Below are 72,089 nucleotides of genomic sequence, written 5' to 3'. Positions count from 1 at the left end.
ATGCTTTTCCTCTTGTTTTGGACTCTAATTTGCATGATTTGAATGAAACTAACCCCGGACTGACGTTGTTTTCAGCAGAACTACCATGGTGTTGTTTTTGTGCAGAAATGGAAGTTCTCGAAATGGAATGAAACTTTGCGAGGATTTTTTATGGAATAAATGAAGATTTTTGGAGCCAACAACCACAAGATAGGGGCTCCTGGTTGGGCACAACCCACCAGGGCGCGCCCCCCTCTCCTGGCGCGCCCAGGTGGGTTGTACCCACCTGGTGACCCCGCTGACGACCCCCCTGATACTATAAATTCACATTAATCCAGAAAAAAATCAGGGAGAAAGAATTATCGCGATCCACGAGACGGAGCCGCCGCCAAGCCCTGTTCTTCCTCGGGAGGGCAGATCTGGAGTCCATTTGGGGATCCGGAGAGGGGGATCTTCGTTCTTCGTCATCACCAACCAATCTCCATCACTAATTCCATGATGCTCCCCACTGGGAGTGAGTAATTCCTTCGTAGGCTCGCTGGTCGGTGAGGAGTTGGATGAGATTCATCATGTAATCGAGTTAGTTTTGTTAGGGCCCGATCCCTAGTAACCACTATGTTATATGATTGATGTTGATATGACTTTGCCATGCTTAATGCTTGTCACTTTGGGCCCGGGTGCCATGATTTCAGATCTGAACCGTTTATGAATTCAACATTATATCCATGTTTTAGATCCGATCTTGCAAGTTATAGTCACCTACTACGGTTATGATCCGACAACCCCGGAGTGACAACAACCGGGCCCACTCTCGGTGATGATCATAGTTTGAGGAGTTCATGTATTCACTATGTGTTAATGCTTTGTTCCGGTTCTCTATTAAAAGGAGGCCTTAATATCCCTTAGTTTCGGATACGTCTCCAACGTATCTATAATTTTTGATTGTTCCATGCTATTATATTATCCATCTAGGATGTTTTATATGCATTTATATGCTATTTTATATGATTTTTGGGACTAACCTATTAACCCAGAGCCCAGTGCCAGTTTCTGTTTTTTTCCTTGTTTTGAGTATTGCAGAAAAGGAAAACCAAACGGAGTCCAATTGACCTGAAATTTCACGGAGATTGTTTTTCGACCAGAAGAAGCCCACTGAGTATCGGAGATGGGCCAGAAGAGTCCCGAGGCACCCAAAACGGTGGGGGCGTGCCCTAGCCCCCTGGGCGCGCCCCCTACCTCGTGGCCGCCTCGGAGACCCCCCCTGACTTGTTACCGACGCCAACACCTCTTATATATAACCAAACTTCCATAACATAACCTAGATCGGGAGTTTCGCTGCCACAAGCCTCTGTAGCCACCAAAAACCAATCAGGGCCCTGTTCCGGGACCCGCCCGTGGGGGATCCATCACCGGTAGCCATCTTCATCATCCGGCGCTTTGCATGACGAGGATGGAGTAGTTCACCCTCGGGGCTGAGGGTATATACCATTAGCTATGTGTTTGATCTCTCTCTCTCTCTCGTGTTCTTGATTCGGCACGATTTTGATGTATCGCGAGCTTTGCTATTATAGTCGGATCTTATGATGTTTCTCCCCCTCTACTCTCTTGTAATGGATTGAGTTTTCCCTTTGAAGTTATCTTATCGGATTGAGTCTTGAAGGATTTGAGAACACTTGATGTATGTCTTGCATGTGCTTATCTATGGTGACAATGGGATATTCACATCATCTACTTGATGTATGTTTTGGTGATCAACTTGCGGGTTCAGTGACCTTGTGAACTTATGCATAGGGGTTGGCACACGTTTTCGTCTTGACTCTCCGGTAGAAACTTTGGGGCACTCTTTGAAGTTCTTTGTGTTGGTTGAATAGATGAATCTGAGATTGTGTGATGCATATCATACAATCATAGCCACGGATACTTGTGGTGACATTGGAGTATCTAGGTGACATTAGGGTTTTGGTTGATTTGTGTCTTAAGGTGTTATTCTAGTACGAACTCTAGGATAGATTGAACGGAAAGAATAGCTTCGTGTTATTTTACTACGGACTCTTGAATAGATCGATCAGAAAGAATAACTTTGAGGTGGTTTCGTACCCTACAATAATCTCTTCATTTGTTCTCCGCTATTAGTGACTTTGGAATGACTCTTTGTTGCATGTTGAGGGATTGTTATATGATCTAATTATGTTATCATTGTTGAAAGAACTTGCACTAGTGAAAGTATGAACCCTAGGCCTTGTTTCGAAGCATTGCAATACCGTTTACGCTCACTTTTACCACTTGCTACCTTGTTGTTTTTATATTTTCAGATTACAAAAACCTATATCTACCATCCATATTGCACTTGTATCACCATCTCTTCGCCGAACTAGTGCACCTATACAATTTACCATTGTATTGGGTGTGTTGGGGACACAAGAGACTCTTTGTTATTTGGTTGCAGGGTTGTTTGAGAGAGACCATCTTCATCCTACGCCTCCCACGGATTGATAAACTTTAGGTCATCCACTTGAGGGAAATTTGCTACTGTCCTACAAACCTCTGCACTTGGAGGCCCAACAACGTCTACAAGAAGAAGGTTGTGTAGTAGACATCAAGCTCTTTTCTGGCGCCGTTGCCGGGGAGGCTAGGTAAGCGGCACTAACACCCCGTCAACTAAGCTAATTTCTGGCGCCGTTGCCGGGGAGGTGAGTGCTTGAAGGTATATCTTTAGATCTTGCAATCGAATCTTTTAGTTTCTTGTTTTATCACTCGTTTAGTCTATAAAAGAAAACTACAAGAAAAATGGAATTGAGGGTGCCTCATATGCTTCATCTTTTTAATGTCTTTAGTGAAAATGATGGGAAGGAAAATTGTTCTCAAGTACTAGAAGAAGAATTACATAGAATGCTTTGCATAAAATATGTGAATGATGAGCATGATTGCAATGTTGTTAGTATGAATTCTTTGAATACCCATGATGCTAATGATATGCAAAGCCACAAGCTTGGGGATGCTATGTTTGATGAAGATGATATTTTTTGCCCCCCAAGTTTTGATGAGCAAATTTATTATGATGAAAGCATGCCTCCTATTTATGATGATTATATTGATGAAAGTAGATTTGGAAAGGTCATGACTTTATTTAGTGATGAATCCACTATTTCCGAAGAGGTTCCAATTGATTATGAGAACAAAGTTGCTATCTATGATGATTATTGTGATGACATGTATGCTATAAAGAATAATGATAACCATGAAACTTGTCATCATGATTTTAATTTTCAATTGGATTATGCGTCACATGATAGTTATATTGCTGAATTCATTCATGATGCTATTGAAAATTATTATGAGGGAGGAACATATGCTTGTAGGAATTGCAATAATATCAGGTTTCCTCTCTATGTGCTTAAAGTTTTAAAGTTATGCTTGTTTTGCCTTCCTATGCTAGTTGATTATTGTTCCCATAAGTTGTTTGCTCACAAAATCCCTATGCATAGGAAGTGGGTTAGACTTAAATGTGCTAGTCATATTCTTCATGATGCTCTCTTTATGTTTCAATTCTTATCTTTTATGTGAGCATCATTGAAATCATCATGCCTAGCTAGGGGCATTAAACGTTAGCGCTTGTTGGGAGGCAACCCAATTTTACTTTTGTCCTTTGCTTTTGCTCCTGTTTAGTAATAAATAATTCATCTAGCCTCTGTTTAGATGTGGTTTTCTGTTTTAATTAGTGTTTGTGCCAAGTAGAACCTTTGGGAAGACTTGGGTGAAGTCTTTGCGATCTTGCTGTAAAAAAACAGAAACTTTTGCGCTCACGAGATTAGCTGCCATTTTTTACTGGAGAGTGCTTTTAGGTTGATTCTTTTTCAGTATAATTTATAGACGAATTACTAAGGTCCACAAATTTATTTCAGAATTTTTGGAGTTACATAAGTATTCGAATGATACATATTACTACAGACTATTCTGTTTTTTGACAGATTCTGTTTGCATTGTGTTGTTTGCTTATTTTGATGAATCTATGAGTAGTATCGGGGGTATGAACCATAGAGAAGTTGGAATACAGTAGATATTACACCGATATGAATTTAGAATGAGTTCACAACAGTACCTAAGTGGTGATTTATTTTCTTATACTAACGGAGCTTACGAGTTTTCTGTTGAGTTTTGTGTTGTGAAGTTTTCAAGTTTTGGGTAAAGATTCGATGAATTATGGAATAAGGAGTCGCAAGAGCCTAAGCTTGGGGATGCCCAAGGCACCCCAAGGTAAAATTCAAGGACAACCAAAAGCCTAAGCTTGGGGATGCCCCAGAAGGCATCCCCTCTTTCGTCTTCGTCTATCGGTAACTTTACTTGAGGCTATATTTTTATTCACCACATGATATGTGTTTTGCTTGGAGCGTCTTGTATGATTTGAGTCTTTTCTTTTTAGTTTACCACAATCATCCTTGCTGTACACACCTTTTGGGAGAGACACACATGAATCGGAATTTATTAGAATACTCTATGTGCTTCCCTTATATCTTTTGAGTTAGATAATTTTGCTCTAGTGCTTCATGTATACCTTTTTAGAGCACGGCGGTGGTTTTATTTTATAGAAATTATTGATCTCTCATGCTTCAATTCTATTATTTTGAGAGTCTTTTAGAACAGCATGGTAATTTTCTTTGGCTATAAAATTAGTCCTAATATGATAGCCATCCAAGATGGGTATAATAAAAACTTTCATATAGAGTGCATTAAATACTATGATAAGTTTGATACTTGATAATTGTTTTGAGATATAAAGGTGGTAATGTTAGAGTCATGCTAGTTGGGTAATTGTGGAATTGAGAAATACTTGTGTTGAGGTTTGCAAGTCCCGTAGCATGCACGTATGGTAAATGTTGTGTGAAAAATTTGAAGCATGGGGTGTTCTTTGATTGCTTTCCTTATGAGTGGCGGTCGGGGACGAGCGAAGGTATTTTCCTACCAATCTATCCCTCTAGGAGCATGCGCGTAGTGCTTAGTTTTGATGACTTGTAGATTTTTGCAATAAGTATGTGAGTTCTTTATAACTAATGTTGAGTCCATGGATTATACGCACTCTCACCCTTCCATCGTTGCTAGCCTCTTCGGTACCGTGCATTGCCCTTTCTCACGTTGAGAGTTGGTGCAAACTTCGCCGGTGCATCCAAATCCCGTGATACGATACTCTCTATCACACATAAGCCTCCTTATATCTTCCTCAAAACAGCCACCATACCTACCTATTATGGCATTTCCATAGCCATTCCGAGATATATTGCCATGCAACTTACCACCGTTCCGTTTATTATGACACACTCCATCATTGTCATATTTCTTTGCATGATCATGTAGTTGACATCGTATTTATGACAAATCCACCTTCATAATTCTTTCATACATGTCACTCTTGATTCATTGCACATCCCGGTACACCGCCGGAGGCATTCACATAGAGTCATATTTTGTTCTAAGTATCGAGTTGTAATTCTTGAGTTGTAAGTAAATAAAAGTGTGATGATCATCATTATTAGAGCATGGTCCCAGTGAGGAAAGGATGATGGAGACTATGATTCCCCCACAAGTCGGGATGAGACTCCGGACGAAAAAAGAGAGGCCAAAGAAGCCCGAATAAAAAAAGGAGGTCAAAGAAGCCCAAAAAAATGAGAGAAAAAGAGAGAAGGGACAATGTTACTATCCTTTTTCCACACTTGTGCTTCAAAATAGAACCATGATCTTCATGATAGAGAGTTTCTTATTTTGTCACTTTCATATACTAGTGGGAATTTTTCATTATAGAACTTGTCTTGTATGTTCCAATGATGGGCCTCCTCAAAATGCCCTAGGTCTTCATGAGCAAGCAAGTTGGATGCACACCCACTTAGTTTCTTTTGATGAGCTTTCATATATTTATAGCTCTAGTGCATCCATTGCATGGCAATCACTAATCCTCGCATTGACATCAATTGATGGGCATCTCCATAGCCTGTTGATTAGCCGCGTCAATGTGAGACTTTCTCCTTTTCTGTCTTCTCACATAACCCCCATCATCATATGCTATTCCACCCATAGTGCTATGTCCATGGCTTGCGCTCATATATTGCATAAAAGTTGAAAGAGTTTGAAAAGGCTAAGTATGAAACAATTGCTTGGCTTGTCATCGGGGTTGTGCATGATGGGAGCATTTTGTGTGATGAAAATGAAGCATGGCCAAACTATATGATTTTGTAGGCATAAGCTTTCTTTGGCTATGTTATTTTGATAAGACATAATTGCTTGGTTAGCATGCTTGAAGTATTATTATTTTTATGTCAATATTAAACTTTTGTCTAGAATCTTTTGGATCTAAACATTCATGCCACAATAAAGAGAATTACATTGAAAATTATGCTAGGTAGCATTCCACATCAAAAATTCTGTTTTTATCATTTACCTACTCGAGGACGAGCGGGAATTAAGCTTGGGGATGCTTGATACGTCTCCAACATATCTATAATTTTTTATTGTTCCATGCTATTATATTATCCATCTAGGATGTTTTCTATGCATTTATATGCTATTTTATACGATTTTTGGGACTAACCTATTAACCCAGATCCCAGTGCCAGTTTCTGTTTTTCCTTGTTTTTGAGTATCACATAAAAGGAAAACCAAACGGAGTCCAATTGACCTGAAATTTCACGGAGATTGTTTTTGGACCAGAAGAAGCCCACGGAGTATCGGAGATGGGCCAGAAGAGTCCCGAAGCACCCACGAGGGTGGGGGCGCGCCCTACCCCCCAAGGCGCGCCCCCCTACCTCATGGCCGCCTCGGAGACCCCCTGACTTGTCCCGACGCCAACACCTCTTATATATACCCAAACTTCCAGAACATAACCTAGATCGGGAGTTCCGCCGCCGCAAGCCTCTGTAGCCACCAAAAACCAATCGGGACCCTGTTCCGGCACCCAGCAGGGGGGATCCATCACCGGTGGCCATCTTCATCATCCGGCGCTCTGCATGACGAGGAGGGAGTAGTTCACCCTCGGGGCTGAGGGTATGTACCATTAGCTATGTGTTTGGTCTCTCTCTCTCTCTCGTGTTCTTGATTCGGCACGATTTTGATGTATCGCGAGCTTTGCTATTATAGTCGGATCTTATGATGTTTCTCCCCTCTACTCTCTTGTAATGGATTGAGTTTTCCCTTTGAAGTTATCTTATCGTATTGAGTCCTTAAGGATTTGAGAACACTTGATGTATGTCTTGCATGTGCTTATCTGTGGTGACAATGGGATATTCACGTGATCTACTTGATGTATGTTTTGGTGATCAACTTGCGGGTTCTGTGACCTTGTGAACTTATGCATAGGGGTTGGCACATGTTTTTGTCTTGACTCTCCGGTAGAAACTTTGGGGAACTCTTTGAAGTTCTTTGTGTTGGTTGAATAGATGAATCTGAGATTGTATGATGCATATCGTATAATCATAGCCGCGGATACTTGTGGTGACATTGGAGTATCTAGGTGACATTAGGGTTTTGGTTGATTTGTGTCTTAAGGTGTTATTCTAGTACGAACTCTAGGATAGATCGAACGGAAAGAATAGCTTCGTGTTATTTTACTACGGACTCTTGAATAGATCGATCAGAAAGAATAACTTTGAGGTGGTTTCGTACCCTACAATAATCTCTTTGTTTGTTCTCCGCTATTAGTGACTTTGGAGTGACTCTTTGTTGCATGTTGAGGGATTGTTATAAGATCTAATTATATTACGTTGTTGAGAGAACTTGCACTAGTGAAAGTATGAACCCTAGGCCTTGTTTCGAAGCATTGCAATACCGTTTACGCTCACTTTTACCACTTGCTACCTTGCTGTTTTTATATTTTCAGATTACAAAAACCTATATCTACCATCCATATTGCACTTGTATCACCATCTCTTCGCCGAACTAGTGCACCTATACAATTTACCATTGTATTGGGTGTGTTCGGGACACAAGAGACTCTTTGTTATTTGGTTGCAGGGTTGTTTGAGAGAGACCATCTTCATCCTACGCCTCCCACGGATTGATAAACCTTAGGTCATCCACTTGAGGGAAATTTGCTACTGCACTACAAACCTCTGCACTTGGAGGCCCAACAACATCTACAAGAAGAAGGTTGTGTAGTAGACATCAGTTTCCAATATGGACCCCGCTGCCACGGGAGGGTAGGACAAAAGATGTCATGCAAGTTCTTTTAATAAAGCACGTATGACTAATTACGGAATACATGCCTACATTATATCGATGAACTGGAGCTAGTGTTGTATCGCCCTAGGTTATAACTGTCACATGATGAATATCATCCAACAAGTCACCAATCCAATGCCTACGAATTTATCCTTATTGTTCCTGCTAAGTTACTATTGCTATCATCACTGTTACACTTGCTACAAAATTACTGTTATCACTGTTACTGTTACCGTTGCTGCTATCACTACTATCAAAACTATCATATTACTGTGCTACTGATCACTTTGCTGCAGATAATTAATATCCAGGTGTGGTTGAATTGACAACTCAGCTGCTAATACCTTCAAATATTCTTTGGCTCCCCTTGTGTCGAATCTATAAATTTGGGTTGAATACTCTACCCTCGAAAACTGTTGTGATCCCCTATACTTGTGGGTTATCATCCCCCCTCCTTCCTTCTCTTCTTTTCCTCCTTCCCTCCTTCTCCCTCTCTTGGATGGAAGGGGACTCCAACTAGGATTGGGAATCCTAGTTGGACTCCCCATGGCGCGCGCCCCCTCTAGGCCGGTCTCCTCCTCCTCCCCCCTTTATATACGTGGGAGGGGGGCACCCCAAAGGACACACAAGTTTCTCTTAGCCGTGTGCGGTGCTCCCTTCCACAGTTACAGACCTCGGTCATATCGTTGTAGTGCTTAGGCAAAGCCGTGCGCCGGTAACTTCATCATCACCATCACCACGCCGTCGTGCTAATGGAACTCTCCCTCAGCCTCAACTGGATCAAGAGCTCAAGGGACGTCATCAAGCTGAACGTGTGCTGAACGCGAAGGTGCCGTACGTTCGGTACTTGGATCGGTTGGATAGAGAAGACGTTCGACTGCATCAACCGCGTTACTAAACGCTTTCGGTTTCGGTCTACGAGGGTACGTGGACACACACTCCCCTCTCATTGCTATGCATCTCCTAGATAGATCTCGCGTGATCGTAGGAAATTTTTTGAAATACTGCATTCCCCAACATAGATGATATGCACGAGTAGAACACAAAGAGTTGCGGGCGGTGATAGTCATAGTGCTTACCACCAACGTCTTATTTTGATTCGCCCGTATTGTGGGATGAAGCGGCCCGGACCAACCTTACATGTCCACGCACATGAGACCGGTTCCACCGACTGACATGCAACTAGTTTTGCATAAAGGTGGCTGGCGGGTGTCTGTTTCTCCTACTTTAGTTAAATCGAATTTGACTACGGCCGGTCCTTGAAGGAGGTTAAAACAACAAACTTGATAAATCACCATTGTGTTATTTGCATAGGTAAGAATGATTCTTGCTAGAAGCCCGTAGCAGCCACGTAAAACTTGCAACAACAAAGTAGAGGACGTTTAACTTGTTTTTGCAGGGCATGTTGTGATGTGATATGGTCAAGATATGATGTGATATATGTTGATGTATGAGATGATCATGTTTTGTAACATCGACAACCTGCAGGGGCCTTATGGTTGTCTCTTTATTGTACGAAGTGCAAACGCCATGTAATTGCTTTACTTTATCGCTATGCGGTAGCAATAGTTGTAGAAGCAATAGTTGGCGAGACGAGCCCGACGCAATGATGGAGATCAAGGTGTCGAGCCGGTGATGATGGAGATCATGGCGATGCTTTGGAGATGGAGATCAAAAGCACCAGATCATGACGACCATATCATGTCACATATTTTGATTGCATGTGATGTTTATCCTTTATGCATCTTATTTTGCTTAGTACGGCGGTAGCATTATAAGATGATCCCTTCACTAAATTTCAAGATAAAGGTGTTCTCCCCGAGTATGCACCGTTGCCAAAGTTCATCGTTTCGAAGCACCTCGTGATGATCGCGTGTGATAGAATCTACATTCACATACAACGGGTGTAAGACAGTTTTGCACATGCAGAATACTTGGGTTAAACTTGACGAGCCTAACATGTACAGACATGGTCTCATAACACTGGAGACGGAAAGGTCAAACGTGAGTCATATAGTAGATATGATCAACATAGAGATGTTCACCGTTGATGACTACCCATCTCACGTGATGATCGGACATGGGTTAGTTGATTTGGACCATGTATCACTTAGATAACTTGAGGGGTGTTTATTTAAGTGGGATTTCATTAGTAATTTGATTAATTGAACTTAATTTATCATGAACTTAGTCTTATATTTTTGCATATCTAATGTTGTAGGTCAATGGCTCGAGCTACCGTTCCCCTGAATTTTAATGCGTTCCTAGAGAAAGATAAGTTGAAAGATGATGGTAACAACTACACGGACTGGGTCCTTAACTTGAGGATTATCCTCATTTCTGCACAGAAGAATTATGTCCTTGATGCACCGCTAGGTGACAAGTTCGCTCCCGCTAACCTAGATGCTGTGAACGTCTCGGAAACGCGGTCTGATAACTACTCAATAGTTCAGTGTGCCATGCTTTACAGCTTAGTGTTGGGGAACGTAGTAATTTCAAAAAAAATCCTACGCACATGCAAGATCCATCTAGGTGATGTATAGCAACGAGAGGGGAGAGTGTTGTCCACGTACCCTCGTAGACCGTAAGCGGAAGCGGTATGACAACGCGGTTGATGTAGTCATACGTCTTCATGATCCGACCGATCCTAGCACCGAAGATACGGCACCTCCGCTATCTGCACACGTTCAGCTCGGTGACGTCCCACGAACTCTAGATCCAGCTGAGGTCGAGGAAGAGTTGCGTCAGCACGATAGCGTGGTGACGGTGATGATGAAGCTACCGGCGCAGGGCCGCCTAAGCACTGCAACGATATGACCGAGGTGGAAATATGTGGAGGGGGCACCACACACGGTTAAGATCAAATTTGATGTATTCTAGGGTGCCCCCTCCCCACCTATATAAAGGAGGGAGGGGGAGGCCGGCCGGCCCTCATAGGCGCGCCAAGCGGGGAGGAATCCTCCTCCTAGTAGGAGTAGGACTCCCCCCTTTCCTAGTCCAGTAGGAGAAGAAGGAAGGAGGGGCAAAGAGAAGGAAGGAGGGGGCGCCGCCCCTCCCCCTAGTCCAATTCGGACTAGCCCACGGGGGAGCGCACGGCCAACCCTTGAGGCCCGTCTCTCCTTTCCCGCATGGCCCATTAAGGCCCACTACTTCCCCCGGCGAATTCCCGTAACTCTCCGGTACTCCAAAAAATACCCGAATCACTCGGAACCTTTCGGATGTCCGAATATAGCCTTCCAATATATTGATCTTTACGTCTCGACCATTTCGGGACTCCTCATCATGTCCGTGATCTCATCCGGGACTCTGAACAACCTTCGGTCATCAAATCACATAAACTCATAATACAAATCGCCATCGAACCTTAAGCGTGCGGACCCTACGGGTTCGAGAACTATGTAGACATGACCGAGACACATCTCCGGTCAATAACCAATAGCGGAACCAGGATGCTCATATTGGCTCCTACATATTCTACGAAGATCTTTATCGGCCAAACCGCATAACAACATACGTTGTTCCCTTTGTCATCTGTTACTTGCCTGAGATTCGATCGTCGGTATCACCATACCTACTTCAATATCGTTACCGGCAAGTCTCTTTACTCATTCCGTAATGCATCATCCCGCAACCAACTCATTAGTCACATTGCTTGCAAGGCTTATTATGATGTGCATTACTGAGAGGGCCCAGAGATACCTCTCCGACAATCTTGATCTCCATCGTAGCATCGATGTCATCTCGCCAACTATTGCTTCTACGACTATCGCTACCGCTTAGTGATAAAGTAAAGCAATTACATGGCGATTGCATTTCATACAATAAAGCGACAACCATATGGCTCCTGCCAGTTGCCGATAACTCTGTTACAAAACATGATCATCTCATACAATAAAATTTAGCATCATGTCTTGACCATATCACATCACAGCATGCCCTGCAACAAGTTGGACGTCCTCTACTTTGTTGTTGCAAGTTTTACGTGGCTGCTACGGGCTGAGCAAGAACCGTTCTTACCTACGCATCAAAACCACAACGATATTTCGTCAAGTATGTGTTGTTTTAACCTTCACAAGGACCGGGCGTAGCCACACTCGATTCAACTAAAGTTGGAGAAACTGACACCCGCCAGCCACCTATGTGTGAAGCACGTCGGTAGAACCAGTCTCGCGTAAGCGTACACGTAATGTCGGTCCGGACCGCTTCATCCAACAATACCGCCGAATCAAAGTATGACATGCTGGTAAGCAGTATGACTTGTATCGCCCACAACTCACTTGTGTTCTACTCGTGCGTATAACATCTACGCATAAACCTGGCTCGGATTCCACTGTTGGGGAACGTAGTGATTTCAAAAAAATTCCTACGCACACGCAAGATCATGGTGATGCATAGCAACGAGAGGGGAGAGTGTTGTCCACGTACCCTCATAGATCGAAAGCGGAAGCGTTATGACAACGTGGTTGATGTAGTCGTATGTCTTCACGATCGACCTATCCTAGTACTGAACGTACGGTACCTCCGCGATCTGCACACGTTCAGCTCGGTGACGTCCCACGAACTCACGATCCAGTAGAGCTTCGAGGGAGAGCTTCGTCAGCACGACAGTATGACGACGGTGATGATGAAGCTACCGGCGCAGGGCTTCGCCTAAGCACTACAACGATATGACCGAGGTGGATTATGGTGGAGGGGGGCACCGCACACGAATAAGAGATCAATGATCAACTTCTGTGTCTATGGGGTGCCCCCTCCCCCGTATATAAAGGAGTGGAGGAGGGGGAGGAGGCCGGCCCTCTATGGCGCGCCGTGGAGGAGTCCTACTCCCACCGGGAGTAGGATTCCCCTCCCTTCCCTAGTTGGACTAGAAGAGAAGGAAGGGGGAGAGAGGGAGGAAGGAAAGGGGGGCACACGGGGGCAGACCAGAGGGAGAGGGGGCACGCGGCCTGCCCTGGTCTCCTCTCTCTCTCTCTCCACTATGGCCCAATAAGGCCCATACACTTACCGGGGGGTTCCGGTAACCTCCCGGTACTCCGGTAAAATCCCGATTTCACCCGGAACTATTCCGATGTCCAAATATATGCTTCCAATATATCGATCTTTATGTCTCGACCATTTCGAGACTCCTCGTCATGTCCGTGATCATATCCGGGGCTCCAAACTACCTTCGGTACATAAAGCACATAAACTCATAATACCGATCGTCACCAAACGTTAAGCGTGCGGACCCTACGGGTTCGAGAACTATGTAGACATGACCGAGACTCATCTCCGGTCAATAACCAATAGCGGAACCTGGATGCTCATATTGGTTCCTACATATTCTACGAAGATCTTTATCGGTCAAACCGCATAACAACATACGTTGTTCCCTTTGTCATGGGTATGTTACTTGCCCGAGATTGGATCGTCGGTATCTCAATACCTAGTTCAATCTCGTTACCGGCAAGTCTCTTTACTCGTTCCGTAATGCATCATCCCGCAACTAACTCATTAGGTACATTGCTTGCAAGGCTTATAGTGATGTGCATTACGGAGAGGGCCCAAAGATACCTCTCCGACAATCGGAGTGATAAATCCTAATTTCGATCTATGCCAACTCAACAAGTACCATCGCAGACACCTGTAGAGCACCTTTATAATCGCCCAGTTACGTTGTGACGTTTGGTAGCACACAAAGTTTTCCTCCGGTATTCTGGAGTTGCATAATCTCATAGTCATAGGAACATGTATAAGTCATGTAGAAAGCAATAGCAATATACTAAATGATCAAATGCTAAGCTAACGGAATGGGTCAAGTCAATCACATCATTCTCTAATGATGTGATCCTGTTAATCAAATGACAACTCATGGCTATGGTTAGGAAACTTAACCATCTTTGATTCAACGAGCTAGTCAAGTAGAGGCATACTAGTGACACTTTGTTTGTCTATGTATTCACACATGTACTAAGTTTCCGGTTAATACAATTCTAGCATGAATAATAAACATTTATCATGATATAAGGAAATATAAATAAAAACTTTATTATTGCCTCTAGGGCATATTGCCTTCAGAACTTTGTCGAAAACTTTTCGCGATAAGTCGAGCTTTGTAGATAGTAAGACTACTATCAGCGTCCGTCTTCCTCTTGAAGATCCATTTATTCTCAATGGCTTGCCGATCATCGGGCAAGTCAATCAAAGTCCATACTTTGTTCTCATACATGGATCCCATCAAAGATTTCATGGCCTCAAGCCATTTCGCGGAATCTGGACTCATCATCGCTTCCTCATAGTTCGTAGGTTCGTCATGGTCAAGTAACATAACCTCCAGAACTAGATTACCGTACCACTCAGGTGCGGATCTTACTCTGGTTGACCTACGAGGTTCAGTAGTAACTTGATTTGAAGTTACATGATCATCATCATTAGCTTCCTCACTAATTGGTGTAGTAGTCACAGGAACTGATTTTTGTGATGAACTACTTTCCAATAAGGGAGCAGGTACAGTTACCTCATCAAGTTCTACTTTCCTCCCACTCACTTCTTTCGAGAGAAACTCCTTCTCTAGAAAGGATTCATTCTTAGCAACAAATATCTTGCCTTCGGATCTGCGATAGAAGGTGTACCCAACAGTTACTTTTGGGTATCCTATGAAGACGCACTTCTCCGATTTGGGTTTGAGCTTACTAGGCTGAAACTTTTTCACATAAGCATCGCAACCCCAAACTTTAAGAAACGACAGCTTAGGTTTCTTGCTAAACGACAGTTCATACTGTGTCGTCTCAACGGATTTAGACGGTGCCCTATTAACGTGAATGCAGCTATCTCCAATGCATAACCCCAAAACGATAGTGGTAAATTGGTAAGAGACATCATAGACAGCACCATATCTAATAAATTATAGTTACAATGTTTGGACACACCATTATGCTATGGTGTTCCAGGTGGCATGAATTTGTGAAACTATTCCACATTGTTTTAATTGAAGACCAAACTCGTAACTCAAATATTCGTCTTCGCGATCAGATCGTAGAAACTTTATTTTCTTGTTATGATGATTTTCCACTTCACTCTGAAATTCTTTGAACTTTTTGAATGTTTCAGACTTATGTTTCATCAAGTAGATATACCCATATCTGCTCACATCATCTGTGAAGGTCCGAAAATACGATACTCGCCGCGAGCCTCAACACTCATTGGATCGCATACATCAGTATGTATTATTTCCAATAAGTCAGTTACTCGCTTCATTATTCCGGAGAACAGAGTCTTAGTCATCTTGCCCATGAGGCATGGTTCGCAAGCATCAAGTGATTCATAATCAAGTGATTCCAAAAGCCCATCAGCATGGAGTTTCGTCATGCGCTTTACACCAATATGACCTAAACGGCAGTGCCACAAATATGTTGCACTATCATTATCAACTTTGCATCTTTTAGCATCAATATTATGAATATGTGTATCACTACGATCGAGATTAAATAAACCATTCACCTTGGGTGTATGACCACAGAAGGTTTTATTCGTGTAAACAGAATAACAATTATTCTTTGACTTAAATGAATAACCGTATTGCAATAAACATGATCCAATCATATTATGCTCAACGCAAACACCAAATAACATTTATTTTAGGTTCAACACTAATCTCGAAGGTATATGGAGTGTGCGATGATGATCTTATAAACCTTGGAATCACTTCCAACACACATCGTCACCTCGCCCTTAACTAGTTTCTATTTATTTTGCAACTCATGTTTCGAGTTACTACTGTTAGCAACTGAACCAGTATCAAATACTGAGGGGTTGCTATAAACACTAGTAAAGTACACATCAATATTATGTATATCAAATATACCTTTGTTCACTTTTCCATCCTTCTTATCCGCCAATTATTTGGGGCAGTTCCGCTTCCAGTGATTAATCCCTTGCAGTAGAAGCACTCAGTTTCAGGCTTAAGTCTAGCTTTGGGTTTCTTCACGGGAGTGACAACTTGCTTGTCATTCTTATTGAAGTTCCCTTTCTATCCCTTTGCCCTTTACTTGAAACTAGTGGTTTTGTTAACCATCAACGCTTGATGCTTTTCTTGATTTCTACCTTCGCTGATTTTAGTATCACAAAGAGCTCGGGAATCGTTTTCGTCATCCCTTGCATATTATAGTTCATCACGAAGTTCCAGTAACTTGGTGATAGTGACTACAGAACTCTGTCAATCACTATTTTATCTGAAACATTAACTCCCACTTCATTCAAGCGATTGTAGTACTAAGACAATCTGAGCACATGCTCACTGGTTGAGCTATTCTCCTCAATCTTGTAGGCAAAGTACTTGTCAGAGGTCCCATACCTCTTGACTTCGGCATGAGTCTGAAATACCAATTTTAGCTCTCGGAACATCTCATATGCTCCATGGCGTTTCAAAACATTTTTGAAGTCCCGGTTCTAAGCCGTAAAGCATGGCACACTAAACTATCAAGTAGTCATCATACCGAGCTTGCCAAACGTTCATAACGTCTGCAACTGCTCCTGCAATAGGTCCATCACCCAGCGATGCATCAAGGACATAATTCTTCTGTGCAGCAATGAGGATAATCCTCAGATCATGGACCAAGTCCGCATCATTGCTACTATCATATTTCAACTTATTTTTCTCTAGGAACATATAAAAAATAAATGGGGAGCTACATCGCGAGCCATTGATCTACAACATAGTTATGCAAATACTATCAGGACTAAGTTCATGATAAATTAAAGTTCAATTAATCATATTACTTAAGAACTCCCACTTAGATAGACATCCCTCTAATCATCTAAGTGATCACGTGATCCAAATCAACAAAACCAAGTCCTATCATCACGTGAGATGTGTCGGATTTTGGGTTCCGGCAAGACCCTTGAGGTTCGAACACTGGGGTGCGCATGAAGATTCCCCCCTACCTAATCATGCCCTCGGCCTCACCGCGACCTCAAAGCTTAGCTCGACGAACTCGCAACACAAGAGACACGTGATTTATACTGGTTTGGGCCACCGTTGTGGTGTAATACCCTACTCCAGTGTGGTGTGGTGGATTGCCTCTCGGGCTGAGGATGAACAGTACAAGGGGAAGAACAGCCTCCTGAGGCGAGGTGTTCTTGTGCTTGGTGGGTGTGAGGGTGATCTCAAATCAGTTCGAGATGAGTTCCAGCTGAGTTGCCTCCTACTGTGGTGGCTAGTCCTATTTATAGAGGCCCTGGTCCTCTTCCCAAATATTGAGCGGGAAGGGAGCCAACAACGGCCAATTTGAAGGGGGACAACTAGTACAAGCTATCCTGACTAAAGGTGGTCTTAGCCTGCCTAAGGCTCTGGTGGTGACGCCATCTTGGGCTCCATGGTGATCTCCGTCCTGCCGTCCTGCTGGTCTTGGTCTCGTTGCACCGATATGGAAACCTTTGCCTGATGCCTCGATACTCCTCGCCTGCGCTTGCCTCCTTATCGCCAAAGAGGAAGCGGGGACACTGTGCGCCCTGGCGCCCGCCTGGTCTCGGTCGTCATGGCTTACGTCATTGGAACCTCGCGAGGTTCGTCTTGCCTTGATCTCTCCGCCCCTATGAGCCAGCCTGGTGAGGCCGCCCCCGAGGAGGTCTTATGTCATCCGCCTCATGAGGCTTGGCCCCTCGCGAGGGTCTTGAGTGATTGCTGGTGAAGACGGGCCGCACTGGGCCGCGAGTGGAGCCACGCCGCGGGCCGCAGGCAGGCAAGTCTGGGGACCCCCGTTCCCAGAACGCCGACAAGATGGAGTAGTTTCCAATGGTGAACATCACTATGTTGATCATATCTATTATATGATTCACGCTCGACCTTTCGGTCTCAGTGTTCCGAGGCCATATCTGCATATGCTAGGCTCGTCAAGTTTAACCCGAGTATTCTGCGTGTGTAAAACTGGCTTGCACCCATTGTATGTGAACGTAGAGCTTATCACACCCGATCGTCACGTGGTGTCTCGGCACGACGAACTTTTGCAACGGTGCATACTCAGGGAGAACACTTGTACCTTGAAATTTAGTGAGAGATCATCTTATAATGCTACCGCCGAACTAAGCAAAATAAGATGCATAAAGGATAAACATCACATGCAATCAATATAAGTGATATGATATGGCCATCATCATCTTGTTCCTTTGATCTCCATATCCAAAGCACCGTCATGATCACCATCGTCCCCAGCGCGACACCTTGATATCCATCGTAGCATCGTTGTCGTCTCGCCAACTATTGCTTCTACGACTATCGCTACCGCTTAGTGATAAAGTATAGCAATTACATGGCGATTGCATTTCATACAATAAAGCGGCAACCATATGGCTCCTGCCAGTTATCGATAACTGTGTTACAAAACATGATCATCTCATACAACAATTTATATAATCATGTCTTGATCATATCACATCACAACATGCCCTGCAAAAACAAGTTAGACGTCCTCTACTTTGTTGTTGCAAGTTTTATGTGGCTGCTAAGGGCTTAGCAAGAACCGTTCTTACCTACGCATCAAAACCAGAATGATTTTTTGTCAAGTTTGTTGTTTTAACCTTCAACAAGGACCGGGTGTAGTCACACTCGATTCAACTAAAGTTGGAAAAACTGACACCCGCCAGCCACCCGTGTGCGAAGCACGTCGGTAGAACCAGTCTCACGTAAGCGTACGCGTAATGTCGGTCCGGGCCGCTTCATCCAACAATACCGCCGAATCAAAGTATGACATGCTGGTAAGCAGTATGACTATTATCGCCCACAACTCTTTGTGTTCTACTCATGCATATAACATCTACGCATAGACATGGCTCTGATGCCACTGTTGGGAAACATAGTAATTTCAAAAAAAATCCTATGCACATGCAAGATCCATCTAGGTGATGCATAGCAACAAGAGGGGAGAGTGTTGTCCACGTACCCTCGTAGACCGTAAGTGGAAGCGTTATGACAACGCGGTTGATGTAGTCGTACGTCTTCACGATCCGACCGATCCTAGCACCAAAGATACGGCACCTCTGCGATTTGCACACGTTCAGCTCGGTGACGTCCCACGAACTCTAGATCTAGCTGAGGTCGAGGGAGAGTTGCGTCAGCACGACGGCGTGGTGATGGTGATGATGAAGCTACCAGCGCAGGGCTTCGCCTAAGCACTGCAACAATATGACCGAGGTGGAAATATGTGGAGGGGGGCACCGCACACGGTTAAGATCAACTTTGATGTATTCTAGGGTGCCCCCTTTCCACGTATATAAAGGAGGGAGGGGGAGGCCGGCCGGCCCTCATAGGCGCGCCAAGGGGGGAGGAATCCTCCTCCTATTAGGAGTAGGACTCCCCCCTTTCCTAGTCCTACTAGGAGAAGAAGGAAGGAGGGGGCGCCGCCCCTCCCCCTAGTCCAATTTGGACTAGCCCATGGGGGAGCACGCGGCCAACCCTTCAGGCCCTTCTCTCCTTTCCTACTTCCCCCGGCGAATTCCCATAACTCTCCGGTACTCCGAAAAATACATTCGGTCATCAAATCACATAAACTCATAATACAAATTGTCATCGAACGTTAAGCGTGCGGACCCTACGGGTTCGAGAACTATGTAGACATGACCGAGACACATCTCCGGTCAATAACCAATAGCGGAACCTGGATGCTCATATTGGCTCCTACATATTCTACGAAGATCTTTATCGGTCAAACCGCATAACAACATACGTTGTTCCCTTTGTCATCGGTATGTTACTTGCCCGAGATTCGATCGTCGGTATCACCATACCTAGTTCAATCTCGTTACCGACAAGTCTCTTTACTCGTTCCGTAATGCATCATCCCGCAACTAACTCATTAGTCACATTGCTTGCAAGGCTTATTGTGATGTGCATTACCGAGAGGGCCTAGAGATACCTGTCCGACAATCGGCATGACAAATCCTAATCTCGATCTATGCCAACTCAACAAACACCATCGGAGACACCTGTAGAGCATCTTTATAATCATACGGTTGCATTGTGACGTTTGATAGCACACTAAGTGTTCCTCCGGTATTCGGGAGTTGCATAATCTCATAGTCAGAGGAACATGTATAAGTCATGAAGAAAGCAATAGCAATAAGCTAAACGATCATAGTGCTAAGCTAACAGATGGGTATTGTCCATCACATCATTCTATAATGATGTGATCCCGTTCATCAAATGACAACACATGTCTATGGCTTGGAAACTTAACCATCTTTGATTAACGAGCTAGTCAAGTAGAGGCATACTAGGGACACTCTGTTTGTCTCTGTATTCACACATGTACTAAGTTTCCGGTTAATACAATTCTAGCATGAATAATAAACATTTATCATGAAATAAGGAAATAAATAATAACTTTATTATTGCCTCTAGGGCATATTTCCTTCACTTAGAACCGGGACTTCAAAGACATTTTGAACGTCATGGAGCATATGAGATGTTCCAGGACTTGAAGTTAATATTTCAATCAAATTCCTGGGTCGAGAGATATGAAGTCTCCAACAAGTTCTATAGATGCAAGATGGAGGAGAACAGTTATGTCAGTGAACACATACTCAAAATGTCTGGGTATCATAACCACTTGACTCAGCCGGGAGTTGATCTTCCAGTTGATAGTGTTATTGACAGAGTTCTTCAGTCACCGCCACCAAGCTACAAAGGCTTCGTTATGAACTATAATATGCAAGGGATGAATAAAATGATTCCTGATCTCTTCACAATGCTTAAAGCCGTGGAGGTAGAAATCAAGAAGGAGCATCAAATGTTGATGGTTAACAAGACCACTAGTTTCAAGAAAAAGGGCAAGGGAAAGAAAGGGAATTTCAAGAAGAATGGCAAGCAAGTTGTCACTCCCGGGAAGAAGCCCAAAGTTGGACCCAAGCCTGAAACTGAGTGCTTCTACTGCAAAGGGAATGGTCACTGGAAGCGGAACTGCCCCAAATACTTGGCGGATAAGAAGGATGGCAAAGTGAACAAAGGTATATTTGGCATACATGTTATTGATGTGTACCTTACTAATGCTCGTAGTAGCTCCTGGTTCGGTTGGTCATATTTGTAACTTGAAACAGAAGCTGCGGAATAAACGAAGATTGGCTAAGGACAAGGTGACGATGTGCGTCGGGAATGGTTCCAAGGTCGATGTGATCGCCGTCGGCACGCTACCTCTACACCTACCTTCGGGATTAGTTTTAGACGTCAATAATTGTTATTTAGTGCCCGCGTTGAGCATGAACATCATATTTGGATCTTGTTTATTGCGAGATGATTATTCATTTAAATAAGAGAATAATGGTTGTTCTATTTATATGAGTAATATCTTTTATGGTCATGCACCCTTGATGAATGGTCTATTCTTGTTGAATCTTGATCGTAGTGATACACATATTCATAATATTGATGCCAAAAGATGCAAAGTTGATAATGATAGTGCAACATACTTGTGGCACTGCCGTTTAGGTCATATTAGTGTAAAGCGCATGAAGAAACTCCATGCAGATGGACTTTTGGAGTCACTTGATTATGAATCATTTGATACTTGCGAACCATGCCTTATGGGCAAGATGACTAAAACTCCGTTCTCCAGAACAATGGAGCGAAGTAATGACTTGTTGGAAATAGTATATATCGATGTATGTGGTCCGATGAGTGTTAAGGCACGCGGCGGGTATCATTATTTTCTGACCTTCACAGATGATTTGAGTAGGTATGGGTATATGTACTCGATGAAACACAAGTCTGAAACATTTGAAAAGTTCAAAGAATTTCAGAGTGAAGTGGAGGATCATTGTAACAAGAAAATAAAGTTCTACAATCTGATCATGGAGGCGAATATTTGAGTTACGAGTTTGGCCTTCATTTAAAACAATGTGGAATAGTTTCACAACTCACGCCACTTGGAACACCACAGCGTAATGGTGTGTCCAAACGTCGTAATTGTACTTTATTAGATACGGTGCATTCTATGATGTCTCTTACTGATTGACCACTCTCGTTTTGGGGTTATGCATTAGAGACAGTTGCACTCACGTTAAATAGGGTACCATCTAAATCCGTTGAAACGACACTATATGAACTATGGTTTGGAAAGAAACCTAAGCTGTCGTTTCTTAAAGTTTGGGGTTGCGACACTTATGTCAAAAGGCTTCAGCCTGATTAGCTCGAACCCAAATCGGAGAAGTGTGTCTTCATAGGATACCCTAAGGAAAAATATTGGGTACACCTTCTACCACAGATCCGAAGGCAAGATCTTTGTTGCCAAGAATGGATCCTTTCTAGAGAAGGAGTTTCTCTCGAAAGGCGTGAGTGGGAGGAAAGTAGAACTTGATGAGGTAACTGTACCTTCTCTCGAATTGGAAAGTAGCACATCAGAGAAATTTGTTCCCGTGATGCCTACACCAACTAGAGAGGAAGCTAATGATAATGATCATGAAACTTCGGATCAAGTTACTACTGGACCTCGTAGGTCAAACAGAGCACGTTCCGCACTAGAGTGGTACGGTAATCCTGTCCTGGAAGTCATGTTATTAGACCACGGTGAACCTACGAACTATGAAGAAGCTATGATGAGCCCATATTCCGATAAATGGCTTGATGCCATGAAATCTGAGATAGGATCCATGTATGAGAACAAAGTATGGACTTTGGTGGACTTGCTCGATGATCGGCAAGCCATCGACAATAAATGGATCTTCAAGAAGAAGACAAACACTGATGGTAATGTCACCATCTACAAAGCTCGACTTGTCACGAAAGGTTTTCGACAAGTTCAAGGGGTTGACTATGATCAGACTTTCTCACCCGTAGCGATGCTTAAGTCAGTCTGAATCATGTTAGCAATTGCCGCATTTTATAATTACGAAATCTGGCAAATGGACGTCAAAACTGCATTCCTTAATGGATTTCTTAAAGAAGAGTTGTATATGATGCAACCAGAAGGTTTTGTCGATCCTAAAGGTGCTAACAAAGTGTGCAAGCTCTAGCGATCCATCTATGGACTGGTGCAAGCATCTCGGAGTTGGAATATACTCTTTGATGAGGTGATCAAAGCATATGGTTTTATACAGACTTATGGTGAAGACTGTATTTACAACAAAGTGAGTGGGAGCTCTGTAGCATTTCCGATATTATATGTGGATGGCATAGTGTTGATTGGAAATGATATAGAATTTCTGGATAGCATAAAAGGATACTTGAATAAGAATTTTTCAATGAAAGACCTCGGTGAAGCTGCTTGTATATTAGGCATCAAGATCTATAGGGATAGATCGAGACGCTTAATAGGACTTTCACAAAGCACATATCTTGATGAAGTTTTGAAGAAGTTCAAAACAGATCAGTCAAAGAAAGGGTTCTTGCCTGTGTTACAAGGTGTGAAATTGAGTCAGACTCAAAGCCCGACCACTGCAGAAGATAGAGAGAAAATGAAAGTCATTCCCTATGCCTCAGCAATAGATGTATCATGTATGCTATGTTGTGTACTAGACCTGATGTGTGCCTTGCCATAAGTTTGGCAGGGAGGAACCAAAGTAATCCAGGAGTGGATCACTGGACAGCGGTCAAGAACATCCTAAAGTACCTGAAAAGGACCAAGGATATGTTTCTCGTTTATGGAGGTGACGAAGAGCTCGTCGTAAATGGTTACGTCGATGCTAGCTTCGACACTGATCCAGATGACTCTAAGTCACAAACTGGATACATATTTATATTGAATGGTGGAGCTGTTAGTTGGCGCAGTTCCAAGCAGAGCGTCGTGGCGGGATCTACGTGTGAAGCGGAGTACATAGCTGCCTCGGAAGCAGCGCATGAAGGAGTCTAGATGAAGGAGTTCATATCCGACCTGGGTGTAATACCCAGTGCATCGGGTCCAATGAAAACCTTTTGTGACAACACTGGAGCAATTGCCTTGGCGAAGGAATCCAGGTCTCACAGGAGAACCAAACACATCAACAGACGCTTCAACTCCGTTCATGAAAAGGTCAATGATGGAGACATAGAAGTTTGCAAAATACATACAGATCTTAATGTAGCAGACCCGTTGTCTAAGCCTCTTCCACGAGCAAAACATGATTAGCACCAAGAATTTATAGTTAGATTCATTACAACGTAATATAGATTATTGACTCTAGTGCAAGTGGGAGACTAAAGGAAATATGCCCTAGAGGCAATAATAAAGTTGTTATTTTATATTTCCTTATTCATGATAAAGGTTTATTATTCATGCTAGAATTGTATTGATCGAAAACTTAAATACATGTGTGAATACATAAACAAATACTGTGTCCCTAGTAAGCCTCTACTAGACTAGCTCGTTGATCAAAGATGGTTAAGGTTTCCTATCCATAGACATGTTCTGTCATTTGATAACGGGATCACATCATTAGGAGAATGATGTGATGGACAAGACCCATCCATTAGCTTAGCATATTGATCATTCAGTTTATTGCTATTGCTTTCTTGATGACAAATACATATCCCTTCGACTATTAGACTATGCAACTCCCGGATACCGGAGGAATACCTTGTGTCGTGGAATTGTCACGGCAGATGTCCTTAGTGTCAGGACTTAGTCGCGAGGCCAGTGCATCTATGTGGTAGGTTGAGAGGGGTTGGGCGGAATCGAGAGATGCAACACAAGACAAGGATTTAGACAGCTTCGGGCCCTGGGAAACATCATCCGGTAATAGCCCTACATGCTGTTTGTGGCTAGGTCTCATTATGCTCATGAGAGAATCGCCGGTAAGCCGGCTCTTTGTGTCTAGCCCTAGAGATTGTTTCTTGTTGCTTCTCCCTCTTTGGGGTGCCCTGCCCCTCCTTATATAAGTTAGAGGGGCGGGTTACATGCGGAGTCCTAGTAGGACTAGGACTAGTCTATCTTTTCTTACAAGTTGAATACAAGTCCGGGTCTTGCTTCCTCGTAAAGGAAATATTCGTCATCCCTTTCTTCTTAAGCCGGCCCACCATCACATGAACCGGCCTTCTGGGCCTTGGGCTTTGTCATCCATCTGACCCGCCGTTGGGGTTATCAGTAAGTCACCAAATACTCGCCGGGTCTCTGTGAGCCGCCAAGTCCGGCCGGGTCATACTTCCAGCCGGGTCATACCGCGTGGTATATCCCCGACATTAGCCCCCAGTTCAATTTGGATTTATCCATGTTAAACTGATCCTGTAAAATAAACACAAGAACAAACTTGATAGGTTGTGTTCTGGGTTAAATATTTTCCTGAATCGGCACCTGATCATCTTTTAAGTCCTTGTCATTTCCTTGCTGATATGTATATGTCCATGATCTCATAGTAAATCTTCTTTGGCAGATATGTTTCAACTTTGTCAATGAAAATTTCCAAAAACTTCTTTTGAAAAGTCCGGGTCAATAGGCCAGCTTCAGAGTCAATTTGCTGACATTGGTCTCTTGTAGAGAAATATTGTGAAGAATAATCCACTTGAGTCGGCTTTCAAAGCACTGGCTTAAGAAATATTGGTCTTGAAATACTCATCTGATATTCAGCCGGTTTAAAGATATAGAACTTGCCGGTTTAATATTACCAAAATTGCCGGTTTGTAAATATTGATGGCACCGAGTCATAATTATTGCCAACGCCGGGTCATAATTGTTGATGACGCCAGGCTATGATTGTTGCAGACACCAGGTCATAATGATTGGTGACGTTGGGTCAATCTGATTTGCTCAAAACTGAGAATTCGAAAGTATTTCTCCTTATATCCGTGTTACCTGTAGCCCCCAAGTGACGGGTTGTCATGCTTGCATCAACCTGGGACTTGTAATTGTCTTATGCTCACAAAACTTCAACCGGTGTAGCCTCCAAGGGCCGGGTCATTATGCAATAATGAGCAGGGACTTTGTAGATGTAGACTTGAGCAGCAACATGTAGCCCCCAAGGGCCGGCTCAGTAAGATAATATTGAGCTGGGACTTTATATATATTTCCTTGAAAAGAATACCATATGATGTAATCCTCTCCATGGGGCCCGAACCCATGTCCATAAGGTTAAGAGCTTTGTACTCTTCCAACTGAGTAGTGGACCTTTCAATATAATGGATTTAAACTTGTGTACCTTGAATTGTTGACAGGAGCAATTGGTAGCCCCCAAGGGCCGGCTCATTACAATGTGATGAGTCGGGTCCTCAATAAGGCCAGTAAAAATGACTTTGCATTAGCCCCCAAGTGCCATGGTGCATGCTGGCAGTGACATGGGACTTGCATATTTGATGTAATCTCAACTTTGAATAATGTAGCCCCCAAGTGTCGGGTCGTAAGCCTGCAGCGACTCGGGACTATTCCTTCCATTGTAGAATAAATTATATCCATTGATAAAATAATATCCATTGCGCCAAAGCGACTTTGAATACCTCATCTGTTGATAAGTAAACCCGGAGTTTAAATACCCGGCGGCTCTTGGCCGATGACGATTTAATATGCCTCCATTGTAAACCGGAATTTTTATAACCCGGCGGCTTATAGCCTTTGAGAAAATCAAGAATTGATAACCCTTTTGAGACACCAATTTTAATTTTTGATGATGGGTTGGAACTTAATCATTTATGTAAATCATAGCTCTGTAAATCCTGCAGAGAGTTTAAACAACATACGCCCTGGCGATTTAACGTCAAAAGCCAGGGCGGGTAACCATCCAAATGTAGTCTTATCCTGCACATAAGTAGATCACAAGATCCCTTGGCGATTTACCGCAGGGCGGGTCATAATATCTCACATATAACTACTGTGATATTGAATTTGTACTGTCGGTTTACATGACCTGTGCAGTAAGGGTGATAACTCAATCCTTAGAAGCCAATACTTCCAAATATATGATGATTGTCACATGCTGGCGACTTATCGTCCAAAGCCAAGCCGGGTTAAATTTAAACCACACTTATACTTAGATCTGAACAAAAAAGTCTCAAGACAAAACCAAAGATTGCTTGCAAAAACTTAAACCAAATAAAAATCGAGGTTTCTGATTCGAATACGATCAGTAAACCGTTCCAAAGGGGTTAAGCTAAGATTCAAATACGATCATATAGCCCCCAGTGGCTTTGGCGTTGCCGATCAAGAGGGTACCGACAGCTATGTTCTCTTTGGTTCGAATACGACCTATGTTTGAACAGGAAGCCCCCAAATGACCTTGAGAGTTGTTTAACGACGCTGATTCAAATACGATCCACGTCGGACCCAAAAGGGGTTGAGCTATGATTCGGATACGATCAAGAAGCCCCTAGTGGGTTTGGCGGTGTGCCAATCAAAAGGGTACCGACAGCTATGTTCTCTTTGGTTCGAATATGACCTATGTTTGAACAGGAAGCCCCCAAGTGACCATATAAGTTTTGGCATTGCGTCGATCAAGAGGGTACCAACAGCTATGCTCGATGAGCAGGAAGCCCCCAAATGATCAATAATATGATAAGCCAATAAGGCAGGATGCCCACGTTTGAACCGCACATCATGGCAGCAAGTTCTCTTTGGCAACCTCTAATTTTTGTGAGAACTCAAACTTTGCGAGAGATTATTCTTTTTGAACCGGAAATTCTTAAACCGGATATTGAGGGCTTCAAAGCTTTGTAAGAGACAAATTTACCTTGAGCCGGATGTTTTGGACCAGATTTCAAAGCTTTGCGGGAGAGAGATGTCTCTTAAGCCGGATTTTAAACTGGAATCTTTATTTTGAATCGGCAATTTTCTGACGGCCTTTAAATTTTCATCAATATGGCGGTGGCCTCCGGAACCGGGTTATCATTCCCTCGAATGACCCGGAGTTCCCGAGTCATGTCATTGTAGCCCCCGAGTCTTAATACTACTCGAGGAGTTGGCTTGAGACTCTCCATATTTGACCGTGATATAAACCGGCATGAGTTATTCAATAGCTCAGTGATATAATAGTCCCTTTTTACGGTAGACAACGTGTCCTTCATTGGAGAACTTGCAAGCCAGAGTAATTGCTCTGTTAAAGAAAGCAATATGTAATATAAAAATATACTGGATGGACTTCACCTGATATGTTAGGCCAGAAATTATCCACCGCGGAATTGATGATCACCATGGTGAAGCTGAAATCAACCACAGACGAGTCGGCCGCGGGATCAGACAGATGAGTCGGTCGCGGCGTTGTAAGCCGGTGCGGATGGGCGAGTTAACTGCAGCATTGTAAGCTGGCACGAACGGGCGAGTCGGCCGTATGTTGATGTAGACCGAACTGCGGGGGACGGCGGCCTGTGCGTGCTTTATTGGGAAATTCGCACGGTCCTGACGAGTTGATGCGGACTGGACCGCGGGAACGGCGGCTCACACGCATGTCTGTCGAGCAGCATGGCATGGACGGATGCTAGTGCATGCACTCCGTATCCGTGGTATAATAGCATAAAAATTGTCCTGTGTAAAAATATTACAGGGCAGAGTAATTGTTCTTTGACAAAAAACAATAAGTGTTAATAAGATAAATTTAGATGGATATCACCTGATGTTTGTGAATGACAGATGATCTGTGCGTAAAGTCCGTTAGTCAACCCGGCACTTTGAATATGCCGGACCGCAGGGCGGACAGTAAAAACGACTGTAGCATCAGAGGCGGCTCGGACAGATGAGTCGGCTGTGGCGTGTAAGCCGGTGCGGACGGGGAGAGTCGGCACCGGCGTTGTAAGCCGGTGCAAACGGCGAATCAATCGCAAGCACGGTAAACCGTGCGGACGGCCGAGTCAGCCGCATCATGTTGATGTAGTAGGGGCGGCGACTTGCGTATGTATCCATCCAGCAGCACGGCACGAACACGCTAGTGCAAAAATAATATTGGCGCACGCCCCTTTGCGACACCATTATAATGAATAATGGTCCTGCAAAAAAACACCACAGACCAGAATAATTGTTCTTTGATAAAAATAACATGTGCTAATAAAATATATAAGAAGGATAGCACCTCGTAGTATCGTGGAGTGGTCGTAGCAGTTCACAGCAATTAGTACCAGATTAGTCAACTAGTACTAGTACTCCTCGTGAGCACCAAGTAGTACTTGTGGTTGATGAAATCATCCTTAGCCTTTACCCAAAATGTCGTAGCACCAGCAGCTTGTGAGTTGACGCCTGGGGGTTTGAAATCAGCAAAACAGTGTATCGCAGTCGAAATTAACTATCTCGGCGGCTTGGTAATCTCGACAGCGACTTGCACGCTGCGGGCGACTCGGCAACCAAGCATAGTCCGGGTCATGACCGAATCCTGAAACCGAGTCAAGGCCGTTCCCTTTTTTCTTGACTTGTATGCTTGAGCCTCGTGATAAGGCATGCTTTCCATAGGATGTTTTTTAGGACTTTCTCTAATGATGACCTTTGACTCTTCCAAACGGATGTAGCAGCAATCCTTCCAATCAGGATATGTATCATCAGTAGCACCAAGGAAAAAAGATAAGGCCCTGGCGACTGGATTCTTGTACGGGTCGGTCCAGAGGACCAGTATCTTCTGTGTGACCCTCGGTCCAGAGGAGAACAAGGTAAATCTAGTTTAATAAAATCAGACTAGACCGATCCCTGTGTTGCTCGGACATCAGTTCGCCTCAGATCTAATTTAATAATATTAGCCAACCCAGTATTTGAGGCTGCTGAGAGCTGTCCACGGTGCAGCAAAAAACGAGGCCGAGACGAAGTCCAGGTCGCTGTTGGTTTTGTCTTCCATGTTTTCTCATCTCGAGCGTGGCTTGCATCTGTTGACGTCTTTTTTGTCTGATCTCATCTCTTTTGGTCTTGGTCTTTGCTCCTGGCGCCTTGCAGCAGAACCTCAATATCGACTTGGCTTAGATATCTTAATTGTACAGGGAACAAAACACCTGTCGGTCTCGGCGGATCGTAGGACGGCGGCAGCGAACACACATAAGCCCAGCGATCCTAATTCTTCTTGAACTTTAACCTTGTGCTACCCACTCAAAAATTTAATCCCGACTCAACGATGAACTTTACCGGCTCTGCCCAAAGTTATGTTATGCCGGGTTATCCTGCGAGCCTTTTTTTCTTCTTCATCTAGTCAACCGCGAGCTTCTCGATCCATATGAGAGATGCCTCCAAGAACTCAAGACCACCGTGCGCGAGCCCCACGGTAGACGCCAACTGTCGTGGAATTGTCACGGCAGATGTCCTTAGTGTCAGGACATAGTCGCGAGGCCAGCGCATCTATGTGGTAGCTTGAGAGGGGTTGGGCGGAATTGAGAGACGCAACACAAGACAAGGATTTAGACAGCTTCGGTCCCCGGGAAACATCATCCGGTAATAGCCATACATGCTGTTTGTGGCTAGGTCTCATTATGCTCATGAGAGAGTCGCTGGTAAGCCGGCTCTTTGTGTCTAGCCCTAGAGATTGTTTCTTGTTGCTTCTCCCTCTTTGGGGTGCCCTGCCCCTCCTTATATAAGTTAGAGGGGCGGGTTACATGCGGAGTCCTAGTAGGACTAGGACTAGTCTATCTTTTCTTACAAGTTGAATACAAGTCCGGGTCTTGCTTCCTCGTAAAGGAAATATTCGTCATCCCTTTCTTCTTAAGCCGGCCCACCATCACATGAACCGGCCATCTGGGCCTTGGGCCTTGTCATCCATCTGACCCGCCGTTGTGGTTATCAGTAAGTCACCAAATACTCGCCGGGTCTCTGTGAGCCGCCAAGTCCGGCCGGGTCATACGGCGTGGTATATCCCCGACACCTTGTGTGCTATCAAACGTCACAACGTAACTGGGTGACCATAAAGATGCTCTACAGGTATCTCCGAAGTTGTTTGTTGAGTTGGCATAGATCGTGATTAGGATTTGTCACTCCGAGTATCGGAGAGGTATCTCTGGGTCCTCTCGGTAATACACATCATAAGAAGCCTTGCAAGCAAAGTGACTAAGGAGTTAGTTGCAAGATTATGTATTAAGGAACGAGTAAAGAGACTTGCCGGTAATGAGATTGAACTAGGTATGAAGATACCGACGATCGAATCTCGGGCAAGTAACATACCGATGGACAAAGGGAATTACATATGTTATCATATGGTTCGACCGATAAAGATCTTCGTAGAATATGTAGGAGCCAATATGGGCATCCAGGTTCCGCTATCGGTTATTGACCGGAGAGGTGTCTCGGTCATGTCTACATAGTTCTCGAACCCGTAGGGTCCGCACGCTTAACGTTCATTACGGTATAAGGTTAGGCTTTCCCCCGACGAGAGGCCGCGGGAAGCAGAAAAAGATATGATCCATGATCAGTCTCCAGCCGGCGCTGCCCGTGCCTGGCGTGCCAATTGACGGAGCGGACTTCTGTCAGATCCCTCGGTAGGGGTCCAAGCGTAGCTGGAAGTCATGAATTGGAGGCCACACAATGGGTTTATCCAGGTTCGGGCCTCCAGAGAGTAATACCCTACGTCCTGCTGGTTTTGGTTATTCATAGTGGAGGGATACCTCGTGCGAGGGGTTACAATGGTGTATGATGTTGCTACCGAGAGTTCTCCTATTTGAAGATAGATGATCAAGAGGAACCCTAGACCTCCCTTTATATAGACAGGAGAGGTCCTAGGGTTTACATGTTGAATGCAATATGGGGCGCCGCCACCTTCTAGTTTCGGGCGTCAAGAAGGTCGTGTGGCCTCCTAGGGTTAGCGCCACGCCGTGGTCCCGTTGAGCCCCCTTGTAGTCGATGAGGTCGGTCTCCTTGGCATTAGCCACCCCTGGTATAGGACCTCGTCACCTGGTATTCATTGTTCCGTCAGAAGTGGAACCTATTCATAGCCCAGATTGCCGCCCAAGCCACCGAGGAAGAAACTGGTGACCCAACCGACCCAACAAAAGAACCACCCAAGAAGGTTAGAAGAGGGTTTCACGGAAAGAAGTGGGAGGGGAGGGTGAAGCGAGAAGGTGCGGTGGTCAAGATGACAGAGTGGTTTGAGGACATCTTGTCCAAGCAGGAGGCATACATCAAGCGCTCGGACATCTAGGAGGAGAAGAAGGCGAAGAGGTTCAAACTGTTGATGGAGGCGATCGAGAAGAAGCTAGCGATCGAGGAGAATAGGGCCTCAAAGAGAAGAAGGCCATGCTCGAGGAGAGGAAGATGATGCTCGAAGAAAAGAAGGTGAAGATCACAGCCGATGGGAGGAAGCCAATATGTTGTCCTTGAAAGTGGAGTCTTTGGATGCCGACGCAAGAATGATCATGCAAGCCATCCACTTCAAGATGCTGCGTCGGCAGAAAGTTGAGTTGGAGGCTGCGGACAACGAGTAGGAGGAGGCAACATCGAAGGAGACGGAGGCGAAGGCTGCATACCCGGCGGCGACGACAGTTTCAGCATGGAGGAGGCTCGGATTGCCGGTCCGGCAGGGCAGAAAATCTCAATTTTTTGAACGGACTGCCGGACTTATATTCTTTTGTTGACGAACATGTAAAAACTTAAAGTAGACTTGCCTCTTTTCGGTTGCGATCCGACGTTGGTGTGATCCGGTGCGCGCTATGGATCGGACTTTTATTTTAACTTGAAATTGCACTTTGTTGGTTGACATATTGTCGGAGTAAATGGCCACGGGTAGCCTAACCGACTCCCCCTGGCTCTTCGAAAATTACCAGGCCATTCAAGCCTTCAAGCATACAAAGCGTAGGGCCCCCTTCCCCCGGCCGGCTATCCCCTGGGCCGACTCCCAGAAGGCGACCCATTCTCAGAAACCTCCCCCAAGAAAGATACGAGATAGCCGACTCCAGGGAGCCGGCCCCAAGAGGACCGACTCCCAGAAGCCGGCCATGAAGAAAGCCGACTCCCGGAAGCCGGCCATGAAGAAAGTCGGCTCCCAGAAGCCGGCCAAGACTGCACCCACAAAGACTGTACCCACATAACGGTGATAGGATGGGGCGTGGCCATAGTACAGCCCACTACCCCCGAATCCCGGAACAGGTATGGCCACAGGGCGCCGTACGGGCCAGCCATCCCCCGTCCGGCGCGGCACTATAGCCATGTTGGCCTCGATGTCACCCACGACAGGTGCCAGTACGGCCCATGGGAGGCGGGCCCCTTTGCCAGAGAGACATCTGAAGACGGCCCGGCCTCCTCTAGTCGGCCAGGGATGTGGCCGGCTCCCAATAGCCGGCTACCTCCCTCCCTCGAAGCATGCGCCCATTAAGGAGACAAGACGAGGTAAGGCTACAGTGAGAGCTCGCAAGGCGGCGACACTGTAGCCACGCTTACCTCGACAAAGCCCTCGTCATCAGAGGCGAGGCAACAGTAACCAGCCGCCGACAAAGCCCCCAAGCGGTGGGGCCGGCGTGCCGGCCAAGAAGCCGGCAGCCGGCGGGACCCACCAGTCGGCGGGCCCCAATGACCGGCGGAGAAGCCGGCGAGCATAGACACTGACGGCTGGGACCCGCGCCCAGCCGGATTACCATTGTACCCCTGGGGGGTAGGCCTATATAAACCCCCCGGGACACCCATGCAAAGGGTTGATCTCATAGAGTTACACACACCACATAGAGAGAAAAGGAGAGCTAGCCTTGCCCTTCTTCTTCCTCTAGCCAGACAGCTCAAGGAGCACTTGTAGCTACTTGTATTGATCTAGTGATCATGCGGAGACCCCGCAGAGCAGGACTAGGGGTGTTATCTCCACGGAGAGCCCCGAACCTGGGTAAGATCCGCCGGCGTGCATGTCTTCGCCTCATCCCGTTTCCAGGCACCGGCGACGTCTTACTGGCTCCCACAATGATAAGCCACCCGTTGGCATATGTCGCACCTACCACCCGACATTTGGCGCCCACCGTGGGGCCAGGTGCACCGTCGTCCGGAGACCTGTTCTGGACAGGAACCCTTTTTCTCCCCCACGAGCGCAGCCAGCCTGCTGCACCCGATGGCACTTGCCCCGACGCGCTGCAAGGCGTTGACGACGCCTGCGCTGCGGGCTGCCTCGCCGATCTTCTTGGCGAGACTCGCATCTCCGACGAGCCCGCGTCCGACGCGGGCACGGACTACCCCGAGAGTCGCCTCGTTAGCCTCCTCGACCAACTTCACGTCTCCAGCGAGCTTGCTTTAGACTTGGAGTCGGTCGGCTCCACCGACTCGATGCTTGTCGACTCCAACACGGCATCACTCGACGCCTACCCCTCCGACGTGGTAGTCTTCAACGACCCTCTCCCGCGAGCTGACAGCGGCAACAACGCTGTCACTGAGGCGCTGGTCATCAGCCACGTCGCCGACTCGGGCGAGAACGCCCACGACGCCCTGCAAATGGCGATGCATGACTTGTCCGTCCCCATCCCGGCCGACGCCGACGCCGAGACCCTGGAGGCACGCCGCCTGGCCCTCATCTCGGAGGGCCAGAAGATAGCCTCCATGAGACACCTCACCGAGGCCCACCAGCGCGAAGTCGACCGCGCCGCCTTCGGTACGCCGCCTCATGGCGGGCCGAGCCGAGCCGGCTTCGTCAAAAAGCGCGGCGCGGCCATCGCCAGCATGCTGGGGCCAGACCGCCCCGTCTACGCCACCCCGCTCAAGAATCTGCGAGCCGCTCAGGCGGCCGCTGAAGAGCTAAATGGGCTGGGGGCTGATGAGCTCCCCTACATGACAAGGTGCATCCAGCAGCTGATCGACGCGGCCGCAGAACGGCATGAAGCCGGCGCCCGCGCTAAGAGTCCTCCCCCATGCCGAGAGCACGCCGCGACATCCCGGTCACCGACTGCGAGCGGCGCCCGCGCAAAAAAAGACAAGGAGCCGGCTGCTAGCCACAGCCGGACTCGGATCACCATCGAGCGCGACACGGAAGGCCGCCCTCGAGCGGTGGAGCGCCAAGGCAATCCGCCTCCTCCCCCGACTCGGGGGGAGAGATATCCCACCCCGCTGCCTGTCACACATCCGACTCTCGGTGGCCGACTAGGCCGCCGCGAAGGAGTCGGCGAGAACGACGCCCACCACCGGATTGACCGCCTAGCTCGATCCCTGGCGCTAGAAGAAGAAGACGATGTCGGCCCGCCGTGCTTTGGCCCCCGCATCCGCGACGAGCCCTTCCCCAAAGGGTTTTCGCTCCCCAGAGACACGCCCAAGTACAACGGCTCTGTGAAGCCGGAAGATTGGCTCATCGACTACTCCACCGCTGTCAGCATAGCGAACGGCAACAGGCGCGTAGCCGTGAAGTACGTCCCTCTCATGCTGCAAGGCATAGCACGCACGTGGATCAACAGCCTCAAGCCCTACAGCGTCAACAGCTGGCTGGACTTCACGAAAGTCTTCGTCCGCAACTTCACTAGCACGTACAAGCGGCCTCCCAATTCCTGCCAGCTCTCCCTATGCGTCCAAGGGCCCAACGAGTCGACCTGCGACTACCTCACGCGGTGGGCCGAGCTCCGCAACTCCTGCGAGGGGGTGCACGAGGTGCAGGCCATCGAATACTTCACCGCCGGGTGCCGAGAGGGCACCCTCCTCAAGCACCGACTCCTCTGCGATGAGCCGGCTACCCTCGACGAGCTGCTGGTCATTGCAGACAAGTACGCCACAGCAGACAAGTACGGGAAGGTGCTCGCTCCGGCTCCTAAGACGCCGGCGGGCGACTCCAATCGGCGCCCCTACCAGAACGACCACAAGCGCAAGGCCCCAATGCCGCCTTCCACCAGTCAGCAGGTGGCCACGGTCGAAGACAAGCAGCCCGAAGAGCGGCCCGCTCCAAAGAAGAAGGGCGGCAGGCCGGCTTGGCAGCCGGCCTTCTCCTACGAGCAGACTCTCGATGCCCCCTGCAAGTTCCACAGCGGCGCGAAGCCGTCCAACCACACGACCCGAAAGTGCCACTGGCTCACCCGGATCTCCAAGGGCGAGGGGCTGGTGCCGCCTTCGCCTCCCAGCCCACCGCCTCCAGCCCCCCAGCAGCCGGCTGCTCGACCAGCAGTCGGAGCCATTCAAGATGAGTTCCCTGATGAGCACGCCGCCTACGTCATCTTCACAAGCCAGGTTGAAGACAAGCGCAGCCGGCGCCGACAGCACCAAGAGGTCAACGCAGTCGCCTCCAGCAACCCCGAGTTCATGCATTGGTCCGAAAGGCCTATCAGCTGGAGCCGGGCCGATCACCCAGAGGTGAAGCCGTCCCCTGGCTCCTACGCATTAGTGCTGGATGTCACCCTCGCAACAGAGAGGCGGGCTGCCCGATTCTCCCGCGTTTTGATTGATGGCGGAAGCAGTATCAACATACTGTACCGCGACACCATGGAGAAGTTGAACCTCAAGGCGAAGCAGCTCATGCCAAGCCGGACCGTTTTCCATGGCATCCTACCCGGCCTGTCCTGTTCCCCAATCGGCAAGATCAAGATGGATGTCCTCTTCGGAGACAAGGATCACTTTCGCTGAGAAGTAATCTGGTTCGAGGTAGTGGATTTGGAAAGCCCTTACCACGCCTTGCTTGGCCGACCTGCTCTGGCCAAATTCATGGCTGTGCCCCACTACGCCTACCTGAAGATGAAGATGCCGAGCTCGAAGGGGATCATCACTATGGCCGGAGACTACAAGAAGTCCATTGAGTGCGCTGCAGCCAGCAGCCGACTGGCCGAGTCCCGCGTAGTGGCAGAAGAGAAGAAGATGCTGGATCAAGTTGTGGCCATGGCCGGCAAGCAGCCGGCCTTGTCCCCCAACCCCAAGGAGAATGATGCGCAGGGCTCCTTCCAGCCGGCCAAGGAGACGAAGAAGATACCTCTGGACCCGGAGAACCCGGAGAGGTTTGCAGTCATCGGTGCAAACCTGGACAGTAAATAGGAAGGCGAGCTCGTCGACTTCCTCCGTGAGAATCGGGATATCTTTGCATGGTCCCCAAAGGACATGCCGGGTGTTCCGAAGGATTTCGCCGAGCACAAGTTACACGTCCGAGCCGACGCGAAGCCGGTCAAGCAGCCTCTCCGCCGACTGTCAGAAGAGAAGAGAAGAATCGTAGGAGAAGAGATAGCCCGTCTCCTTGCCGCCGGCTTTATTATGGAAGTGTTTTTTCCAGAGTGGCTTGCCAACCCAGTCTTGGTGTTGAAGAAGAATAACAAATGGCGTATGTGTATAGACTACACTAGCCTCAACAAGGCCTGCCCCAAAGATCCGTTTGCTCTGCCACGGATTGATCAAGTAATAGACTCCACAGCCGGATGCGAGCTGTTGAGTTTTTTGGATGCCTACTCAGGATACCACCAAATTAAGTTGGACCCAGCAGACCGCCTGAAGACCGCCTTCATCACACCATTCGGAGCTTTCTGTTACCTGACTATGACATTCGGCCTGAGGAATGCCGGTGCCACTTTTCAGCGTTGCATGCAGAAATGCCTCCTCAAGCAACTCGGCAGAAATGCCCACGTCTACGTAGACGATATTGTGGTGAAGATAGAAAAGCGTGGCACCCTGCTGGAAGACCTCAAAGAAACATTTTCCAACTTGCACCGATTCCAGATCAAGCTCAACCCCGAGAAATGCGTGTTCGGAGTGCCAGCCGGCCAGCTTCTAGGCTTTCTGGTCTCCGAACGCGGCATTGAGTGCAACCCTGTGAAGATCAAGGCCATTGAGAGAATGGAGATTCCCACCAAGTTGCGGGACGTTCAAAAGTTCACCGGGCGCTTGGCCTCCCTAAACCGCTTTATCAGCCGGCTAGAAGAGAAGGCTCTCCCCCTGTACCGATTCATGAAGAAATCCACTCATTTCGAGTGGAATGACCAAGCAGACCAAGCCTTCCATGAGTTGAAGAAGATGCTGACCACTCCACCTGTCCTGGCGGCGCCGACTGAGAAGGAACACATGCTCCTGTACATTGCCGCAACTAGCCGAGTGGTCAGTACAGTCGTCGTGGTCCAGCACCCAGAAGAAGGTCGAGCCCAGCTAGTCCAGAGGCCGGTATATTATCTAAGCGAAGTACTATCCAGCTCAAAGCAAAACTACCCACACCACCAGAAGATGTGCTATGGAGTATACTTCGCCGCCAAGAAACGGAAGCCCTACTTTCAAGAGCATCCCATCACGGTCGTGTGCACCGCCCCGCTTGCCGAGATCATAGGCAGCCGGGATGCATCCGGCCGGGTGGCTAAATGGGCCATTGCGCTTGCACCTTACACAATCTTCTATCAGCCCCGCACCGGCATCAAGTCCCAAGCGTTGGCCGACTTCCTTGTCGACTGGGCCGAGACCCAGTACCTACCGCCGGCTCCCGACTCTACTAATTGGCGGATGCACTTCGACGGGTCCAAGATGTGCACCGGCTTGGGAGCCGGCATCGTCCTCACCTCTCCCAAAGGTGACAAGCTCAGATACACGCTGCAAATCCACTTTGCCACCTCCAACAACGTGGCCGAGTACGAGGCGCTCATACACGGGCTCCGGCTAGCCAAAGAGCTCGGCATACGCCGGATCCTGTGTTATGGCGACTCAGACTTGGTGATCCAGCAGTCATCTGGCGACTGGGACGCCAAGGATGCAAACATGGTGAGCTATCGATTCCTCGTCCAGCAGATCAGTGGGTACTTCAAAGGGTGCGAGTTCCTTCATGTGCCACGGGCCGACAATGACCAAGCAGATGCCCTGGCACGGATCGGCTCCACCCGACAGGCTATACCAACCGGTGTCTCTCTCCAGCGCCTCCTCAAACCATCCATCAAGCCGTCTCCAGAGTCGGACTCTATCTTTATACCGCCCGCCCCTGATGCAGCCGGATCCGACTGGAGGAACCCAGCAGGCGGCTTGAGGACTTTGACAAGCAACCCGGGGACTGCCGTAGTCGCACCCGGCTCAGGGACTTCAGAACCTGGCCCGGGGACTGCAGCAGTCGGCCCGGGGACTGCAGCGACACAAGAAGCGGTGGCTGACTCCAACTCTCCACCACCCAACCCGCCCACCCGAGTCACAGTGGCCGTACTGACAGTAGAAGAAGTCACAGCTCCATCATGGGCCCAGCCCATCCTCAACTTCCTAGTCAACAGAGAGCTGCCGACTGATGAGACCTCGGCAAGACTAGTGCAACGCCGAGCCGGAGCATATGCAATAATAAACAGAGAACTTGTTAAGCGCAGCATCACTGGAGTCTTCCAGCGCTGCGTCGAGCCAGAGAAAGGTGTGGCAATCCTCAAGGATATCCACCAAGGCGAATGCGGCCACCACGCAGCCTCAAGATCACTTGTGGCCAAAGCTTTCCGCCATGGTTTCTTTTGGTCGACTGCTTTGGAAGATGCCAAAGAGATAGTCAAAAGCGGCAAAGGATGCCAAGTCTTCAGTTCCAAGCAACACCTGCCAGCTTCCGCACTCAAGACCATCCCCCTCACCTGGCCCTTTGCCGCCTGGGGGCTGGACATGGTGGGCCCATTCAAGACAGCCCGCGGCGGCTTGACACATCTGCTTGTCGCCGTGGACAAATTTACCAAGTGGATCGAAGCGAAGCCGATCAAGAAGCTGAACGGGCCGACTGCCGTGGCATTCATTGCCGACATCACTACTCGGTACGGCGTGCCGCATAGCATCATCACCGACAACGGCACAAACTTTGCCAAAGGAGCACTGGCACATTTCTGCGCGACGCAGGGCATCCGACTGGACTTAGCGTCCGTTGCCCACCCGCAGTCAAACGGCCAGGTCAAGCAAGCAAATGGACTCATCCTCTCCGGCATCATGCCCCGACTGGTCGTACCACTGGAGCGATCGGCCGACTGCTGGCTCGATGAGCTACCGGCTGTCCTCTAGAGTCTGCGTACTACCCCAAACAAGTCAACCGGCTTCACTCCGTTCTTCCTTGTATATGGTGCCGAGGCTGTCATCCCAACTGACATCGAGTTCGACTCGCCTCGGGTCACCATGTACACGGAGGCGGAGGCCAAGGAAGCGCGGAAGACGGCGTCGACCTGCTGGAAGAAGGCCGGCTGTTAGCACTCAGCTGGTCCGCCATCTACCAGCAGGGTTTGCACCGTTACCACAACCGAAAGGTCAAGCCAAGATCTTTCCAAGATGGCGACCTTGTGCTCCCTCTGATCCAGCGAACAGCCGGCTAGCACAAGCTCTCAGCCCCTTGGGAAGGCCCCTTCGTCATCAGCAAGGCCCTAGGTAACAACTCCTACTACCTGATCGACGCACAAAAACCAAGAGCACGCAAGAGGGATGATTCCGGCAAGGAGTCGGAGCGACCATGGAACGCGAACCTCCTGAGAAGATTTTACAGTTGAAAGCAATATTTATCATGCTACCTTTTTGTATTAAGTACGAAACAACGGGCCCCCCGAGGAGCACTCGGGGACTGCCCTCCTTTATCTATGAATGACGAGTGTCATACTCATGAATGTATTATTACATTTGATTTTCTGTCTGGCACCGGGTTCGACTAGTCGGCCCGGGGAGTGGCCGCCTTAAGTTATATTAAAAGTTCTACCTGAAGTCAGACAAGTAGTGTGCCGGCACCCGAGCCCTCTCTTGTTGAAAGTCGCAGCTCGAAGAACTGACTATCCGACTGGCAAGAGCCAAAGGCAGAAAGGATGCCCACACGAAAAACGGCTATGGACTAACGAACTTGTATAATGCAAAGACGGCCTCCAACCACGCTTGCCGGCTGTCAAAACAGCCGGCTGGCCGGCCTCCCAATCACTTCGCTATAATCCAACAAAGCTAGAGTACTTGCCCTCCCAAGCACTTCCCCAGCCACAGATTGCAGAGAAGCTGTCCGGCTGGGAAGGCGGCAACCAAGGGAGGGCGGCAAAGGAAACAGCAGAAGGATGAAAAGCAAAGAACAAGGGAAAGCCAAACGCATGCATAATTATATTTACACATAAGGCCCCAAGCCGGCCGGCAGTCAATATAGTTCGAATACACCCAGTGGGTGGAATTGTGCAAACTTAACAAAACACTATTCCAAGAATGGTGAAACAGGAAAGTAGAGGCAACAGACTAGACTAAGGGCGCAGCAGGGGAGCCGGGCTGGTCGGGCGAGACGGCGCCGCCGGCTGGAGGAGTGGCCGGCTGGCGGGTCTCGGCTTGATCATCGCCGGCTGTAGACGGCGCACCCATGCGTGCCTTGTTGCTGGAGGCACGGTCAAGCTGAGGCTGACCAGCCGCTCCACCATCTGGCGCGACGTCTTCACCCTCCTCCTCCTCGCCCTCGTTGCTGGAGTCGATCTCCTCCGCCGAGTCCTCGCCGTATGCCGGGTTCAGCCCGAACCACTCCTCCGGCTGGGCAACGCCATTGTCGTCCACCTCAGGAGCGAAGGCGCTGGTGTCGGTGTTGTCGGCAATCGCCGAAGCCCGCTGGATGATAGCCGGCCGTGCCGGCTCCAGCTCTGTGTCGGCCTCCTGCCGCCAGGTGGCCAGCTGGTCCAGACTCAGCTCAGGATACCAGGCCTTGGCGAACTCCAGCGCCCGCCTGGCACCGGACCGAGCCGCAGAAGCCTTCCAGGCCTCGAAGCGGCCTACCGCCACCTCCAGCCAGTCAGCAGTCCGACTGGGGGTGCGGGGAATCACTTCACCAGGCCAGAGAGCGGACAACACCTACGCCCCAACGCGCTGAAGCCGGCGGAGCATGCGATGAGCCGGCTGGAGGCAGGCCTGAATCGCCAAGAGCTGCTCCTCCAGCGACCGGCGAGCGTTTAGCGCGATCTCGGCGCCAGCCTGCCTTCGTGCCTCGCGGTGGGCCTCGACGACCTGGTTGGTGGCGGTAGAGTAGCCAGGGAAGTACTCTGCGCAAGGAAGAAAGAGAAAGAAGAGAAAAACACCAAGTCAGAAAATGAGCTAAAACGGCAAGCGGCAAGCAAGGACGAAGAGGAAGGCGGCCTACCGTCGACCAAGTCTTCGATCTGGCCATAGCCGTTGATCAGCGTCTGCTTCGCTTCGGCCCAGCTGGCCGCCTCTGTCTCATACTCGGCTTGGAGGGCGGCCTCGCTGTCCTGCACCGCCTTCAGGGCCGCCTTGTGGCTCTTCTCCTAGTCGGCCAACCTCTTGGCCAAGCGGTCACGCTCCTGTGCCAAGGCGGCAAGCTCGGCCTCCTTAGCGCGGAGGGCGGCCTGAGCCCCGCCCAGCTGTTCCCTCAGACTGGCGTTGGCCGCTGCAGGGATGGCAGAAAAGAAAGAAGCAATAAGGAAGAAGTCGTCAAGGAAGATCCGACCCGACTGCTCAGCAGTCGGCCCGAATCTCGGGGACTACACCCAGTGGGTGCGCTGACGCGCCCCCACGTGAGATAAAAGACGAAGCACTTACCCCGGCTCTCAGATAGGTCAGCAGTCTTCTGGGTCAGCTCCTGAGCCTGGGAGTTGAAGGCAGCCGCGCGAAGGTTGTGGTAGTCCTGCAAGTCGGGCAGAGGAGCGAATGAGAACAAGAATAGCAAAACAAGGCCCGGTAAGAAGTTCCAAGCCGCCTGCTCAGCAGCTGACTCGGAACTCGGGGACTACACCCAGTGGGTGCGCAGACGCGCCCCTACGGAAGAAACCAAGATCAAAAAAGCAAAAATAAGAAGACTAACCCGAATGGCCGCCCGCGTCGCAAGGAACTCATCATTATATTTCCTCAGCGCCGCAGCCTGGGCCTGAAGTCGGTTCCGGACGTCCTGCACTGCCACGTTCACCACAGCCGTCCCTCCACCCGGCGTCCACCCCGAGCTGGCGCTGGCCGCCTCCATGTCCTGGGCCGACGAGCTGGAGCCCGTGGCCTTCTGCGGCTTCGATGCGGCCTTCCCCGTGCGCTGGCGCGAGGGCGACTGGACCACCAGATCCGTCTTCGCGGCCGGCTCGCCCCCGGCCGATTGGCAGGCGGTAAGTTAGGCTGGCCGCCTTGGGTCGCCCCAGTCGGCGGGGCCGGTGCCGCCTCCCTCTCCGGGACGACGACATCGTCCTCCCTCTCCAATCCCGGTTGGTCGCCACCGGCTTCCTCTGGCGGGGGCTCTGGGGCCTCAGGCGCCGCGACGCGCAGAGGGGTGACGAGCAAGGCCCCCTCCGCCATCGCCGCGGCCGCAGCCTCCGCTTGGGCCTTGGCCGCTGCGTCGGCGTGCGCCTTCGCCGCCTCCTCCTCCTGTGCCGCCTTGGCGGCAGCCGCCCTCAACTCCTCCGCCTCCCGCTCCTCCCGCGCCTCCCGCGCGTTTCGCTCCGTCGCCTCCTGAAGCTCGGCGCGGGGGTCCACGTGGTGGGTGCTCCCGGATCCTCCCGGTGATCCAACGACGGAGGCGGTAGCAACCCGCTCGAGCGACAGCGGAGCCCTGATTTTTTGAGAAAGGACAAGGATTCAGAAACTATCAAAGAAAAGAAGAAAGAATGCACAAAGGAGTATACACTTACGCCGACACCGTCTGCGGCTGCTTCACCACCTTACGGAAGCGGGCCGCCTTCGCGGCCGCCTCATCCCGCCTGGTCGCTGCCGCCCTGCCCTTGGGCTTCTTCGGCCGACTGCCGAACAAGCCCGACGCGGCACGACGCTTCTGCCCGCCGCCCCGAGTAGGCGGCGCGGCGGAGGAACCCGCGCCGTGGCCAGACGCCGGCTGGCGGCGTGGGACGACTTCCGCCTCGTCATCATCCGGCCAGTTGTCGAAGCTGGCTCCAAGATCGGAGCCGCCTGCTTCGCCGCCGGCTTCGCCGCCACCCGTCTCGGTGTTGTCCTCCATGCCCGCCGCCCCCAAGTCGTAGTCCTCCAGGTCATGTTTCGCCCGGTCGGGGAGGAATCGGCGCTCCGTCTCCGACCCGGATGCAGGTCGAAGGAGAGAGCTCTGCCAAGGCACCCCGACTGGTCAGAGACGGCCAGAAGGAATTCGGCAACAAAACTAAGGAAAGAGAAAACATACCGTGGGCGGAGGATGCGCACGGGAATATGGCTCCTTGCCAAACCGCCACTCTGCAGAGAGCTTGCAGTTCGCAAGGTAATTCACCATGTGGGCCACCTCGTCATGCGGCATGTCCTTGGTGCACATCCGGCTCGGATCCAGCTGGCCGCTCATCTGGCAGATCAGGTGAGGGCGGCTCTGAAGCGGAAGCACCCGGCGCACGACGAAGGCGGCCAGCAAGTCGGGCCCAGTCAGGCCCTCCGACTGGATCATCACCCGCAGTCGGGCGACGGCCGCGGCTCCAGCAGGCGTCAGCGACGCTGCCCGATAGGACCAGTGGGGCCGCCTCCCAGCCGGCGGGCCGGCTACGTAAGCCGGCAAGTTGACGTAGTCGCCTTGCGGGGCGACGTTCTTCACCTAGAAATAGGACTTCTGCCAGCGCTTCACCGACTGGATTAACGTGATGACGGGGAAGGGGTTGTCGGCCGCCGGCGTCCGCATCGCGATGAAGGCGCCGCTCTGGGCCGGCACGCCCTGCATGCGGGTGCACAGCTTAGATTGGAAGAACCCCCCCCCCCCCAGAGCTCAAGGGTGGGGAGAACGCCAAGGAAGCCTTCGCACAAGGTTTCGAAGGCGGACAGCAGCACCACCGTGTTTGGAGTGAGGTGGTGCGGCTGGATTTTATAGAAGTCGAGGAAGGAGCGGAAGAAAGCGCTCGCCTTCCTCCGGCTCCGGCGTGATCTCCCTCGCAGGCACGAGATGGACCCGCACCTGGTCCGCGCCGGGCAACCGCCGCGTCTTGCGGAGGAACTCGATGTGGTCCATGTGGACGTTGGAGCCGTCCCAGTCCCCGCCATACTGCATGGTGGCAAGAAGCTAGCGAGGAAGAGTGCGGCGGCGGAGAAAGCATGGCCCTGCGGCGGCAGAGCTGCGGGGCGGAGTGAAGAATGGTGGGACGGCGTGGCGGCGAGGCGCTGCTGCAAGGGAAAGCAGGAGGAAGAAGATGGAGGAGAGGAGAGGAGCGTGCGAGCGTCTGCCGCTTGCCCCTCCCCCCCTACTTATAGCCTCGTGCGGCGAAGCCGAGGAGGCGAGGCGTGGGGAGGAACGTGGGATTAACTGCGCCCACTCCCCCACGTCCCACGATTATTGCACCCTAACGGCGTGCGATAACCGCCGCCGGAAGACGTGCGGACGGCTTTGGGCCGCAAAGAATCCGCGCCTGGGCCTAGGCGTAGGAGTGGTGGGCCCTTGGCCTGCGGCGACGTCTTGTCGCGCGCGTGGGTTGGCAGGCTCTCTTCAGCCAGGGGACGCCACGTGGTTCGCAGGCGGCGAGCGGCCGGCCCGCAGCCCGGCGCGCGCCAACATACTCCCGCCTTCCGACTTTAAATTTTTTGCCAAGATGGCGCGCCCATACGAAGCCGGCTCCTAGCTGCTGGCTCGTCAAGATAAGAAGCTGACCGAGCTTAACGACCTCCACTCAGCCTCGAAGCCCAACCAGCTTCGGGGACTACTGTCGGAGTAAATGGCCACGGGTAGCCTAACCGACTCCCCCTGGCTCTTCGAAAAATTACCAGGCCATTCAAGCCTTCAAGCATACAAAGCATAGGGCCGCCTTCCCCGGGCCGGCTATCCCCTGGGCCGACTCCCAGAAGGCGACCCAGTCTCAGAAACCTCCCCCAAGAAAGATACGAGACAACCGACTCCAGGGAGCCGGCCCCAAGAGGACCGACTCCCAGAAGCCGGCCATGAAGAAAGCCGACTCCCGGAAGCCGGCCATGAAGAAAGTCGGCTCCCAGAAGCCGGCCAAGACTGCACCCACAAAGACTGTACCCACATAACGGTGATAGGATGGGGCGTGGCCGCAGTACAGCCCACTACCCCCGAATCCCGGAACAGGTATGGCCACAGGGCGCCGTATGGGCCAGCCATCCCCCGTCCGGCGCGGTATTGTAGCCATGTTGGCCTCGATGTCACCCACGACAGGTGCCAGTACGGCCCGTGGGCGGCGGGCCCCTTTGCCAGAGAGACATCTGAAGACGGCCCGGCCTCGTCTAGTCGGCCAGGGATGTGGCCGGCTCCAAATAGCCGGCTACCTCCCTCCCTCGAAGCATGCGCCCCATTAAGGAGACAAGACGAGGTAAGGCTACAGTGAGAGCTCGCAAGGCGGTGACACTGTAGCCACGCTTACCTCGACAAAGCCCTCGTCATCAGAGGCGAGGCAACAGTAACCAGCCGCTGACAAAGCCCCCAAGCGGTGGGGCCGGCGTGCCGGCCAAGAAGCCGGCTGCCGGCGGACCCACCAGTCGGCGGGCCCCAATGACCGGCGGAGAAGCCGGCGAGCATAGACACTGACGGCTGGGACCCGCGCCCAGCCGGATTACCATTGTACCCCTGGGGGTAGGCCTATATAAACCCCCCGGGACACCCATGCAAAGGGTTGATCTCATAGAGTTACACACACCACATAGAGAGAAAAGGAGAGCTAGCCTTGCCCTTCTTCTTCCTCTAGCCAGACAGCTCAAGGAGCACTTGTAGCTACTTGTATTGATCTAGTGATCATGCGGAGACCCCGCAAAGCAGGACTAGGGATGTTATCTCCACGGAGAGCCCCGAACCTGGGTAAGATCCGCCGGCGTGCATGTCTTCGCCGCATCCCGTTTCCAGGCACCGGCGACGTCTTACTGGCTCCCACAATGATAAGCCACCCGTTGGCATATGTCGCACCTACCACCCGACACATATGCAGGATACCATTGGATGTCCGCCTCCCGCATCCGTGTTTGCGGACTAATCCCCTGTTCGCGGACAGATGCGGAAGGGAATTTGTGGGCCAGCGTTGGAGATGCCCTTTTTTTGAACTCAAAGATGCCCTTATATCTACAAAACCAAATATATACCCCCCTTTCCTAAATATAAGTCTTTTTAGAGATTCTAATACAAATTACATACGAATGTATATAGAAATATTTTAGAATATAGATTCACTCATTTTGCTCCGAATATAGTCCGCATTGGAATCTCTAAAAGGACTTATATTTAGGAACAGAGGAAGTACAGTATGAAAGAGACCTATTTGATGATGTGTATTTAGTATTCTAAATGTAAATGTTTTTCTCAACAACCATTAATCAAAGTTTGTAAATTTTGTTTTTTCTAAAAATCTATAGGCACTATATTATAAAACATGGAGTATTTTCATCAAAGGAACGCCCCATCAAAAGATAGGTGGTAGAGCGTATGCAGCGGATGAGCGGGTGGTTGATGATGTTCAGAGAGAGGGCGGTGTGGAGCTGACGGTAGGAATGAATATTATGCAATACAAAATGGCAAGGGCTGAGGAGGCACGTACAGCAAGAAAGAGACTTGTTAGTGATGATGGTACGGTCAATGTCTGTGGCCAGCCCATGCCAAACTTGGCGGGTAAGGTGGCTGATGTTGTTCTTCGCCTGGAGAATGGGGAGGATGCAGGGGAAGGGATTTCTTCAGATCCTAACGCGACACCTGGCAAGAACCCTATTGTGAAGAGGAGAAGGCAGGGAGAAGGAGGGGTGGATGACAATGAGGGAGTTGATATGGATACCTCTACACACGCGGCCTCCGAGGAGGAGGGCCGCCGAGCCCAATGAATTGCCTAAGTTGGAACTGCCGGGGAGGGGGGAACACCCGGACAGTTCGTGAGTTAGCGACGCTTTGTAAGTCGCGTTCCCCCATGCTTGTTTTTCTGTGTGAAACTAGACAGAAGGAGGAGAAGATGAAGAGGATCCGAGCCAAATTGGGTCTTAAGGGTTTTTGTGGTGTGGACAGCAATGGTATGAGTGGAGGTTTGGCGTTATATTCGAGGGAAGATTGCGTGGTAGATATTTTGGACAAAGATGATAGATTTATTGATGCAGTTATTAGAGTTCGAGAAGAAGCTGCCCAATGGAGAGCCACTTTTGTGTACGGGGAGCCGAGGGTGGAGAACAGACACCTAATGTGGACTAAGATACAGAATCTGAAATCTGTCAATAACTTGCCATGGCTGGTGATAGGTGATTTTAACGAGGCTATGTGGGATTTTGAGCACCTCTCGATCACGCCTCGCGCAGAGCCGCAGATGTTAGCATTTCGGGACATGTTGGAGATATGTGAGCTAGTGGATCTTGGGTTCACCGTCCTACCTTTCACATATGATAACAGACGGAGTAGGTCGGCAAATGTTAAGGTGAGACTTGATCGGGCAGTGGCTACGAATGAATGGCGCAACTTGTTTGCGTTTGCTGCAGTTGAACATATACCCTCTCCTTGCTCCGATCATCTTGTGGTTTTCCTCAAGGGAGAGTCGGATCCGGGGCCCACGGGGGGGGGGGGGGGAGGAGCAGGAGGTATGAGGTCTTCTGGGAGAGGGATTCTACATTGCCAAAAGTGGTGGAAGAAGCATGGGCTACAGTAGGCAAGATTCAAAATCTTTCACAGCTAAGAGACGCCTTGTCCAAAACTATGACTGCTTTAGGGTCATGGAGCAAGAAGTTTGGAAATGTGACAAGGGAACTTGCGAAGTCCCGTCCCCAACTGGAACAGCTTATGCATATGAATGCGGACAGGGAAGAAATAAGAAGAGTAATGGATAAAATGAATGAACTATTATATCAAGAGGAGATGTTGTGGATGCAGAGATCGAGGATTTCTTGGCTTAAGGAAGGTGACCGTAACACAAAAAAAATTCATAGCAAGGCTGTTTGGAGGGCGAGGAAGAATAAGATTCAGGAACTGACGGACGGTATAAGAACCGTTCTCTCAGATTTTGAAGCTATGAGCAGGATCGCGAATGACTACTTTCATAAATTTTTTGCTGTCGATACTTCTCTGGATGCATCTGCCATAGCTGGGCTTTTTGAACAAGTGGTGTCACCGGCTGATAATGCAAGGCTGTGTGCTCCTTTCACGGATGAGGAGATATCGGATGCAATGTTTCAGATCGGGCCTTTGAAGGCTCCAGGCCCGGATGGATTTCCCGCGCGGTTTTTTCAACGTAACTGGAGTGTGGTGAAGGAGAGTGTGATTGCTGCTGTTAGGGATTTTTTTAGCACTGGATGTATGCCAGAGGGAGTGAATGCAACGTCAATTGTGCTTATCCCAAAAATATCCAATCCCACGAGAATGTCGGACTATAGACCCATCAGTCTCTGTAATGTGACCTATAAGGTAATTTCCAAGTGCTTAGTAAATCGGTTACGCCCTTTATTGGAAGACATAATCTCTGTGGAGCAGAGTGCTTTTATACCAGGCAGGATGATTACGGATAATGCTCTGGTTGCGTTCGAGTGTTTACACTATATTAAACAAGCGAAAGATCCTACAAAGAGTTTTTGTGCTTATAAGCTGGATTTTTCAAAAGCTTATGATCGGGTGGATTGGGGTTTCTTGGAGCAAGTGATGCAAAGGTTAGGGTTCTCTCAGCGGTGGATTGACTGGATAATGGCGTGTGTCACATCGGTGAGGTATTCAGTAAAATTAAATGGAACTCTCCTGGATTCATTCGCACCGTCTCGAGGGCTACGGCAAGGAGACCCACTCTCTCCGTTCTTGTTTCTGTTTGTTGCAGATGGACTCTCAACTATTCTGAAGTCTAGGGTGCAGGCTGGCGATATTGTACCAGTTAAAATCTGTAGGAGAGCACCGGGTATATCACATTTGTTGTTTGCAGATGATACGCTGCTGTTTTTCAAGGCATCGAGGGATCAAGCTAAGCAGGTTAAAGCCTCTCTAGATCTATACAGTTCGGCTGCGGGTCAAAGTCTAAACTATGACAAGTGCTCTATGTTCTTTGGTGAAGCTTGCCCGGTCCCGGTTCAAGAGCAAGTTAGGGATGCTCTACAAGTTACAAGCTTGGTCTTTGAGGAGAAGTATTTGGGTCTACCCACACCCGAGGGTCGCATGTCTAAAGGGAAGTTTCAAAACCTCCAAACAAGTCTTACCAAAAGGCTAGTTCAGTGGGGGGATGGATACCTAGCTCAGCCGGGGAGGGAGATGCTCATTAAGTCAGTCGCCCAAGCTTTGCCCACATACATAATGGGAGTTTTTAAACTGCCGTTCTCAGTCTGTGATGATCTCACTAGGATGGTGAGGAATTTCTATTGGGGTGCGGAGAAGGGTAAGAGGAAGGTACATTGGAAGGGCTGGGATCATCTCATGCAACCGAAAAATAAGGGAGGTGTTGGCTTTCGGGATTTTCGTCTTTTTAACCAAGCCCTCCTAGCTCGTCAGGCTTGGAGGGCTTATTACTAGACCAGATAGCCTTTGTGCCCGGTTGCTCAAATCTAAATACTACCCTAATGGAAAGATCGAAGATATGGTGTTCACTGGGAACGCTTCGTCCTCATGGCAGGCTATTAGCCATGGCTTGGATCTATTGAAGAAAGGATTAATTTGGATAGTGGGCAATGGGAGAAGCATTAGGGTGTGGCGAGATAGTTGGATCCCACGTCCTTTCTCCTATAAACCTATATCTCTAGACAGGGATTATGCCGCATCCGGTATGTCTCGGACCTACTAAATGACAATGGGTCTTGGAAGATACAGACACTCAATCAGTATTTCGTCCAAGCAGATGTGGTGGAAATCTTAAAGATCAGAGCCTCCCCGAGGCGCGGAGAGGACGTGATTGCATGGGGTCCGGACAGGTCGGGTGTCTTCTCTGTGAAGAGTGCCTACCACTTGGCTTTCGATGAAACACGCAGGGCAAATGCTGCATCTTCTAGCTCGTCGCCATCGGGAGCGAGGAGTTGTTGGAAGTTCATATTGAATTGTGGAGCACCGCCGACTGTTTCAAACTTTGCATGGAGAGTTGCAACTGATGGATTGCCAACATGGAAGAATAAACATAAGATAGGGCTTGAAACTACCAGTATATGCGCAGTTTGTGGCCTTGAGACTGAGGACAATTTTCATCCGTTTTTAAGATGTCAATTCGGTCGGGATTTATATATGGAAATGGCAAAAGTCTGGAAACTCCCTAATCTACAATCGATAGCCAATTGTGGGAAGGAGTGGTTATTGCAAGTTTTAGCTCCAAGGATTGAGATGGAGAGATGTATGCTGCTAATGATTTTCTGGAGAAGCTGGTTCGTACGTAATGAAGTGGTGCACCACAAACCGGCCCCGCCAATGGACGTGTCTGTCAGATTCCTGCGGAGCTACTTGGAGTCACTAATGGCAATCAAACATGATAATGGTGCCGATCCTGTTAAAGGTAAATCTTATATCAACATGGACACGGGAGGGCAGCCGGTTATACAAGTGACCAAGTCGCTTGGCTGGACCAAACCGAGCCAAGGCTGGACTAAACTGAACACTGATGGTGCTTTTGGTTCGAACGAAGATGCTGGTGCGGGTATGATTTTGAGGGATTCTTCAGGGAAGATTATCTTCTCAGCTTGCAGAGCTTTGTATTCATGCAGGGATGCGTTGGAGGCTGAGCTATGTGCTTGTATGGAGGGTTTATCTTCTTCGATTCAACGCAAAGTACATGCGATCGAAATTGAGATGGATTCTTCGGTTGCGGTGTCCATGATCACATGTGGGAGCACGGATCGCTCAATATATTCTTCCTTAGTGAATGAGATTAGGTTTTTATTGAATCTACATCAAACTTGTATTACTCATGTCGATCGTTCGCAAAATAAAGCGAGCGACAAGTTAGCTGCTTTTGGTCGTATTAATAATAGGACTATGACTTGGTTAGGGTCAGGTCCTCCAGAAGTTTTGGAGATAGTTGCTGAAGATTGTAATGATACTTTGAATGAGTAATACAAGTGTTGAGCCCGCAAAAAAAAAGGTTTGGCATTCAAACTTCATTGGTCAGAAGGGCAACCAAAACCCCTAAAACAGGCAATCAAAATGACCTTGGCCGAGCGCTCAAGAACGGAGGAAATGTGCGCCTCAAATACGTGAGGACCTTGATAAGTGCCATACATAAGGTACAAGCATATGACAACTCCGAACGTTTTTGACGATAAGTTTAGTGACACGAGGATGACAACTTTAGTTGCCAAACATGACAACTTTCGTGCGTGAGCTTATTTTTAACAGAAACTTGCCATATGTCACTAGAAATTGTCATCTTTACGTGACTGAAATTGTCATAAAAAACATCAAAACCAAAATACCATGCATCTCACATGTGACACTCATCTCACATGTGACACTAAAATTGCCGTACGTCACTGGAAATTGTCGACCTCACGTGACTGAAATTATCATAAAAAACGTAGAACCAAAATGCCATGCATCTGGTGACACTTATCATTTAGGATGATTTTACTCTGATTGCAAAGGCCGCAGCCGTGACGGCTACGCGAGCCAAAGCCGGACGCCTCCCCGGCAACCACATGGACCGCACGGCGCCGCACCGCGCTCCGGACGTCCACCTGCCTACCAACCGCAGCCCGCGTCTCACTCGCCGCTATACCGCCTGCCACCATCACATCGCACCCACACCGACCCGGCACGCCCTTTTCCCCGTCAGACGCCAGCAAGCTGCTTGCTTTGCTTCGGTTAGCTCGCTGCGCGGCGCCGCTCTCGGCCCTCCCGCGGCCAGGCTGCTCGGATGGCGGGGCGGCCGGGGTACGTCACGCTGCCGATAATCTCGGTGCTCGCCGCGATCGGGTACGTCTACTACACCGCGGTGTTCCTCGCGATCCCCGCGTGGCTGGGGCTCGCCACGGCGGCCGGGGTCGCCAACGTCGCGGCCTACACCACGCTCGCGCTCGCCTGCGTCGCCGCCTACGGCCTCGTCGTCACGCGCGACCCGGGCCGCGTGCCGCCCGCCTTCGTGCCCGACGTCGAGGACGCCGAGACCCCCCTCCATGAGATCAAGCGCAAGGTATGACCGGCCGCCAGCCTCCCTCTTCCCGCACCGGCACCGCACCCAGATCCCGCTTCGAAGATGGGATCTCTCCGGTGGCCCCTGTCTTCCGGTTACCGAATTAGGCCTCAGACATTTGGGGTCTTGGATTTAGATGTGGTAGAACATTACCTGGAAGCAAGATTCAGTGAGCTGGTGATTCCGTCTGTGGGGTTTGGATCTTTGAAGCGGAAGGCTGCTTTGCCATTTTTAGCTCAATCAGTCAATCTTGGTAACATCTCAGTGGGAGGTGGACTGGTGGATGTCCAAGTCCAAGATGGGTCTGACGAGTGTCCTGCTCTGCATCCTTGCACACTGACACACTGTACTTAGTGACGGTTCCAGGATTTCAGGATGGAGTACTTTGCAACCTAAAACATAGAAGTCCACAAAAACGAACATGGAAGTACAAACTGTTTACACAATGTCATATAGTTTATAATATAAGAAAAAAATTAGTAATCAATAAAAACTATAATTTTGACATGACAAGCAAGATATGATGGCATGGTGTCACCACTCACCATCTTTAACTTGCACAAAGAATTTATAGTGGCCAAATGTAACACATCAGTTTTTATATCACTAAACCCCTGTTCTATTTTTAGCCTATCTATCACACAGTTTATTACTCCGTATAATATACTCTGTTCACGACATTTTGGTAGTTGAATTTAAACTCCCAAAATGTCATACATTAGTGAACAGAGGGTGTCTTCAGCTCCAACTATAGCTATGGAGAGAATTAGTATTAGCACCATTTTAGGAAACCTGCGTTGTTCCCAGCATGCCGACAAGGAAAAACACAGCATCCCGACAATGAACCGCCGACAATTTCTTGAAGGATGTCGGAAGGATATACAAATCCATTCATCATAAAGGGGAGCACAATACTAAAAGACAAAATAAAAGAATGAACATAGATTTTTGTTCCCTATTTTCAAGAGCAAAGGTGACGCAACTGATCAAAATCTGAACCAATGTCGCCATCTGCTGCAGTTGTTAGTTCTGCCTCCTACCAGTGGGTCAGCTTGGATTTTATTTATGATTATGTCATGACCGGCACCAGTACCGCCAACGATAAACCCTGAAGAACAAGTGGGTGTCGTTAGTGGCAGACGTCAACGATTTGCTGATGTTTGGGTCTCGTGTGACCTGTAGTGGCAAGCAAGGTAATGATGGCATGGTGTACCACTCACCATCCTTAACTTGCACAAATAATTCACACTCACTAAATGTAACACAGCAGTCATTATATCATTAAACCCCTGGTCTGTTTTTAGCTTATTTATCACAGAGTCTATTACGTATAGTGTAAGTCTCAGCTCTAACTATAGCTATGGAAAGAATTAGTGTTAGCAGTAGCACCATTTTAAGAAGCCTGTGCTGTCCGGCACCAAAAGGAAAAAACACAGCGTGCCGACAATGAACCGCTACCAATTTCTTGAAGGATGTCAGATGGATATAAAAGTTCATTCATCATAAAGGGGAACAACATACTAAAAAACAAAGTAAAAGAATAAACATAGATTTTTTTTTCCATTTTCAAGTGCAAAGGTGACGCAACTGATCAAAAACATGAACCAATGTCGCGACCAGCTGCCAGTTGTTAGTTGTGCCTCCTACCAATGGGTCAGCTTGGATTTTATTTATGCTTATGTCATGACCGGCACCAGTACCGCCAATGACAAACCCGAAGAACAAGTGGGTGTCGCTAGTGGCACAGGTTAACGATTTGCTGACGTTTGTGTTTCGTGTGACCTGTAGTGGTGTGTGTTATATCCGATTATTCAACAGGTGGATCTGAGTCGTAAGGGAAGGATATATAACTCCTTTTGTCTTTACTCTCAAGAAATGAAAAGAGAGATTTGTTTTTTTTTCTTAGGCTTGGTGAGCCAACGTAAAAACTCAGCCACTCTTATGGAGATGAAACCCAAAAGATTTTCGTTGGGGCATAACCCTCTCAGCGACGCGCCACATCGGAACCCGGGTGTGGTGGCAAATGGGCAAGGGACGGGCCAAGATCCGAGAGAGGAAGACGAGGGATATTGGCCAAGTCAAATGCATCAAGGACGGAGCAGACCAACCGTGAAGGACGAGGAGATTAAGCATAGATGGCGGGAGTAATTTGACAAGCTGTTCAATGGGGAGAATGAGAGTTCTACCATTGAACTGGACGACTCCTTTGATGAGACCAGCATGCGTTTTGTGCGGCGAGTCCAGGAGTCCGAGGTCAAGGAGGCTTTAAAAAGGATGAAAGGAGGCAATGTGATGGGCCCTGATTGTATCCCCATTTAGGTGTGGAAAGGCCTCGGGGACATAGCGATAGTATGGCTAACCAAGCTTTTCAACCTCATTTTTCGGGCAAACAAGATGCTAGAAGAATGGAGGAGTATATTAGTACCATTCTTCAAGAACAAGGGGGATGTTCACAGTTGTACTAATTACCGTGGAATTAAGCTGATGAGCCATACAATGAAGCCATGGAAGAGAGTCATTGAGCACCGCTTAAGAAGAATGACAAGCATGACCAAAAATCAGTTTGGTTTCATGCCTGGGAGGTCGACCATGGAAGCCATTTTCTTGGTATGACAACTTATGGAGAGATACAGGAAGCAAAAGAAGGACTTGCATATGGTGTTCATTGACTTGGAGAAGGCCTATGATAAGATACCGCGGAATGTCATGTGGTGGGCCTTGGAGAAACACAAAGTCCCAGCAAAGTACATTACCCTCATCAAGGACATGTACGATAATGTTGTGACAAGTGTTCGAACGTGTGTGTCGACACTGATGACTTCCCGATTAAGATAGGACTGCATCAGGGGTCAGCTTTGAGCCCTTATCTTTTTGCCTTGGTGATGGCTGAGGTCACAAGGGATATACAAGGAGATATCCCATGGTGTATGCTCTTTGCGGATGATGTGGTGCTAGTTGATGATAGTCAGACAGGGGTAAATAGGAAGTTAGAGTTATGGAGACAAACCTTGGAATCGAAAGGGTTTAGGCTTAGTAGAACTAAAACCGAGTACATGATGTGCGGTTTCATTACTATTAGGTGTGAGGAGGAGGAGGTTAGCCTTGATGGGCAGGTGGTACCTCAGAAGGACACCTTTCGATATTTGGGGTCAATGCTGCAGGAGGATGGGGTATTGATGAAGATGTGAACCATCTAATCAAAGCCGGATGGATTAAGTGGCGCCAAGCTTCTGGCATTCTCTGTGACAAGAGAGTGCCACAAAAGCTAAAAGGCAAGTCCTACAGGACGGCTGTTCGACCCGCAATGTTGTATAGCGCTGAGTGTTGGCCGACTAAAAGGCGACATGTTCAACAGTTAGGTGTAGCGGAGATGCGTATGTTGAGATGGATGTGTGGCCACACGAGGAAGGATAGAGTCCGGAATGATGATATACGAGATAGAGTTGGGGTAGCACCAATTGAAGAGAAGCTTGTCCAACATCGTCTGAGATGGTTTGAGCATATTCAACGCAGGCCTCCAAAAGCTCCACTGCATAGCGGACGGCTAAAGCGTGTGGAGAATGTCAAGAGAGGTCGGGGTAGACTGAATTTGACATGGGAGGAGTCTGTTAAGAGATGTTAAGAGAGACCTGAAGGATTGGAGTATCACCAAAGAACTAGCTATGGACAGGGGTGCGTGGAAGCTTGCTATCCATGTGCCAGAGCCATGAGTTGGTCGCGAGATCTTATGGGTTTCACCTCTAGCCTACCCCAACTTGTTTGGAACTAAAGGCTTTGTTGTTGTTGTTGTTGTTGTTGTTGCCTTCCCTCTCAACTCTGCTGTTCCGCTGTATTTTATTGCCTTGCTTCATATCTTGCAATCTGCATGGCAAGGACTTTACAGACCACTGTTATCAACAAACGGCTTTACTCAACAAACTCTTTATCTCTATTGTTGATCTGTATAAATATTAAGATGTGCACATTTTACTGAGATATGGTTCTTTTGCTTGCTTCAAGCTGTTGCTGCCAGTGCCTTGTTCGGACTGGTCTTATGGGTTGGAGCATTGGATGGTGCACCTTTTCTGTTTGCTTCGTCACCAAGAGGGATTTTCCGTTTGTTATGTTTATATAGCAAGCTTTTTGTGTTAGCTTTCTGCTGCACAGAACTTCTAGTCTGTAAGAACTTCTCGGGGTTTCCCATAATGGAAAATGGAGGCCCTGCTATTTCTAAAAATAAGAAAATAAAATACCTATCTTTTGCCAAAACTTCTGTGTGTACGTCTGGTATACGGTATACCCCTGACCCAACATGGGTCCCTGACTGTAATAGTTAATATTTGATTGATGAATAAGGAGCCATTTTCAACTGAAGGGTGAGACAAGAATGCACAAAGTGTGATATTCCTGAATCTCATACAGATTACTTTTGTTACTTATTCGATAATACATATATCTTAACATAAACTATAGGTCCAGTCTTGCATGGAGTGCTTAATGAGGTATGGGTGGACTTGTATGCGCATACATATTATCTGCAGTTGATTTGGCAAGCTTAATCTATGTCACCGAAATAGATGTTCATTGCTGTGTACTGAAAGCCATGCTACTGTTTGCCGATGTACAATAGGATACAACTTACCTTGTTGCCTGTGTTTAATTCTTATTAATAATATCTTATCAGCCTCCATGTTGTCATTGCAGGGTGGTGATTTGAGATACTGCCAGAAGTGTTCTCATTATAAACCTCCTCGCGCGCATCATTGTCGTGTCTGCAAGAGATGTATTCTGAAAATGGTGCTGATTATTGACAATGATTCGTGTGACACTTTTCTATTGCGTGGTTCTTATTTGCATTTGTGCTAATTTTTTATGCAGGACCACCACTGTATTTGGATTAACAATTGTGTTGGGCATGAGAATTACAAAATTTTCCTCGTCTTTGTGCTGTACGCTGCAACCGCAAGCTTCTATTCTTTGGTACTTTAATATCCTGGATTTACTTTAGTGAGTATGCTTGTGTTGTGATTGACCATGAGAAGATTCAAATTTATGTCAGGCTCTGATGATTGGAGGCGCATTGCATAGTGTGCCTAAAGATGAACAATCAGGAATTGATTCTCCAAGAAAATCGTTAGTAAGTGAATTGAAAAAGTTATTTCAGTTTTCAGCATATAAAATGCTGGCAGATAAAACATTCTTCTAGATAACTAACACAAGAATGTAAAAAATGTGCAGGTTATTTGTGGTGTCTTTGTGTGTGTAATGACTTTGGCATTGTCTATCCTCTTGGTCTGGCATGTTTACCTCATCTTGCATAATAAAACTACTATCGAGGTTTGAAAAATAGGATCCCTTCTCTTTGAGGACTTAATTGTTTGCCTATCTATAATGGTAGCTATGGTTTGCAGTACCATGAAGGAGTTAGGGCAATGTGGTTGGCAGAAAAGGCTGGAAATCTTTACCATCATCCATATGATCTCGGTGTCTATCATAATATTGTTTCGGTAAGAACTCTTTCCATCACTTCTCTTTTACACATACCGCAAACACTTCAGCACTCAAGTATGTTTACCATGCAATGATGCAAATGCCTTGTCAGTAACTTTGTTAATAGCCTCTCTATGTCCATGACCGTGCTTTCTACCTGTCCATTCAAACGGTGTAAAATGCAGTATTGCAGAAAAAAATAGTTAACAAAAATAAAGACACCATTTATATCTGCAAATTTTGGCAAGAAAAATTCAGACCACTATTACATCTTGCTATCTCTTATGTCCAGCATGGTCTATATGCCATTTTTCATATTAACCTTTTATTTTGCGTGGAATATGCATATTTTTGCACAATTTTTTGGTACTGCTAATATTCTCATACAGTACATAACTATGAATATTTCAATCTTTTTCGAAATGTGCAAGTGGACACACTTGATAGTGGGGGCATGCCCGCGCATTCCTAAAATATGCACTCGGTTTTTTCTTACTAAACGCCAGTTCAGAATGCTTCTTAATATGTAAATTTATCTCTTAAAAGTATAAACAGGAACCATGGGGCATCGGTTTTCTCAACTCTTTCCCCTATGACAGGTCCTAGGCCCCAACATGCTATGCTGGTTCTGCCCTGTATCGAGGAACATAGGCAACGGCGTTCGTTTCCGCACATCGTATGATATTCCGCTATCTACACCACCATCCAAAGCAGAAAAGCATCTGGCAATGTCTTGAGCTCTTGCATTGAGAGCGTATATTGTGGGATCAAATCCGTGAATCATGCCGCAAGTGTAAGGTACATAGCGGGAGCTGAGGAGCTTCAAGAGTATTTCCTCCAGGCCCCAGGGATGTATCTGGAGTTAGAAATCCTAATCTAGCTAGTTATTCCATTATACTTTTTGGCCAGCTTGATGAGAAGAATCACCGATGGGCCTCAATAGATCTGGAGTGGCCTGGCTCGCCTGTACTCATACAAAAAAGTCTGAACTGAAGAGTCAAAGACTGCTCTGTTGTAAGTACGTGCCTGTAGTGTCGTTTACCCTGAAGTCCGTATATTGCGTTTTTGTGTCAGAGAGAGTTAAGGGACAAATGTCCAGTTTACTCAATTTGTATAGAGCTGTTGTGTTATAGATGTTGAATCCGTGAAATCTGTTTACAAGATGTGTGTCTATACGTGCTGCTACGCATGCTTGTGACCATGGACAGGGTTTTTCCTGGTCCGACCGGAAAGCAGGCCATTTTTTGTGAAACTTATGCAGCCTGTGACGCATGAGAAGCTGCGATGGCTAAATTTGGAGGTTTCAAATTCAATTTGGGAGCTGTTTGCCTAGTTGCCTGGAGGCTGTCACGAGACAGTGGCACCACCAGCGGTGACAGCAGAGCAAGTCACCTGTGGATACAGTAGGCAACATGATTAAAATTACAGGTTTTTATGAAATACTACATCCGTCCTAAATTAGTTGTCTTAGATTTGTAAGATACAGATGTATCTAACACTAAAAAGACAGAGGAGGTAGTACTGTAGGTCTGAAACCAAGCAGAATTCTTATGATTTCTACTCGTCTGTTACAGGGGTAGTAACACTAAATGCAAAAGGAGAAGCACGGCAAGAAAGCTGATGGAGGCTCTGAATCTAGACCAGTATCACGGGTGCTATGATGCTCCTACCTAAACCTGCAAAGCCCAGCACCTAAAACCCTCACCGTGTCCCTTCCTCTCTTGCGACTTGCACTCGCAGTTTGCGTCCCCACCAAACCTGCAAACATCAAAATCAAAACATGAAAATGTGTCAACATATACCCCGTTCGGGCAAGAGAAATGGTGCTTGAAAATTAGCTTCACATCCGCGATTCCAATCATCGCAGTAAAACCAAATCTGCTTCATCTGCTCGTACAACAATTGACAGGCAACCAACCAGACGTCCAGACCACGCACCGACTGACCTGCTTGTTGAGGTGCCAAATGGCGTTCTCCGATTCCTGCCGCGTCGCCAACGTGACGAATCCAAACGGGGGGCGCCCGGCATCTCTTCCGTGGTGGTAAACAACTTTGGCACCGACCACTTCACCATAGTCACTGAACAGCTGCTTCAGGTTTGAGTTGCTCACTTTCCAGGGAAGATTGTCCACATAGATCTTGAATGAAGAAGACACTGGTCGACTGGGATGGGGAGACGGTGTTTCTTCTGTCCGGGCACCTCTGGTAGCAGCTGTCTTGTACACAGTCAGGGGCCTACCGTCCATCTCCTGCATTTTCAAATTAAAGGTAAGTCAGCAAAGCATGAAAATTTCTACATTCTTAAGCATAGGGATTACACGTGACACTGGCCTCGAGAAGTAATAACAACCACAAGATGCAAATTATGTCACAGAACAGTCTGATGTAGATGGCGTGTCATTGCATGATCTAGGAAACAAATTGGCAGAATGAGGATATGTATTAGGATGGGCTTCAGATTAAGGAGTTCCATAAATCAGAAACCAAGGGCACTGTCATGAAAATGATTAACTTTGTATGCAAACCAGAAACCAGTACCACAACACATCACCACTGTATCCTATTACATGAAAGGTGTGCAAATGCAAACCGGGGGAAGACACTCCATCCATACTGCAATCATATACTTGCTCAACTCTGAGCACAGGAGCTGCAGCTACGATAGAAGAATAGGCCCTTTTTAACTTACGGAGAGTAGCCGCACCAAAGTTAGCATTTATAAAACATACTCACACGGCGATTGTACATCTCCACAGCCTTCTTGGCCTCCTCAGCAGTACTCATGGTGAGAAACCCATATCCACGGCTCTCGCCTGTTTCCCTGTCATAAATGATCTGCACAGACACAAAGTAGAAACTGTGTTTTAGAACAAAGAAAACCCATACATGTCTTAATAACTTTATTGTCTAACTGCCTATCAATAACACTGATGAAACAGATATCCATAGCGAATGAATAACCTAGAGAAGGCGAAGAAACATGTTTAAATTATTTGAGAGTTTATTAAGAAGCTAGAAATGAAAGAGTATAATGTACAAACCAAGTGGCTAGAAATGAATACGTAACGATCTTGTAATCAACAGCATTTCCACACAGCACAAACATCGGTCGAAACAAGATCATACAGGTACGATCTGCAACGTAAAGATATCACCCAGGCTCACAAAGCAGCCAATTACTATTAGATTCCAGCAGCTTCACCCTATGGATTTCAACAATGTACATGACCAATAACAACAGGGGGAGTGCAGAACTGCGTGTCTTGCTACCAGTAGTTGCAGGACCATATTTAGTCGTGAATACACTACTCATGAATCAGGAATATGAGGCATTATTTTCATATATCGGTTACCGGGCAAGGACAATGAAGAGCTAAGAATGCTCACCTCCGAGAACATGACAATGCCGACATCCTTGAAGAGCAGGGCAAGGTCCTTCTTGTCAATGTCATACGGTAGATTCCCAATGCACACCGTGGCCTCCTCGTCCGGCTCGAAGTACTCCTCTGGTGTGTACTCCTCGTAATATTCCTGATGTCTGGGGGATGGCCTTGTTGGGTACACAACACTCGGGCGTTCCTCTGGATAAGATGCTGGCACACTTTTGCACTTAAATGTTTGCCTCAGTACTTTCCACTTTGTTTCCTTGTCAGTGGCATGGCAATGATCATCATTCAAGAGCCCTTTGCCCCAGTACTTGCATGGAGCTGGAGCATCACATACAAAACAGTAGCACTGCATTTGGAAAACAGTAATTAATAGCTTAATGCAATCACATTAGAAAGGCTCAACTGTCCACTCAGCTACGATAATCTTTGTAACCATAGTGCCAAAAGAATCAATGACAGGGAGTAAAAAATGGTTGCTACTTACCATGCTGCAATGCTTCGCATGAGAAGTGGTACTGAAGGGCATCTCAGAACATGAATGGCGCGAGTGAGGGAAGGAAGTCCTTGCATGCTATCTGCAGAAGCATAGCATGTAAATGTAACTGTAATTGGACTGATGAAGGAATGCTACCACAGGGAAACTGGTGTAGTATAATTCCTTCAGGAAAGCTCTAATCCTCATGTCTGTCGAGTACAACATGAACTGAAACTGCAGATATTCATAGACAGTAAGAACAGGTAGTCAAGGAGCCATATTATGTGCTTGATAAGACAATTCATTTCCTATTTACAACTTGAATAGTATAATTTTTGGAAAACCCAATGATGAACCTTTGATGATAATGGTATTTGAATAAAAAAGTATGTTACGATGCAACTTTAACGAATCAGATATTGTTTGAATCAGAGAGTATGTTCTCAGCTGTAAACCAAATTTCCAATCGATTCTAAAGCCACAAATTTCACGAAAAAATTGTTATTTGAACGGATTTGACAAAGTACAGCTTGTATGCTACCCACCAAATGCAAGGAGATGCTCTTGTAAGGGTCTTTCACCGCAACGATCTCCACCTCGCCCGGCAGGCCATTCCCCCTACTCCTCCCCTTCGCACCCGCAACCGCAACTGGCTTATCAGGGTCGCCCTCCAGAACCACACAGTCATCACCCTCGCAGCCGCCGTCGTTGCCGGCGCGAACGCCGCGGGACCTGCCCTTATGCCTCCGCGGTGCTGGCACCGCCGAGTCCCCGAGCTTCGCGGCCCATCCCAGGGGGGCGGGCGAGCGGGAAGACCTCCCGGAGCCCACCTCCTCCTCCTCGTCGGAGCTGCTGATCACCACCACCTCCCGCGGCGCCGGTCCCATCCGCGCGAACTCTGACAAACCCCGACCCGAGGAGCGCAATGCTGCTGGCTCCACCGGGGGTGGATTGGGTCGGTCGTAGCTCACGGCCGCCGGCTGTGGGTCTCGGTTCTACCGCCGGGAGGGAGGGATGGAACAGAATGGGGAGGAGCAGAGCACGCACGGCGAGTTCGGCAGCGGCCGGCCTGGCTGGACGGGGAAAGTGAAGGAAGGCGGCGCGGCATCCGTTGGCGATTGCGCAAGATGTGGGTCCCGCTGGCAGTTCGGGGCCGTTTGCTTTCACCCGCCCGCTCCGGTTTACGAAATTTTGAATTTTCGAACTTACGGCACAGGGTACTAGTACTACGCACGATGTACTACACGGGCAGAGCGGCAGATATATGTGCGTATCTTCGGTGTACATGCATCTCCAAGGCGCACACTATCTGTTTGTGGACCGTGTCCAGACATTTCCGTGGACACGATACGGGAGCCTATCATTTAACTATATACCTCAAATGTAGTGGCGGAGTTTTTCTTTTTAATCTAGACTCACACCTCGTTCCATCAATAGCTTAACAGAAATATTCAGTACATTCGAACTAAACAATCACAAACTAGAAGGAGATGGGAAAGGGAAGAGAGCGAGTTGGAGCATTAGTAGGAAACCCACCGTGGATGCTCGCCAAACGAGACATCTACTACGGGGCAAAAACCTACTAACACCACTCAACATTTATAATACGAGAAGAACCAGGTCTCGGGAAGCAAAAGACCATATAGACCTCAGTAGGTATCAGACCTCCGCATGAAAGCAAGGAAACATAAAGCAAGGCATGACAACATCATCCGCGCTACACACCATAGGTCTCGGTGATAAGGAGCCTGCCCCGAGAAGCCGAGCGATCCACCAAGGGCAACGCCACCTGCATCCAACCATATACCTCAAATGAAGTGGCGGAGCTACGTAGCCAAAGCTGGGCGGACCGGTATGAAGGAAGAACATTATTTTTTCCGTCATGACCCGATTTACTTCAATCCTGCACTATATTTGCTCTGGGATAGTCAGGCCATGGCCCATTTTCGTCACAAGTAGCTCCGCCAGTGCTTGAATGTCCGTCTTTATTGCAATAGTCTTCCATCAAACTGCAACAACCTTGCACCAAACATGGTAGCAATGGTCACATTTTACATGGATAACTTTCTATTGGTGCGGCAAGCTGCTCGAAAGATCAATGCCAGGAAGAGTGCAGGAGTGTTCTTGAAGCTTGATATCACTCATGCTTTTGATTCACAATCATGGCCATTTTTGTTCGAAGTCCTGTGTGCCAAGGGCTTTGGGCAACACCTGGCTTAGGTGGGTGGCAATCCTGTTGCAGCCAGCCACCACAAAGGTGCTTATAAATGGTGTTCCGAGAAGGAGAATTGGGCATGCGCGCAGACTACGTCAGGGAGACCCCATCTCCCCGATGTTGTTCATCATTCTGATGGAAGTTTTGATGTCGCTTATAAGTAAATCAATGGACGAAGGAATTCTCAGCTCATACCGGGGAATCACTGCAAACAGCGCCTCTCCATCTACATGGATAACGTAGCGTTATTTGTTCGACCCTCGCCGGTGGACCTCGGCTTTGTCACATCTGTTTTGGAAGCGTTTGGAGAAGCCTAAGGCCTGTGAGTTAACTGCAACAAGTCCTTGATGATTCTGATCAGGGGCGACCAACACGACCGAGCGAGGGGTGGAAGACTTGTTACATTGCATGATTGGATATCTTGGGTTACAATTGGCCATCAAGCAGCTAACGAAGGTTGAGTGACAGCCTATGCTCGATCAAGTTCGGCACTTCATCCGGCTGGGCAACGAGGCCTCATTCAGTGACCGAGGAGGCTTGTGTTGGTGAAGTCGGTTGTTGTTGCTAGACTGGTGCACCATCTGCTCGTAATGGATGCACCCGTTTGGATTTTGATGACATCAATGGCTGGATTGGGCTGGCAAAGATCGTGCCAATGGTGGGCAGTATTTGGTAGCATGGGATACCATATGTCAGCCAACCGGTTATGGAGGGCTTAGGGTAAAACCCTTGAAGTTGCAATCACTCGCATTTAGAGTGAGGTGGGAATGGCTTCGGCGTACGGACCCGCAGCAGAGGCCGTGGCAAGGCATGTCGATGATGGTGGACCTGGATGCCCGACTGGTGTTCGGTAGTTTCGTGAGGATCATTGTGGGCAAAGGGGACAACGTGCTTTTCTAGAGAGACAGGTGGATTCATGGTTTCTCTGTCAAAGACATTGCTCCACCTCTTGTTGATTTGGTCGGCACAAAGGTTGTGAACACTCGAACAGTAGACCAAGCTCTGATGGATGAACAATGGACATTGGGCATCGGCCCGAGCGACTCCTTCATGGCCCTGCTATAGGTCATGCATCTTCGGCACGCCCTGGCAATGGAGTCTATACAACCAATTCAACATATCAACACTTGTGCCACGGTCTATGATGGTGTAAAATACATCAGATCCCTCGGTGGGGTTCCAAGCGCAGTTGGAAGTCTGAGATCAGAGATCACACGAGGGTTTTACCTAGGTTCGGGCCTTCGTAGAGTAATACACTACATCCTGCTTCCTTTGATTATTCATCGTGGAGGGATACCTCGTGCGAGGGGTTACAATGGTGTTTGATGTTGCTACCGAGAGTTTCTGTATGAGATTAGATCATTATGAAGGTTCCCTAGCCTCCGCTGATAGAGATGGTGGAGACCTATGGTTTACAGGGGTGTAGATGTGATCTCCTTCCCCACCGCCCTTGTCTTGGAGGGCAAGAAAGTCTCTGGCGCCCTCATAGGGTTTCCTTTAGTCTTGGGCCTGGTGGGTCCCTGGTTAGTCGAGAGGTCGTGCTCTTATGGATGAGCCACCCTTGGTGTATGACACTGCTAGTCCGACTCGATCGCCATTTGTGAGCTGCATCTGGCGGAGTTGGGGCCCTCTAAAGTGCAAAATATTTGCCTGGCTTGCCGTTCAATGCCGGTTGTGGACCTTCGATAGGCGTGCACATCACGGGCTTCAAGACCTTCTCCCCACTTGTTACACTTGCCTACAGGAAGAGGACATCGTCGACCACACCGTGACACAATGTGTATTTGCAAGGGAGATGTGGTATAGGAGTTTCGATTTTGTTGCAGCTAAACGTTGGCTGCCTGACCACTACGAATACATTCACCGAATGCTGGACTTGATCTAGGAAGCTATTTAGGAGACATGATAGGTGTGGATTCAACACCCTGGTCACCGGGACAACGTGGGCGCTCTGGAAACAGAGGAACACTAGAGTGTTCGATCGGCCCCAACAACTCGGGAGGCCAGTAGACTTAGTGCTTCAAATTTCAAATGAGAGCAAAGATTGGAAACTTGTAGGTGTTGCTGTAGGTGGTTGTCGGTGTTCTGGGAACCAGGGTACCCAGAATTGCCTGCCTGCGGCTCACGACGTGGCTCCATCGACAGCCTGGTACGGCCCATCTACGACACCATCAAGACAAGACCCTCGCGAGGGGCCAATCCTCGCGAGGCGGACAACATCAAGACCTCCGGAGGGAGTGGCATCCCCGGGCTGCCTCCTAAGGAGCGGAGATTTCTATGTAGGTGCCCACCTCATGAGGCTATGGTGACACAAGCCATGATGACCAAGGCCACGCGGGGCCAGCGGGCGCAGAGGAGCCAGTTTCCTCTTTGGTGCTAAGGGGGCAAGCGCAGACGTGGGGTCCCGAGGAATCAGGCAAAGGTTTCCATTCCCGTGCAACGAGATCAAGACTGCCAGGATGGCAGGACGGATGTCATCACCCAGCCCACCGCAGCGTCATGACCAGAAGCTCTGCATGCGAAGACCATCTTTCGTCAGGATAAGATGTACTACTTGTCCCCTTTCAAATTGGCCACCGTGGGATCCCTTCCCGCCTTCATTTTGGGGGGAAGAGGACCGAGGCCACTATAAATATAGGTTAGCCACCACCAAGAGAGGGGGATCCAATCTGAACCTCATCACCTCATTCCCCCACCAAAGCAAACCTCGCGAGGTTGTTCTCCCCTTGTACTAGTTCATCCTTAGCCCCTCGTGAGGCAAATCCACCACAAAGCAGGAGTAGGGTCTGTCGGATTTCGGGCTCTGCAGACCCTTGAGAGGTTCGAACTCTGGGGTGCGTGCGAAGAACTCAACCTCCCCAGTCTGCCTACTGGCCAATCTCACAGCCTAGCTCGATGAACTAAAAGGAAAGGGGGAAAAGGCAGTTTACCCAGGTTTGGGCCACCTTGCGGTGTAAAACCCTACTCCTGCTTTGTGGTGGATTGGCCTCGAGGGGTTGCGAATGAACTAGTACCGTGGGGGAACAGCCTTAGGAGGAGGTGTGTTCTTGTGCTCGAGTGACTTGGTGGGTGTGAGGATGGAATGGATCCGATCCCTCTCTACGGCAGTGGCCTTGGTTCTCTTCCCAAATGAAGGTGGGAAGGGATCCCACAACGGCCAAATTCAAAGGGAGACAACTAGTACATGTTATCCTGACAAAAGTAGTCTTCGCCTACAAAATCCTCTGGTCATGACGCCGTGGTGGGCTCGGTGATGACCTCCGTCCTGCCGTCCTCGTGGTCTTGGTCTCTTTGCACGGGAATGGAAACCTTTGGATGGTTCCTCGGGAGTCCGCGCCTTCGCTTGCCTCTTTAGCACCAAAGAGGAAACTCCTGCACTGCGCCCGCTGGCGCCCGCCTGGCCTTGGTTGTCATGGCTCACATCATCCGAACCTCGCAAGGTGAGGCTTGCATAGAAATCTCCACTCCTCAGGAGCCAGCCTGGGGAGGCTACTCCTTTTGGAGGTCTTGGTGTCGTTCGCCTCGCGAGGCTTGGCCCCTCACGAGGGTCTTGAGTTGTCAATGCCGGAGGTGGGCCGTACCAGGCCATTGATGGAGCCATGCCGTGGGCCGCAGGCAGGCAAGTCTGGGTACCCCCGTTCCCAGAACACTGACAGTAGCCCCCGGGCCCAAGGCACGCTCAGATTTGGCTTCAAGGCGAAGCCAAAGGGCAAGTGCGGAGTGCCGCGGGCCCTAACCGCCTGCGGCCTTGGTCGACGCGTGGCTCTTGATGGGACGTGGGTGTCTCCGCTTCCCCATGCCACCTCGGTAACCGTTTGACTTGACAAGAGCCTGTTGCATTCATTGTCGAGGGTTGGGTGCGACATATGCCAAAGGATGGCTTATCATGGTGGGAGCGAGTAGAACGTCGCCGGTGCCTGGAAGCGGGATGAGGCGTAGACACGAACGCCGGCGCACTTTACTCAGGTTCGGGGCTCTCCTAGGAGATAACACCCCTAGTCCTGCTCTGCGGGGTCTCCGCATGATCACTAAGGCACTAGTGAGTACAATGGTGCTCCTCGAGCTGTATGCTAGAGGTAGAAGAAAGCAGGGCTTGCTCTCTCCTCTCTCTATGTATGAGTCTCGGTCTAACAGGTTGGGAACCCTTTGCATGGGTGCCCTGGGGGGGTTTACCCTACCCCCCATGGGTACAATGGTAATCTGGCCGGGTGTAGGACCCGGCTGTCAGTGTCTCTGGTCGCCGGCTTCTCCGCCAGCTGCTAGGGCCCGCCGCCTAGTGGTCCCCACCGACTGGTCTGGTACGGAGCCGATAGGCCGCCTCCGCCGCTTGCGGGTCTGGTCGGCGGCTGATTACTGTAGCCGCAATGTTAATGACGCATGCTTGGTTGGGGAGGGGCGTGGCTACAGTCCCGCCGTCTAGTGGGAGATCACGGTAGCCACACCGTGTCTTGTCTGGTTAATGGCGCACGGACCTCGAGGGATGAGCAGGCCGCCTGCTAGAGGCCGGCCTCCCTTGGGTCCGACTGGTCAGGTTATGCCGCCTTCCGGGCTCTCGCTGCCTGGTAGGGCGCACCGCCTGCAGGCCGTACCGACAGGCCATCGTGGGAACAGGGCTCCGCCTGACAAGGGTGACGTCAAGGATGGAGTGGCAACAATGTCGCGCCGTGCGGAGATCTCCGCCTGTACGGGGCACTGTGGCCATGCCAAGCCCTGGATATGGGTGTGATGGGCTACATTGTAGCCACAACCTGTCTTGTCTTCTTCATGGGGGGCACAGACTCGGAGGGCGTCGTGGGCCGCCTTCTAGGAGCCGGCCTCTCTGGAGGCCGCCTGCTAGGAGTCGGCCCGTCTTGGTGCCGTCTTCTGGTGTTTGGCCGTCTTCTGGCAGCCGGCCGCTTGAGCCAGCCGGCCACCAAAAGGCGGCGCTTCATTCTGGATGCTTGAGGGACGCAGCCGGCCCAAATATCTTGAAATGCTCAGGGACTCAGGTTAGGCTACCCATGGCCCATTACTCCGACAGTAGTCCCCGAAGCTGGTGAAGCGTCGCGGCTGATAAGTCGAGAAGCCTCAGCAGTTTCCTTCTCCGAGTGTTCTTGCTAAATGCTTGGTCCGCCTCCTGGCGTGCCGCCTGCCGGGAGTCGGCCATGACCAGGCGGGCTCGTCTGATAATTTCGAAACGTCAAGGCGGGAACCAGGTGGCGTGCTTGCTAAGCCTCTAGGCCCGCCGCTCGCTGCAAGCACGCCACGCGGCGTCAGCCAGCCGGGCCAGCCTACCAGCCCACGCGCGCGATGGGACGCGACAGCAGGCTGGGCCCGCCACTACCAGGCCTCGGCGCGCGAGCGGATCCGCTGCGGCCCAGGCTGACGGTTGCGATTCCGTGCGGAGTTACTGCACGCAGTAACTCGTGCAATAATCGCGGGGCCGTGGGGCCGTGGGCGCAGTTAATCCCATGATCCCACGCCCCGGCCCCTCGGCTTCGTAGCCCAAGGGCTATAAGTAGGGGGGAGGAGGTGTTGGGGATCGTAGCAGAAATTTAAAATTTTCTACGTATCACCAAGATCAATCTATGGAGTCATCTAGCAACGAGAGAGAGGGAAAAGAGTGCATCTACATACCCTTGTAGATTGCGAGCGGAAGCGTTCAAGAGAACATGGTTGATGGAGTCGTACTCGTCGTGATCCAAATCACCGATGACCGAGCGCCGAACGGACGGCACCTCCGCGTTCAACACACGTATGGTTGGGGAAGACGTCTCCTCCTTCTTGATCCGGCAAGGGGGAGGGAGAGGTTGATGGAGATCCAGCAGCACGACGGCGTGGTGGTGGAAGCAGCGGGGATCTTGGCAGGGCTTCGCCAAGCTCAGCGAGAGGGAGAGGTGTCACGGGAGGGAGAGGGAGGCGCCAGGGGCTTAGGTGCTGCTCCCATGCACCTCCCCACTATATATAGGGGTGGAGGGGGCTGGTTTCTTGCCCTCCAAGTCCATTGGGGCGTTGGCAAAGGTGGGGGAAAGAAATCCCATCATTTCCCTTCCCCACCGATTGTTATCCCCCTTTTTTAGGGATCTTGATCTTATCCCTTCGGGATATGATCTTATTCCTTCTAAGGTGGGATCTTGGTGCGCCTTGACCAGGGGTGTGGGGCCTTGCCCCCACTACCCACGTTCATGTGGGTCCCCCATGCAGGTGGGCCCCACTTCGGAACCTTCTAGAACCTTCCCGGTACAATACCGAAAAATCCCGAACATTTTCCGGTGGCCAAAATAGGACTTCCCATATATAAATCTTTACCTCCGGACCATTCCGGAACTCCTCGTGACGTCCAGGATCTCATCCAGGACTCCGAACAACTTTCGGATTTCCGCATACTAATATCTCTACAACCCTACCGTCACCGAACCTTAAGTGTGTAGACCCTACGGGTTCGGGAGACATGCAGACATGACCGAGACGACTCTCCGGTCAATAACCAACAGCGGGATCTGGATACCCATGTTGGCTCCCACATGTTCCATGATGATCTCATCGGATGAACCACGATGTCGAGGATTCAATCAATCCCGTATACAATTCCCTTTGTCAATTGGTACGTTACTTGCCCGAGATTCGATCGTCGGTATCCCAATACCTTGTTCAATCTCGTTACCGGCAAGTCACTTTACTCGTACCGTAATGCATGATCCCGTGACCAAACACTTGGTCACATTGAGCTCATTATGATGATGCATTACCGAGTGGGACCAGAGATACCTCTCCGTCATACGGAGTGACAAATCCCAGTCTCGATTCGTGCCAACCCAACAGACACTTTCGGAGATACCCGTAGTGCACCTTTATAGCCACCCAGTTACGTTGTGACGTTTGGCACACCCAAAGCACTCCTATGGTATCCGGGAGTTGCAAAATCTCATGGTCTAAGGAACTGATACTTGACATTTGGAAAAGCTCTAGCAAACGAACTACACGATCTTGTGCTATGCTTAGGATTGGGTCTTGTCCATCACATCATTCTCCTAATGATGTGATCCCGTTATCAATGACATCCAATGTCCATAGTCAGAAACCATGACTATCTGTTGATCAACGAGCTAGTCAACTAGAGGCTCACTAGGGACATGTTGTGGTCTATGTATTCACACATGTATTACGATTTCCGGATAACACAATTATAGCATGAACAATAGACAATTATCATGAACAAGGAAATATAATAATAACCATTTTATTATTGCCTCTAGGGCATATTTCCAACAGGAGGGGGAGCGGCGGAGCACGCGCGCCCTCCTCTCCCTTCGCCATTCTCATCTTCTTCCTCCCCTTGCTGCTGCCGCTCCTCTGTGCTCCGCCGAGGCGCCGCCACAGCTTGCCGCCGTTAGGCTCGTTCGCCCGAAGCTTCTCGCTCGATCTAGCTCAGTCTCCATGGCACGCGAGAAGGGGGGAGACTGGGACGGCTCGGTGGTGATCGACGACTACCTCACCTTCCTCCGCGCCAAACATCGACTGCCCGGCGTGGACTTCGTCAAGGTGCGCGTGCTGCCGGAGAAGGAAATCTCGCTGGTGCCGCAAGGAGGCGAGCGGGTCATCTTCCGATCGCACTTCCTCCGCGGCTTCGGCCTGCCGGCGTGCGGATTCTTCCGCTCCTTCATGGAGTTCTACCACCTTCAGCCGCATCACTTGACGCCCAACACCGTGACGCTGCTGTCCGCCTTCGTCACGGTGTGTGAGGGCTACCTTGGCATCCTCCCCACCATCGAGTTGTGGGGAGCCTTCTTCTACACCAAACTGGGCACC

General features: G+C 48.9%; 2 protein-coding genes across 2 annotated transcripts; one reads left to right on the top strand and one right to left on the bottom strand.

The window, feature by feature from the left end:
- The first annotated feature begins 52,332 nt into the window (after nucleotides 1-52,332).
- On the top strand, nucleotides 52,333-59,397 carry LOC123079731 (probable protein S-acyltransferase 16). The gene is made up of 7 exons (XM_044502526.1): nucleotides 52,333-52,753; nucleotides 57,437-57,529; nucleotides 57,611-57,712; nucleotides 57,792-57,869; nucleotides 57,971-58,069; nucleotides 58,144-58,239; nucleotides 58,822-59,397. Exons 1-7 carry the CDS (start codon nucleotides 52,478-52,480, stop codon nucleotides 58,957-58,959), a joined length of 882 nt encoding a protein of 293 aa, XP_044358461.1. The 5' UTR covers nucleotides 52,333-52,477; the 3' UTR covers nucleotides 58,960-59,397.
- Nucleotides 59,398-59,646: 249 nt separating this feature from the next.
- On the bottom strand, nucleotides 59,647-62,757 carry LOC123079732 (28 kDa ribonucleoprotein, chloroplastic). Its single transcript, XM_044502527.1, has 6 exons — nucleotides 62,632-62,757; nucleotides 62,096-62,186; nucleotides 61,610-61,957; nucleotides 60,956-61,057; nucleotides 60,169-60,471; nucleotides 59,647-59,980 (listed from the first exon to the last, which is right to left on the bottom strand). The coding sequence occupies exons 2-6, from the start codon at nucleotides 62,135-62,137 to the stop codon at nucleotides 59,924-59,926; spliced, it is 852 nt and encodes a 283-aa protein (XP_044358462.1). The 5' UTR covers nucleotides 62,138-62,186; nucleotides 62,632-62,757; the 3' UTR covers nucleotides 59,647-59,923.
- Nucleotides 62,758-72,089: the final 9,332 nt, after the last annotated feature.

The sequence above is a fragment of the Triticum aestivum genome, chromosome 3D (assembly GCF_018294505.1).
Source record: "Triticum aestivum cultivar Chinese Spring chromosome 3D, IWGSC CS RefSeq v2.1, whole genome shotgun sequence".
Taxonomy (NCBI): domain Eukaryota; kingdom Viridiplantae; phylum Streptophyta; class Magnoliopsida; order Poales; family Poaceae; genus Triticum; species Triticum aestivum.
Note: the sequence above shows the minus strand (reverse complement) of the source record. Positions and strands in the feature narration are given on the sequence as shown.

Bases quoted from the DNA above. Each gene is read 5' to 3' on its own strand.
- LOC123079731 (XM_044502526.1), top strand. From the start codon at position 52,478: ATGGCGGGGCGGCCGGGGTACGTCACGCTGCCGATAATCTCGGTGCTC. The intron at 52,754-57,436 runs GTATGACCGGCC...TTGTCATTGCAG, and splicing joins TCCATGAGATCAAGCGCAAG to GGTGGTGATTTGAGATACTG. The intron at 57,530-57,610 runs GTGCTGATTATT...TTTTTTATGCAG, and splicing joins AGAGATGTATTCTGAAAATG to GACCACCACTGTATTTGGAT.
- LOC123079732 (XM_044502527.1), bottom strand. From the start codon at position 62,137: ATGCCCTTCAGTACCACTTCTCATGCGAAGCATTGCAGCATG. The intron at 61,058-61,609 runs GTGAGCATTCTT...GTGTCTGTGCAG, and splicing joins GCATTGTCATGTTCTCGGAG to ATCATTTATGACAGGGAAAC. The intron at 59,981-60,168 runs GTCAGTCGGTGC...TGATGTTTGCAG, and splicing joins TTTGGCACCTCAACAAGCAG to GTTTGGTGGGGACGCAAACT.